This window comes from Salmo trutta, chromosome 1 (genome assembly GCF_901001165.1).
Source record: "Salmo trutta chromosome 1, fSalTru1.1, whole genome shotgun sequence".
Taxonomy (NCBI): Eukaryota; Metazoa; Chordata; class Actinopteri; order Salmoniformes; family Salmonidae; genus Salmo; species Salmo trutta.
In genome coordinates, this window is record NC_042957.1 from 23,734,400 (window position 1) to 23,805,787 (window position 71,388).

At 43.3% G+C, this 71,388-nt stretch overlaps 4 protein-coding genes across 6 annotated transcripts; 3 read left to right on the plus strand and 1 right to left on the minus strand.

Moving 5' to 3' along the window:
• Positions 1-2,404: 2,404 nt before the first annotated feature.
• LOC115148874 (extensin-like) lies at positions 2,405-13,299 on the plus strand. The gene is made up of 4 exons (XM_029691587.1): positions 2,405-2,464; positions 7,476-9,151; positions 12,795-12,919; positions 13,166-13,299. The coding sequence occupies exons 1-4, from the start codon at positions 2,405-2,407 to the stop codon at positions 13,297-13,299; spliced, it is 1,995 nt and encodes a 664-aa protein (XP_029547447.1).
• A 12,603-nt stretch (positions 13,300-25,902) lies between these two features.
• On the plus strand, positions 25,903-37,654 carry tmem63a (transmembrane protein 63A). Of its 2 annotated transcripts, none has more exons than XM_029749402.1 (23): positions 25,903-26,009; positions 26,522-26,682; positions 26,826-26,905; positions 27,118-27,196; positions 27,273-27,310; positions 27,409-27,551; positions 28,112-28,163; positions 28,301-28,409; positions 28,507-28,577; positions 28,843-28,923; positions 29,955-30,078; positions 30,422-30,555; positions 30,846-31,001; positions 31,222-31,375; positions 33,201-33,307; positions 33,929-34,015; positions 34,134-34,199; positions 34,534-34,696; positions 34,899-35,004; positions 35,130-35,297; positions 35,461-35,576; positions 35,917-35,964; positions 36,567-37,654. In XM_029749402.1, the coding sequence occupies exons 2-23, from the start codon at positions 26,530-26,532 to the stop codon at positions 36,714-36,716; spliced, it is 2,385 nt and encodes a 794-aa protein (XP_029605262.1). In that variant the 5' UTR covers positions 25,903-26,009; positions 26,522-26,529; the 3' UTR covers positions 36,717-37,654. The 2 variants fall into 2 exon arrangements, with proteins under 2 accessions (XP_029605262.1, XP_029605270.1); XM_029749410.1 differs by having other exon boundaries at positions 26,855-26,905.
• A 5,326-nt stretch (positions 37,655-42,980) lies between these two features.
• Positions 42,981-48,762, plus strand: rsph9 (radial spoke head component 9). 2 transcript variants are annotated; one of them, XM_029749420.1, is made up of 5 exons: positions 42,981-43,325; positions 43,518-43,686; positions 43,890-44,019; positions 44,351-44,497; positions 48,396-48,762. In XM_029749420.1, the coding sequence occupies exons 1-5, from the start codon at positions 43,099-43,101 to the stop codon at positions 48,554-48,556; spliced, it is 834 nt and encodes a 277-aa protein (XP_029605280.1). In that variant the 5' UTR covers positions 42,981-43,098; the 3' UTR covers positions 48,557-48,762. The 2 variants fall into 2 exon arrangements, with proteins under 2 accessions (XP_029605280.1, XP_029605289.1); XM_029749429.1 differs by lacking the exon at positions 48,396-48,762 and adding an exon at positions 45,289-45,466.
• A 93-nt stretch (positions 48,763-48,855) lies between these two features.
• On the minus strand, positions 48,856-57,329 carry mrps18a (mitochondrial ribosomal protein S18A). Its single transcript, XM_029749441.1, has 6 exons — positions 57,136-57,329; positions 50,540-50,571; positions 50,188-50,292; positions 49,882-50,005; positions 49,718-49,790; positions 48,856-49,578 (listed from the first exon to the last, which is right to left on the minus strand). Exons 1-6 carry the CDS (start codon positions 57,287-57,289, stop codon positions 49,434-49,436), a joined length of 633 nt encoding a protein of 210 aa, XP_029605301.1. The 5' UTR covers positions 57,290-57,329; the 3' UTR covers positions 48,856-49,433.
• Between the last annotated feature and the right edge of the window lie 14,059 nt (positions 57,330-71,388).

Here is a 71,388-nt window from a genome sequence, read left to right on the forward strand (position 1 = left end):
TCTTCATCTTCATCATCCTCACCAATGACAAAAAGCCACTATTTGCTAATTTCAACACATTCATCTTCATCAGTTGTTATGTTAAGTTCACTGGGCAAAGGCGAGGTTTACTGTAGTTCTCTCCCAGGCCCATACCCACCTGCCCCTGGCACAGACTAAAAGGGAGAATAACTGCTTGTCTTTTTCACTCGCTTCCCTCTTTCCCGCTTTCCTTCTCATCCTCCAATCCATCCCTCTCTCCATTTTTTATTACAGTGAAGCAGAGAGCTGCAAAAACTGCTACAAATTAAACAGCCCCTGCCTCTCTCTCTCTCTCTCTCTCTCTCTCTCTCTTTCCTTTTCCCTTCTGAGCTCCACTGGCTCAATGCCAACAGCCTGTGGAATCACCCACTCGCTGCTAAGATGAGGACACACACACATACACACACTTACACACACACGCACTTATTGCAGACTCACAAAAATAAAAGCTCAAGCATATGTGAATGTGTGAAGTGTGTGTGTGTGCATGACCGAACGTGTGTGTGAGGGGGAAGGCACGAGGCTGATCAGCTCGCTAATGAGAGAGAACACTAATCATATTTCACACTGACATAAACACAATCACAATATCTGTATCTACTGCCTGCAACCTTACTCTTCCTCCCCTCTCCACCTCCTTCCTTCCCTCACTCCCTCTCTACCTCCCTCCCTGCTTCCCTCTCTCTAGGATAGAGAGTCTTGGGAATGATGATCATAACGAGTCCACTGAACACCTGAGACAAGATCAACACTGAACACCTGAGACAAGATCAACACTGAACACCTGAGACAAGATCAACACTGAACACCTGAGACAAGATCAACACTGAACATCTGAGACAAGATCAACACTGAACACCTGAGACAAGATCAACACTGAACATCTGAGACAAGATCAACACTGAACACCTGAGACAAGATCAACACTGAACATCTGAGACAAGATCAGCACTGAACACCTGAGACAAGATCAACACTGAACATCTGAGACAAGATCAACACTGAACACCTGAGACAAGATCAACACTGAACACCTGAGACAAGATCAACACTGAACATCTGAGACAAGATCAACACTGAACACCTGAGACAAGATCAGCACTGAACACCTGAGACAAGATCAACACTGAACATCTGAGACAAGATCAACACTGAACACCTGAGACAAGATCAACACTGAACATCTGAGACAAGATCAACACTGAACACCTGAGACAAGATCAACACTGAACATCTGAGACAAGATCAACACTGAACACCTGAGACAAGATCAACACTGAACACCTGAGACAAGATCAACACTGAACACCTGAGACAAGATCAACACTGAACACCTGAGACAAGATCAACACTGAACACCTGAGACAAGATCAACACTGAACACCTGAGACAAGATCAACACTGAACATCTGAGAGAAGATCAATAGTGAACAACATACAAACTCCTTCATCCCAGGTGGCAAAACATCTCCTTATCGCTCTTTCTCACTCTTCCCTTCTCTCTCTTCTTCTCACCCTATATCCCTCTCTCGTCTTCTCTATGTCCCTCCCTCTCTCCATCTCAATATAGAGGAGTGTTTTTATTTAAGCTTGGGCTTGGGGGGTGGAGGCAACACACAGTCATTTATCCACTGGTAGTCCTATCCATCACACAGACAATGTACACACTCTACTGCCATGCATCACCTGGGTCGGCAGGAGAACTGTGTGTGTGTGTGTGTATGTGCTTGCATGCATGTGTGTGTCCGTGTGTGCGTGTGTGCGTTTGAGAAAAAGTGATAGAGAGAGCGAGAGGGAGAGAGAGAGAGAGAGAAGAAGGGGAGAAAGGAGATGTAGTGAGTGAATAAATGAGGAGAGAGAGCTCTAGACTAAAAGAAAATATAGAGATAAGGTGGAGAACACAGAGACAGTATAGAAACAGATCCAGGGAGAGAGTGACTGGAGAGCAGTAGTGGAGGACAGAGCACAGACAGAAAAAGAGGGATAGAGAAGTGATAGCAGATAGAGAGAGTGCAGATAGAGGAGTGTAGTTGGACAGCAGGAGTGGGCGGTACATAGAAGCCCCTCTGCTGCAGTCAGGGTCTGTCACCATCCGGACGCCATTTTAAAACCATCAGATTCAGCTCCTCATAAACAAGGGCGTGACCCCAAACATGGCCCCCTCTCTAAATGGCTCTGCTTTCTGTAATGGACCCAAAATGGCTGACTGTGCGGTGCAAGGGTTAGTCTGTAATGGAGCCAACATGGCTGACTGTGAGCTACGTGGTTATTCTATAATGGAGCCAAAAAGGCTGACTGTGAGGTACAGGCGTTAGTCTACAAGTATAATGGATCCAACATGGCTGTCTGTAAAGTACAGGGGCTAATCTTTAATGGAGCCAACATGGCTGACTGTGAGGTACAGGGGCTAATCTTTAATGGAGCCAACATGGCTGACTGTAAGGTACAGGGACACACTCTTTTCACGCAATTTCGCCCGGTGGGCTGTGCTATAGATCACGATGGGCTTAGATTTCAGTGCGCATACAGGTGCACACAGCATCGAGTACTCGCTCGAGTCCGGATCGTTGAATCTATTTTCAACACACCGCTTAACTACATGATAGATGTTACTGTTTCATCAGGGAGTAACAGAGAGGAAGACATCTCATGTTCATGTTATGTTTGCTATTTCATGCAGCCACAGAATAGAAAGAAACTAAACAAATTTCAATTCAAATGTTGCATTGTTTGAAGTTAAGAGATACTGTATCATCATGAGACTGGGTGTGTAAGTATGCCTCCAGAATAATATGGTAAAGTTGGCATCATCTAAAGGCCTAATGGCGCCACTGGGCCCTCAAACAAATAAATAAGACCAAGGACATTCAAAATCGATCAGATTAACAGTTTTTAACGAAGACAGTAATGCTGATACCAAATTCATAAAAATATATACAGTACCAGTCATACGTTTGGACACCTATGAATTGAAGAGTTTTTCTTTATTTTTACTATTTTCTACATTGTAGAATAATAGTGAAGACATCAAAACTATGAAATAACACATATGGAATCATGTAGTAACCAAAAAAGTGTTAAACAAATCAAAATATATTTTATATTTGAGATTCTTCAAAGTAGCCACCCTTTGCCTTGATGACAGCTTTGCACACTCTTGGCATTCTCTCAACCAGCTGCACCTGGAATGCTTTCCCAAAAGTCTTGAAGGAGTTCCCACATATGCTGAACACTTACTTGTTGGCTGTTCTCAACCATCTCAATTGGGTTGAGGTCGGGTGATTGTGGAGGGTTGAGGTCGGGTGATTGTGATTATTCTACAATGTAAAAAATAGTAAAAATAAAGAAAAACTCTTGAATGAGTAGGTGTGTCCAAACTTTTGACTGGTACTGCATATATATCACATTGTGAGAGAGAGAGAGAGATGCTCACACAAATAGCTTATGTACCTAGTTCTACTGTAAAACTCACACCATATCCTGCATATCAATGTATTTCGGCATGATGATCATTGATCATACTGACCGTAAGTATTGATTAACACATCACAGTCACTGAAAAGGGAGGGGGAAAAGATAGGCAAGGGTCAGCTAATCTGATCTTGTTCATTTAAATGCAAATCATTCACCTCAGTGATTGAAAGTATACAAGTAATATTGCATGTTGACTAACCAATCGCAGTGAATTTAGATTAAATCTAGTCATGATCAGTTTCATACTGTATATTTCATTCTGGTAGGTTTAGTAGATCAGCTAGCAACTCAAACTTTGTGGTACATATTGGTACGTTTTGGGAAAACTGGTCCAGCCACTTGGTAGCTAGGTATCACTAGTTCAAATAAAGCAAAATGATGTACTAATATGAAAGTGCAATTGTAAGTTATGAAGTATAAACCACCACAGTGACGTCGGTGAAGAAGTTATGAATGATGTCCCAGGCAGAGAGTTCTCGGTTGAATGTGGATGTGCATTGAACAGTCCTTGCACTTTGAAATCCATACCCATCGTGATGTATAGAACCCCCCCCCACCACCACCGGGCAGAATGGTGTGAAAAGCGTGTACAGGGGTTAGTCTAATGGAGCCAAAATGGTTCATTGGCTTACCTGGGTACTTTACTGAAAGTCCCAGACACACCTCCTATTAGAGGAAAAAATTGGGATATTGCCATTGAAACTAATTAAAAATCGATGCAATTTGTACATTTCCATTTTTTTTGGTGTTATAATTGTAACTATAGTGGTTAGTCTCTAACGGACCCAAAATGGCTGAACGATTGTGCCTCTCTCCACAGCTGTAATTTCAATAAACCAGCAAGTACACCTGCTTTAAAAGGTTGAAAGTACAACACAGGGCATGGATTCCTAAGGTCCCTCCATCCATCAAAAATAAGTGGCCATCATGAAATGAACATTGTGCTAATGGAAAGTGTTAATTGTTGTTATTTCAATTAGCATACTGACATTATTAATGTCACAATACTATGTTTACATGAAATGGTGAGAGACATGAATTGAATTTCACTGTTAGTCTACACCTGTTGTTTACGAAGCACGTGACGAATAACATTTGATTTGATTTGACAATCTATGACAGAGATAAATTGTGTCAGAGAGAGCAAGAGAGAGGAAGACAGAGCGAGAGAGAGGAAGACAGAGCGAGAGAGAGAGAGAAACGGAGAAAGAGAAATGGAGAAAGAGAGGGGGGGAGAGAGAAACGGAGAAAGAGAGGGGGGGAGAGAAAGATAGTTGATGATCTGATACTGAGTCCACACACACACCATCGCAGGCAGTGGTACGGTAATGACATGGAAATTATATGGTAATGATATGGTAATCTGGCAGCGTTATTCTACTCACCAGATAAGGAGAGGGAGAGGAACAGCCACACGCTGCACACAAACACACACACACATTTACAAACTCACACACTCACACAAAGACAGAACACAAACTAACTGACTGAGTGAGAGAATATTGAGACTGGGGACTGGGGACGGGGGACGGGGGACTGGGGACGGGGACGGGGGGGACGGGGGGGGGGTGATGTGTTCTATCAAGTTGTAGAAAAGGAACAGGCTGAAAGCCGTGGGGTAGGGAGGATAGTTTGAATTCTCTCTCAGCAAAGAGGTCAGTGGACTTCTGACAAGTCCTGTTTTCAACACAATACAGCAGCACACAAACTGAACCACAACACCAGAAAATGTATTTAGCCTTACTTGTGAGCTTGAACTGAAGGTGTTGACCTGTAGAGCGTTCTGTCTTTTCCTCTTCCTGTCTGAGGATGGTGTGGAGTCATGTGTGAAGCATACAGTGCCTTCAGAAAGTATTCACACCCCTTGACTTTTCCCACATTTTGTTGTGTTACAAGGTGGGAATAAAATTGATTTAATTTTCTTTTTTTGTCAGCGATCTACACAAAATACTCTGTAATGTCAAAGTGGAGGAAAAACTAAAATATTAGTAAAAAAAAATAAACATAAAAAAAAACGATTTATCTGGACTATATAACTATCCTACCCACTTGGTCAATACATGTTAGAATCACCTTTGGCAGTCTGTGTTGCACACCTGGATTGTACAATATTTGCACATTATTCTTTTAAACATTTTATTCATTTAGAAGTGCTCTTATCAAGAGCGACTTACATGAGCAATTAGGATTAAGTGCCTTGCTCAAGGACACATCGACAGATTTGTCTCCTAGTCAGCTCAGGGATTCTAACCAGCAACCTTTCAGTTACTTGCCTAATACTCTTAATCGCTAGGCTACCTGCCGCAGCTCTTTGAAGTTGGTTGTTGATAATTGCTAAACAGCCATTTTCAAGTCTTGCTATAGATTTTAAAGCCGATTTAAGTCAAAACTGTAACTAGGCCACTCGGGAACACTCAATGTCGTCTTGGTAAGCAACTCTTGGTATGTGTAAATTTGGCCTTGTGTTTTAGGTTATTGTCCTGCTGAAAGGTGAATTTGTTTCCTAGTGTCTGTTGGCAAGAAGACTGAACTAGACTTTCCTCTAGGATTTTGCCTGTGCTTAGCTCTATACATTTTCTTTTTATCCCCCAAAACTCCTCCCTAGTCCATGCCGATGAAAAGCATACCCATACATGATGCAGCTACCACCATGCTTGAAAATATGAAGAGTGGTACTCAGTGATGTGTTGTGTTGGATGTGCCCCAAACATAATGATTTGTATTTAGGACAGAGAGTTAATTTCTTTACCACATTTTTTTGCAATTTTACTTTCGTGCCTTATTGCAAACAGGATGCATGCTTCGAAATATTTTCTGTACAGGCTTCTGTCTTTTCACTCTGTCATTTAGGTTAGTATTGTTGAGTAACTACAATGTTGTTGATCCAACAATCTTCAGTTTTCTCCCATCACAGCGATTAAACTCTGTAACTCTTTAAAGTCACCATTGGCCTCATGGTGAAATCCCTGAGAGGGTTCCTTCCTCTCTGGCAACTGAGTTGTGAAGGACGCCTGTATCTTTGTAGTGACTGGGTGTATTGATACACCATCCGAAGTGTAATTAATAACTTCACCATGCTCAAAGGGATATTCAATGTCTGCTTTTAAATTCTATATTTCTTATCTACTAATAGGTGCCCTTCTTTGCGAGCCATTGGAAAACATCCCTTGCCTTTGTGGTTGAATCTGTGTTTGAAATTCACTGCTCGACTGAGGGACCTTACAGATAATTGTATGTGTGGGGTACAGAGATGAGGTAGTCATTCAAAAAATCATGTTAAACATTACTATTGCACACAGAGTGAGTCCATACAACTTATTATGTGACTTGTTAAGCACATTTTTTTACTCCTGAACTTATTTAGGCTTGCCATAACAAAGGGGTTGAATACTTATTTAAACAGCTTTTCATAATTCATTAATACATTTTTTTTTAAGTATGGGGTATTGTGTGTAGATCAATGACACAAATCTCAACATAAGCAATTTTACATTCAGGCTGTAACACAACAAGATGTGGAAAAAGTAAAGGGTTGTGAATATTGTCTGAACGCACTGTATGCCTGTCAGTGCAACACTGCCTCCCTATGGTCAAACTACACTACTGCAGTGTAACAAGATGACTGATAGCGTAAGAATGATCATAAAGTGGGAGATGGACTCCGCATTCAACAAATGATATTTCGGAAATAGACCAGACAGACACACTTCTGAATATGACTGTCATGACCCAATTATATTGTTGCCTTGCGAATAGAATAACAAGCTAAATACTTGGGAAGGCCTGTTTACTTAGTAATGAACAATTGCACTTTTTTTAATATCTGCTTGTGCATTTTATTTGAAAATGTACCACATTTTTTAAGCATAAAGAACTGAAACACATATGAATAATTCAAAACAGTCAGAAAACAAACAAGCAACGTTGCCCGCTAGCACCACCGTTCCCTCTACCAGCCAGCCTCCCACTGTTCCTCCCAGCCCTCCTACCAACCAGCCAGCCTCCCACTGTTCCTCCCAGCCCTCCTACCAACCAGCCAGCCTCCCACTGTTCCTCCCAGCCCTCCTACCAACCAGCCAGCCTCCCACTGTTCCTCCCAGCCCTCCTTCCAACCAGCCAGCCTCCCACTGTTCCTCCCAGCCCTCCTACCAACCAGCCAGCCTCCCACTGTTCCTCCCAGCCCTCCTACCAACCAGCCAGCCTCCCACTGTTCCTCCCAGCCCTCCTACCAACCAGCCAGCCTCCCACTGTTCCTCCCAGCCCTCCTATCACCATTCCTCCCAGCCAGCCAGCCTCTCAGCCCTCCTACCAATCAGCCAGCCTCCCACCGTTCCTCACACCCAACTCTCCTACCAATCAGCCAGCCTCCCAGCCCTCCTACCACCGTCCCTTCCTTCCAGCCAGCCAGCCTCCCAGCCCTCCTACCACCGTTCCTCCCAACCAGCCTACCACCGTTCCTTCCAGCCAGCCAGCCTCCCAGCCCTCCTACCACCGTTCCTCCCACCGTTCCTCCCAGCCAGCCTCCCAGCCCTCCTACCACCGTTCTTCCCAGCCAGCCTCCCAGCCCTTCTACCACCGTTCCTCCCAGCCACGCAGCCTTCCAGCCCTCCTACCACCGTTCCTCCCAGCCAGCCTCCCAGCCCTTCTACCACTGTTCCTCCCAGCCAGCCTTCCAGCCCTCCTACCACCGTTCCTCCCAGCCAGCCTTCCAGCCCTCCTACCACCGTTCCTCCCAGCCAGCCTCCCAGCCCTTCTACCACCGTTCCTCCCAGCCACGCAGCCTTCCAGCCCTTCTACCACCGTTCCTCCCAGCCAGCCAGCCTCTCAGCCCTCCTATCAAGTTCCTCCCAGCCAGCCTCCCAGCCCTTCTACCACTGTTCCTCCCAGCCAGCCTTTCCAACCCTCCTACCACTGTTCCTCCCAGCCCTCCTACCAACCAGCCAGCCTCCTACTGTTCCTCCCAGCCCTCCTATCACCATTCCTCCCAGCCAGCCAGCCTCTCAGCCCTCCTACCAACCAGCCATCCTCTCACCGTTCCTCACACCCAGCTCTCCTATCAATCAGCCAGCCTCTCAGCCCTCCTACCACCGTTCCTACCAGCCAGCCAGCCTCCCACCGTTCCTCACACCCAGCTCTCCTACCAACCAGCCTACCACCGTTCCTCCCAGCCAGCCAGCCTCCCAGCCCTCCTACCACTGTTCCTCACAACCAGCCAGCCTCCCAGCCCCCCTACCACCGTTCCTCTCACTGTTCCTCCCAGCCAGCCAGCCTCCCAGCCCTCCTACCACCGTTCCTCACAACCAGCCAGCCTCCCAGCCCCCCTACCACCGTTCCTCTCACTGTTCCTCCCAGCCAGCCAGTCTCCTAGCCCTTCTACCACTGTTCCTCCCAGCCAGCCAGCCAGCCTCCCAACCTCCCAGCCCTCCTACCACTGTTCCTCCCAGCCAGCCAGCCTCCCAGCCCTGCTACCACGTTCCTCCCAACCAGCCAGCCTCCCAACCTCCCAGCTCTCCAACCACTGTTCCTCCCAACCAGCCAGCCTCCCAGCCAGCCAGCCTGACAACCAGCCTACCAGCATTCCTCCCACCCAACCAGCCTACCAGCCCTCCTACCAGCCCTCTTCCCAGCCCCCTTCCCTGCTCTGTCTGATTGACAGGTTGCTATATTCATGCAATACCACCAGGCGCACGTTCCTACTCCCTCCCGGCCGTTCCATCCGACGGCCAAATTAACCTTCCGTGCCGACGGGAGGGGTTGCTTGGCGAGGGCCAATCAGCAGGTGATTAGGGTGGGGGTGGGCGGGGTGAGGGGTCACAGCGACTGGGCCATCACAAGCCTGATTGGTTTCAATCAGGGACAGCTGGGAACTGAGCCACAGCGGGGCACTAATCAAAGCATCCCACAGCGAAGCATGAACAGTTACACACACACACATACACACACTGAGGTCGGTGCACAAACACACACTTGAACAGATACACACACACAGCGAGGTGTGAGGATTGGGGAGAAATGAACAGTCAAAGACAAATGGGTAAACAGAAAATCCGGTAGGCGGACACACTCACACACAAACACAGAGAGAGAGAAAGAGAGAGAGGGGGGTGAGAGGGGGGAGAGAGGGGGGAAGAGAGTGTCTTGCAAACACATAACTCTGTAGTAACTTTGTCATAAAGAGAAGGCCTCAGTAAATTGGAGGAATAATTTGATGAGACTTGTTCATTTGTCCACCAAAGGATTTGTTAGGGGAACATATCATTGGTTGGTGTCGCTCTGTTCCGTAGCCTACTCTGACACATTGCCCGTGTTGGTCTAACAGTGGGACAGCCCATATTCTCCATGTTATATGTCACACTGAATCTCCACTATGGTTCAGACCAAGCGTCTTTAGAATACTTCCTCTTGGTTGATCGTAAAGAGTGGTGGTAGGTGTTGTTCTCTGATTCAACACTGAATAAATATATAAACACAACATCAAATCAAATTAAAATGTATTTGTCACATGCGCCGAATACAACCGGTGTAGACCTGAAATGCTTACTTACAGGCCCTTACAAACAATGCAGTTTTAAGCAAATAGAGTTAAGAAAAGATTGACTAAATATACTATAGTAAAAAAGAGAAACACAATAAAATAATAATAATGAGCATATATACAGGGGGTACCGGTACCACGTCAATGTGCGGGGGTACAGGTTAGTAGAGGTAATGTAGGTCATTTGTACATGTAGGTAGGGGTACAGTGACTATGCATAGATAATAAACAGAGAGTCGTCCAGGTAGCCATTTGATTAATTGTTCAGCAGTCTTATGGCTTTTGGGGTAGAAGCTGTTATGGAACCTTTTGGACCTAGACTTGGTGCTCTGGTACCGCTTGCCGTACGGTAGTAGAGAGAACAGTCTATGATTTGGATGACTGGAGTCAGGTTGCCCAAAAAGTTACATATTGGGCCACTTCATTAAGTTTGCTGACGACACAATCTAGTATAGAGTATAGAGGTCCTGGATGGCAGGACGCTTGGCCCTCCTTTTCCTGTCATCTACAATAAGCTCCTTTGTCTTGCTCACGTTGAGGGAGAGGTTGTTGTCCTGGCATCCCACTGCCAGGTCTCTGACCTCCTCCCCATAAGCTGAGCAGTCGTGGGTGAACAGGGAGTACAGGTGGGGACTAAGCACATACCCCTGAGAAGACCCCATGTTGAGGATCAGCGTGGCGGATGTGTTGTTGCCTACCCTCACCACCTGGGGGCGGCCATCAGGAAGTCCAGGATCCAGTTGCAGAGGCAGGTGTTTAGTCCCAGGGTCCTTAGCTTAGTGATGAGCTTTGTGGGCACTATGGTGTTGAACGCTGAGCTGTAGTCAATGAACAGCATTCTCACATAGGTGTTCCTTTTGTCCAGGTGGGAAAGTGCAGTGTGGAGTGCAATTGAGATTGAATCATCTGTGGATCTGTTGGATCGGTATGCAAAATTGGAGTGGGTCTAGGGATTCAGGGACGATGGTGTTGATGTGAGCCATGGAACCATTTCAAAGATTTTACTGAGTTACAGTTCATATAAGGAAATCAGTCAATTGAAATAAAGTCACTAGGCCCAAATCTATGGATTTCACATGACTGGGAATACAGATATGCACAGATTCCTTAAAAAATAGGTAGGGGCTTGGACCTGAAAACCAGTCAGTATCTGGTGTGACCGCCATTTGCCTCTTGCAGCGCGACACATCTACTTCGCATAGAGTTAATCAGGCTGTTATTTGGGGCCTGTGGAATGTTGTCCCACTCCTCTTCAATGGCTGTGAGAAGTTGCTGGATATTGGCAGGAACTGGAGAAGGCTGTCATACACGTCGATCCAGAGCATCCCAAACTTGCTCAATGTGTGACATGTCTGGTGAGTATGCGGGCCATGGAACAACTGGGAAATGTTCAGCTTCCAGGAATTGTGTACAGATCCTTGCGACATGGGGCCATTAAAATTGAAATCGATAAAATTGTGTTTGTTGTTTGTTGCTTATGCCTACCATAACCCCACCGCCACCATGAGGCACTCTGTTCACAATGTTGACATCAGCAAACCGCTCGCCCACACAACACCATACACGATGTCTGCCATCTGCCCGGTACAGTTGAAAACGGGATTCATCCGTTAAGAGCACACTTCTCCAGCGTGCCAGTGGCCATTGAAGGTGAGCATTTGCCCACTGAAGTCGATTACGGTGCCGAACTGCAGTCAGGTCAGACCCTGGTGAGGACGATGACCACGCAGATGAGCTTCCCTGAGACGGTTTCTGACAGTTTGTGCAGAAATTCTTTGGTTGTGCAAACTCACATATTCATCAACTGTCCGGGTGACTGGTCTCAGATGATCCCGCAGGAGAAGAAGCCGGGTGTGGAGGTCCTGGGCTGGCGTGGTTGCATGTGGTCTGCGTTTGTGAGGCCGGTTGGACATACTGACAAATTCTCTAAAATTCTCTAAAAATCATCTTGTTGATATGCCACACCTTTCAGCTGGATGGATTATCTTGGCAAAGGTGAAATGCTCACTAACAGGGATGTAAACAAATGTGTGTACAAAATTTGATAGCAATAAGCTTTTTGTGCGTATGGAACATTTCTGGGATCTTGTATTTCAGCTCATGAAACATGGGACCAACACTTTACATGTTCTGTTTGGTATTTCCCCCAATATAGTTCCATAGAAAGAGCCTTGAAGAAATGATGGAAGATTTAGACAACTATTTAACAAAGTTGTTTTCTTCTGGAGAGCTCAGTCTGTTAACAACCTGAAGAGAAGTAAATGGAGAGATAGAGACAGAGAAAAGAAAACATGGAGAGTGACAGAACAAGATAGAGGGGAAAAGCAGGGGACAGAGAGAGACAGAGGAAGATATAGAAGAGTAAAAGAAAAGAAAAGAGCAAGAGAGGTATGACACACAATGGGATTTGTAGCTTTTACGTTGTCACTCATTTTACTGGGCATAGTCTACGGTGATAGTGTTGAGTTAATGGAGGCTGCTTCAGTCCCTGGTGACGTCATCATTGGGGGACTACTCCACAGAGCGTCAACATCAGCATCGAGCCAGATCGCTCGTGACAGAGCCAGAGTGCTCAGAGTGCGTGGCCGGTTGAGCATGCATATTATACTGTACGTAAAGGTTTATTGTGTTGTGAGCTGAAGATAAACAGACAAACCATCACTATCAGCTATCAACTTAGCAGAATGTGTATTTCAGGTTCAACACGGCACGGCTGGTCCAGGCCCTTGTGATGGTTCAAGCAATGGAGGATGTGATCAGGCAGGCCGGTGTTAGGTAACCTCACCCTGGGGTACCACATCCTGGACTCCTGCTCTGATGTCACCACAGCCTTTGAGGTGTCTGAGTCCTTCATGAGAAGAACCATTGGAGACGGCAACCAAAACACAGGCAAGGTTGATTATTTTGAACAGCATATTATCTTTAACTCCGGATATGATGTGTTATTTATGGCTGTAAAATCATTTTAAAACAAACATTACATTTAACTTATTGGTTACCATGACGTTAGATGTGGGCTAGATTTATGTATAAAGGTGGTGGAGATGTCATTATATTCTTGCCAAAATGTATCATTGTTATTTAGCAACATCACCAGGAAATTATTTTTCTAACTAAATGGTGGATTGTCCACAGGTGGTAACACCACAGAGGGCACCACTCCGCCCATCCTAGCCGTCGTCAGGGGTTACCATACGCAGGTGTCCATAGCGGTTGCTAAGCAACTCAACCTGGAGCACATCCCACAATTAAGGCTGAGCCTCAACTAAGACCACAAACCAGCCTGCTTATTGGAGAGTAGATTTGATTATCTACAACTATAACAATTACGCTTTATGTTGAAGCCTGTAGTAATTACATAATAATGAATAAACAACTAATGACTAGATTACCCTCCCCTGACAGTGTGGTCTTTTTAGTGATGAAACTATGTTTTTGTGTATTTGAGTTGTTGTATTGAATGTGTTGTATATTTATACCAGTAGTGATATCTCATATGTTATCTGTGGTCTAAGATTAGTTACTGTTCGACAGCGGGCCTCCTGAGCGACCCGTTTCCACCATGAAGACCCGTTTCCACCATGAAGACCCATTTCCACCATGACCAGTTCCTGTGTACCCCAAAAACGTCTGTCTTCTTTGGCTGGAAAGACATCTATGCTAACCTCCTGTTGGCACTGGCTGCCTTGGGGGCCCTGCTCATCCTCATAATGAGCATCATCTTCCTGGAACACTGGAACACCCCCGTGGTGTGGGCATCTGTGGGCCCCATCTTCCTCCTCATCCTCTCTCTGCTGGGCACCTTCGCCAGTGTGGTGCTGTTTGCCAGTCAACTAACTGAGTGGCAGTGCCAGGCCCGCCAGGTCCTCTTTGGCCTCAGCTTCACCCAGTGTCTCTTGCATCCTGGTCAAGTCCCTAAAGATTGTCCTGGCCTTAGAGTTTGACTCGGATATCAAGCTGGTTCTTCAAAAGCGATACCACCCGTACGTTATCATCGATGTGTGTGTATCCCTGCAGGTTGTCATCTGTGCCTTGTGGCTGGCCCTCAAGCCCCCTCAGACTAAGTGGGAGGGCCTTAAGAACAAGCAGGAAAGACTGTTTTTTTTGCGATGAGAGACTGTTCAAGGCGTTCGGGGCCATGTTGGGTTACATTGGCCTGCTGGCCCATGTCGGCTTTACTTTCGCCTTCAAAGAAAGGAAGCTGCCAGGCAGCTACAACGAAGCTGAGTTCATCACCTTTGGCATGCTCATCTACATCTGCTGGCTCATCTTCGTCCCTGTCTACAACACCACCACGGGAAGGTACCATCCTGCCTTGGAGATGGTGGTCATCCTCATCTCCGCTTATGGCATCCTGTTCTGTCACTTCCTGCTAAAGGTCTACATTATCCTGTTCAAGAAGGAAGCCAACACGCAAGGCACATTCCAGAAAAAGCTTTGGAGCTACAACTCAAGGGACGTGCTTACCGAGAGCCTGGAGACGAGGAAAAACTCTCTGGGGTATTGGGAGGGGTGGCGAACCTGGGCCTGCAGCCGGAATCTTCATTATCATCATCTTCAACATCATCATCGTCCCTGTATAAGGACAAGGATACGTTCAACGCTCCTTGTTCCTCCTAGCAGAGAGCAGTCCCAATCTAAACCCAGCACATTAAGGAATAATGAGATCATGAAGCTAACAGAGGCCCATAGGGTCTATGAGACATATGTCAGTGTGCCGTGATAAGTATACAATGGGCTGAATGAAATCAGCAACAACAACAAAAATACATGGGGGTGAGCTATTCCATTAAACTTCATACTACCTACCGACTTGGGTCATTTTGACCCCAGAGGCATATTTTGGGTCATAGCCAAGAGGAGTTAAATTCTTCAAATTTTTCATGACTTTGTCAATGAACTTGTTCTTAATAAATCTAAATCAATATGGCATTTTTTTTAATGATGTCCCATTTGGGTAATTTTGACCCGAGCCCAACAAATGTAATTCCTTCTATAGCAATTTGATAAGTATGACTTTTATTTGAATCTAGATATCTCTGGAGACATAATATCAAAGTTATCTATACCACCAGAGGGTGGAGCGGGGACCTGTATCAGGATTCTTGGGGCGGCAGGTAGCCTAGAGGTTAGAGTGTTGGACTAGTAACCGAAAGGTTGCAAGATCGAATCCATGAGCTGAAAAGGTAAAAATATGTCGTTCTGCCCCTGAATAAGGCAGTTAACCCACTGTTCCTAGGCCGTCATTAAAAATAAGAATTTGTTCTTAACTGACTTGCCTAGTTAAATAAAGGTAAAAATACAAAGATCATCTGCAGAGATATAGCTCCCTGTGTACTCGCCTAACATTGTACTTTTCTACACCACGCATATGACAGTGAACAAAGCCTTACTTATGTGCATATAAAAATCTGCCAATTGTATAAGAAATCTGCCAATGGTGTAAATACTTGACAGAACTGCAATAGAGAAATCAGATGAGCTGTAAATCTACACAGAGAGCGAGAGACATAATATTAACTTATACATATTATCATAGGGTGGAGGGGGACCTGTATCACTGATTTTGACCACCTGCAGCGATGGAGCACCTTATGTACGTGCCTATGGTTATAACTGGTTATAGTTAAGTATGACCGAGTACAACATCTAAATTAACTTCCATACTGTATGTGCTTAGTTTCAGTCAAAACAGCTCATAAAAATCTGTCAGTGGTATGAACTGTAATACAGAAACCAGCTATCCTCTAAATGTACACATAGTGCTGCTGTATTGGTGTGTATTCCCCCGGAAAATGTTTTATTCTACAGGAAATGTTCTATAAATAACAGAATTCCTATAACAGTATATACAGTTGAAGTCGGAAGTTTACATACACCTTAGGCAAATACATTTAAACTCAGTTCTTCACAATTCCTGACATTTAATCCGAGTAAAAATTCCCTGTCTTAGGTCAGTTAGGATCACCACTTTATTTAAGAATGTGAAATGTCAGAATAATGGTAGAGAGAACGATTTATTTCATCACATTCCCAGTGGGTCAGAAGTTTACATACACTCAATTAGTATTTGATTGGCATTGTCTTTAAATTGTTTAACTTGGGTCAAACATTTTGGGTAGCCTTCCACAAGCTTCCCACAATAGGTTGGGTGAATTTTGGCCCATTCCTCCTGACAGAGCTGGTGTAACTGAGTCAGGTTTGTAGGCCTCCTTGCTCGCATACACTTTTTCAGTTCTCTCCACAAATTCTCTGTAGGATTGAAGTCAGGGCTTCGTGATGGCCACTCCAATACCTTGACTTTGTTGTCCTTAAGCCATTTTGCCACAACTTTGGAAGTATGCTTGGGGTCATTGTCCATTTGAAATACCCATTTGTGACCAAGCTTTAACTTCCTGACTGATGTCTTGAGATGCTGCTTCAATATATCCACATCATTTTCCTATCTCATGATGCCATCTATTTTGTGAAGTGCACCAGTCCCTCCTGCAGCAAAGAACCCCCACAACATGATGCTGCCACCCCCGTGCTTCACGGTTGGGATGGTGGTCTTCGGCTTGCAAGCCTCCCCCTTTTTCCTCCAAACATAACGATGGTCATTATGGGTAAACAGTTCTATTTTTGTTTCATCAGACAAGAGGACATTTCTCCAAAAAGTACGATCTTTGTCCACATGTGCAGTTGCAAACCGTAGTCTGGTTTTTTATGGCGGTTTTGGAGCAGTGGTTTCTTCCTTTCTGAGCGGCCTTTCCGGTTATGTCGATATAGGACTCGTTTTACTGTAGATAGATACTTTTGTACCTGTTTCCTCCAGCATCTTCACAAGGTCCTTTACTGTTGTTCTGGGATTGATTTGCACTTTTCGAACCAAAGTACGTTCATCTCTAGGAGACAGATCACGTCTCCTTCCAGAGTGGTATGAAGGCTGCGTGGTCCCATGGTGTTTATACTTGTGTACTATTGTTTGTACAGATGAATGTGGTACCTTCAGGTGTTTGGAAATTGCTCCCAAGGATGAACCAGACTTGTGGAGGTCAACAATTTTTTTCTGAGGTCTTGGTTGATTTCTTTTGATTTTCCCATGATGTCAAGCAAAGAGGCACTGAGTCTGAAGGTTGAACTTGAAATACATCCACAGGTACACCTCCAATTAACTGAAATTATGTCAATTAGCCCATCAGAAGCTTCTAAAGCCATGACATAATTGACTGGAATTTTCCAAGCTGTTTAAGGGCACAGTCAACTTACTGTATGTAAAATTCTGACCCACTGGAATTGTGATAAAGTGAAATAATCTGTCTGTAAACAATTGTTGGAAATATTACTTCTGTCATGCACCAACTTGCCAAAACTATAGTTTGTTAACATTACATTTGTGGAGTGGTTGAAAAATAGGTTTTAATGACTCCAACCTAGGTGTATGTAAACTTCCTACTTCAACTGTATATTCAACCTGTATTTGGGTTGCTATAACATTTGGTTTGAACTTACTTTAAGGATTTAGATATGCTTTTTGAAGCATCCTGCCATAGGCCCTACCACTTCCATTGTTTCACTAGCAGTGGTGCTACTGCTGGCTGTGTGTCAAGAAAATATACTGAACAAAAATATAAACGCAAAATGTAAAGTGTTGGTACCATGTTTCATGAACTGAAATAAAATATCCCAGAAATGTTCCATATGCACAAAAAGCGTATTTCTCTTAAATGTTGTTCACAAATTTGTTAACATGCCTGGTAGTGAGCATTACTCCTTTGCCAAGATAATCCATCCACCTGAAAGGTGTGGCATATCAATAAACTGATTAAACAGCATGATCATTACACAGGTGCATCTTGTGCTGTGGACAATTAAAGGCCACTCTAAAAAGTGCTGTTTTGGCACACAACACAATGCCAAAGTTGTCTCAAGTTTTGTGGGAATATGCAATTGGCATGCTGACTGCAGGAATGTCCATCTTTATTTAACTAGGCATGTCAGTTAAGAACAAATTCTTGTTTACAATGACAGCCTACCAGGGAACAGTGGGTTACTGTCCCAACGCTCTAACCACTAGGCTACCTGCCACCTCATTATCTGTTGCCAGATAATTTAATGATAATTTCTCTACCGGAGGCTGTCTCCAATGTCGTTTTACAGAATTTGGCAGTACGTCCAACCGGACTAAACTCTGCAGACCATGTGTAACCATGCCAGCCCAGGACCTCCACATCTGGATTCTTCACGTGCAGGATTGTCTGAGACCAGCCACCGGAGAGCTGATGAAACTGAGGAGTATTTCTGTCTGTAATAAAGCCCATTTGTGGGGGAAAAACTCTTTCTGATTGGCTCCCCAGTGGGTGGGCCTGGCTCCCAAGTGAGTGGGCCTATTCCCTCCCAGGCCCACCCATGGCTGCACCCCTGCCCAATCATGTGGAATCCATAGATTAGGGTCTAATGAATTTATTTCAATTGACTGATTTCCTTATATGAACTATAACTCAGTAAAATCTAGTTGCATGTTGCGTTTATTTTTGTTCAGTATAAATAAAACGATGTCATATTTTTGTTAGTTGTCTACCAGGATTAATTTACAGAATATACCAATTACTGTAATTTTGCTAAAATAAGAAAATATATTTTTTATAAAACTTTATTTTCATATCTAATGATGTGTTGATAAAAATTAAGAAGATATTCTGCCATCATTGTTGCTTTTTACAATAGTTTATTTTTGAGGTCTAAATGACCCCAGTTGGTAATCCATTCATGTAAATTATGTTGGTAGCATACAGGTTAAGGGTATTTTTTACATTTATTTTATTAATTTTTTTTTTAACCAGGTAGGCCAGTTGAGAACAAGTTCTCATTTACAACTGCGACCTGGCCAAGATAAAGCAAAGCAGCGCGACAAAAACAACAACACAGAGTTACACATGGGATAAACAAACGTACAGTCAATAACATAATAGAAACATCTGTATACAGTGTGTGCAAATAAAGTAAGGAGGTAAGGCAATAAAGTAAGGCAATAAATAGGCCATAGTGGCGAAGTAATTACAATTTAGCAATCAACACTAGAGTGATAGATGTGGAGATGAGGATGTGCAAGTAGAAAAAACGGTGTGCAAAAGAGCAGAAAAACAAAAACAAATATGGGATGAGGTAGGAAGTTGGTTGGATGGGCTATTTACAGATGGGCTGTGTACAGCTGCAGTGATCGGTTAGCTGCTCAGATAGCTGATTAGTGAGGGAGATATAAGTCTCCAACTTCAGTGATTTTTGCAATTTGTTCCATTCATTGGCAGCAGGGAACTGGAAGGAAAGGAGGCCAAAGTAGGTGTTGGCTTTGGGGATGCACAGTGAAATATACCTGCTGGAGCACGTGCTATGGGTGGGTGTTGCTATGGTGACAAGTGAGCTGAGATAAGGCAGAGCTTTACCCAGCAAAGACTTACAGATGACCTGTAGCCAGTGGGTTTGGCGACAAATATGTAGCGAGGACCAGCCAACGAGAACATACAGGTCGCAGTGGTGGGTAGTATATGGGGCTATGGTGACAAAATGGATGGCACTGTGATAGACTGCATCCAATTTTCTGAGTAGAGTGTTGGAAGCTATTTTGTAAATGACATCGCCGAAGTCAAGGATTGGTAGGATAGTCAGTTTTACGAGGGTATCTTTGGCAGCATGAGTGAAGGATGCTTTGTTGCGAAATAGGAAGGGGATTCTAGATATAATTTTGGATTGGAGATGCTTAATATGAGTCTGGAAGGAGAGTTTACAATCTAGCCAGACTCCTAGGTATTTATAGTTGTCCACATATTCTAAGTCAGAACCATTCAGAGTAGTGATGCTAGTCGGGCGGGCGGGTGAGGGCAGCGATTGGTTGAAGAGCCTGCATTTCATTTTACAAGCATTTAAGAGCAGTTGGAGGCCACAGAAGGAGTGTTGTATGGCATTGAAGCTCGTTTGGAGGTTTGTTAACACAGTGTCCAAAGAAGAGCCAGATGTATACAGAGTGGTGTCAAATAATCAAAGAATCACCCGCAGCAAGAGCGACATCATTGATATATACAGAGAAAAGAGTCATATCAAGTCTGTCATATGACTGCTGCTGAGACTGAGAGAAGCACCTCTTTATCAAATAAAAATTTTCAAAGAAAAAAAATGACATTGTCAGAGCGCACAATAACCTCATGACTCAATCAAGTCAAAGTGTTGTTTTATTTATTTATTGGTGAGAGGTAGTATGTAGGAAGCATACTGCCATGGGATATCCTTTTGGGGTATTCACTTTTGTCTTGTCTAAAAAACATTAATTGTGCGTGTTGGGGGATGTAGATGTAACAAAAATAGTTAAAGAAGCCAATGTTACTTCTTTATAACTTTTTTGAAGGACATTTTGTTTATTCTCAATGAAGATACTTATGAACTTTGACATGTCTATTAGAACTATGAGTTATTTTTTGTCTTCCAGGAAAATGTGGTTTTTCTGTCCTGTCATCATTACCTATTTACAAAATCTGATACTAGGATTCGCTCAGCTGGTTTCGGTTTCATGTTCATAGGATGAAGAAGTTTGAGGAAGTATTACTTTAGTTATTTCTTCCTGTTCTTTTGCATATAATTATACTTAACACTGGTCTGTTCAGTTCCAAAAAGGCACACACACACGCCTACACACACACAGTTGAAGAACACTTACTCAGAGCATATGGCCAGTGCATTTACTTGTTCAGACCATATGGCCAGTGCACCAGGCAGGTGGAGGTGGAGGAGAACAGTCTCAGGAGCAACTCGAGTGCTTGTGAAAGTACTTTGAAACCTCACAAGACATGCACTCAGGGGTGAACATGACTCACCATCACCATTGTAAAAGCACTGACCATTAGCTGACCATAACTAACAACAGCACATAGGAGTGACACATTCTAAAAGCATCTTCAAACAACATTGAGCATCTTATAAATGTTTTCCTAGATGTGAGATAATATATACTGTGGAATCGTGACATTATGTACTTTTGAGGAAAATAGGCAAGTTTCTCGACTCATACCCTGACTTTGAGAAGGGATTGTAACGCTTAGCAACTGCGTGACGCAGCATGACAACGTGAATGTGATTGGTCGACAGTCTGCTGGGCGAGGCGTTACATTTGATACAGTATACATTGATTGCTGTGTTACACTATATTTATATACTTCAAATACTGACTGAGACACCTTTGCTATTTGTCTCTGTACTCAATAAACGGTGAAACACTATTTGTGATGGTGTTCTTTGTTGGAATGTATATGTATGAAACGTACATTATGGAAAACATGTCTCACACTCAGTCATAGTTAGTAGAATAATGAATGGATTGGAAAGATTTTAGCACCGTCAACTTTCAGAAGGTTAGTAGGAAAGTTAATAATGTAAACCACCTAAATATACTCCATGAAATGTGGTATCTATCAGTCTAATCAATGACACTTACAGAACACAATTGTGAAGAGTTTACGCAAATATTAGCGTCGTAGCTCTTATTGCGGGAATCTGAAACCCCTGTGAAATGAGCCACATTAAGCTTCTCAGTCAACGTACTATGTGTATTGGACATTCATATTACACTCTACAGCCTTACCTATGGATTGTGGATCACAATGGTTTCAAGTCCTGCAATAAGAGCTACGATGCAAATATTTGTGTAAACTTTTCACAGTTGTGTTCTGTGAGTGTCAAGGAGTAGACAGATACCCCATTTTCATTGATCCACAATCCATGAGGCTGTGCAGTGAACTACATTTGCCCCCAATGCAATTCTGAAGTCAAATACATCCACAGTACAATTTCAACAGATTTTTACTTTTTTGTCAAATTAACTAATTATTAAATTAACACATACTTTTTCCACCCTGCACTGTTAATGTTTTCACTGTGTGTTCAATAAAGACATGAAAATGTGTAATTGTTTGTGTGTTATTAGTTTAAGCAGACTGTTTGTCTATTGTTGGGACCTAGATGAAGATCAGATCAAATTTTATGACCAATTTATTTCCAAAGGGTTTGCATACTTTTGCTTGCCACCGTATGGGTGTGTTCGTAAATTCACTGTGGAGTGCCAGATTGCGCTCAGAGTGCGACCTGGGAGTTAGTAAATTCAGAGCGTTGTCTGATTGTCCATTCATAAATTCAGAGCCTTTCGCTCTCGGCGCGTCCGAGGAGTAGGGTTGATCTGAGCGTTCTGACCTCAACGGCAGTCAAGCACCCAAGCTAACAGGCTAATGTTGGCTAGCTTGTTAGCTACTTCCAGACAAAAATGAGAGAACACCACACTCTGACCATTTCACTCGCCTTAGCATAGCTGGTTAGGCTGTTTTCACATTATCCAGCGCGTTGGTGATTGTATATGTGATGCTGGTAACAGCTTTTTGGTCCGACGTTTACTGGCACCGGCCATATTCAACGGGTGTTGAGCGTTCGCAAATTCATCAGTTATTCTGCGCTCTGGCACACTCAGACGAGCGTGCTCTGAAATCGGAGTAGATCGCCAGAGTGAATTTACGAACGCACTGTCAGAGGCACCAACTTCGGCGGAAGTCGTGACACGCACGCTGTGTCATTATTACACTATTTGTACCATTTTGCATCACTTTCATTGAGGGACGTTTATTTTGAAGGCCAACTGCAAATTCCACCATTTTATGGCTAGCTTCACATAGGCTAGCTTCACATGGGTCCAGTGACATAAGGAACAAGATCCTGTTGTTGGTCTAACATTGGTAGAGAAAATAAAAGGTCAGAAGTCAGTGATATAGAGAAACTGGTTGACAATTACATTGGTAAAGGCTTTTATGCATTTTTACCGCTTTTTACAGATGGATCCAAGGACCTAGATAGTTGGCGCACAGGAGCAGGTGTTTACGTTCCTGAAATTGATTTGCAGATATATAGAAGACTAACAGATGAACTGTCAGTATACTCAGTTCAACTGTTGGCTATAGTAGTTGCCCTCCAGTGGGTATGTCTATAGTATGTCTCAAAGAAGTCTAAGAAACTGGGCATTATTGTCTCTGCGGCAGAAAAGTTTTTAGGACTTAAGGATTTTACATGTGACTTGCAAGGGGTACTGGCACCGGAAAACCCGCCCTCCCAGGTTCCCCTTGAGACTTTGTAGGGATCAGATCTGTTGTATTTTTTTAACAGAAACATTTTTGATTTATTTTTTGGTAGTTTGTTCAGTTTTTTAGGGGGAATCCTGTTTCCATCCCGCATAGTAGGTGGCGGGATGTACATTCAATTGTGTGATCGCCAATATACCATAGAAGGAGTGATTGCTGCGGTAGCGGTAAGCGTGGATGTTGAGCAATTGCAGTTAAATCCCTGGTGTTTGTGACACCGGATGTTTGGTGTGACGCAGACCAGTTGGGGAGTGTGGTGAAACAGAAGAGTCATTGTCAGTTTTTTTAATGAGTTTTGAGTCAGAGTCTCTACCAAATATATATATATATATATATATATACTGCTCAAAAAAATAAAGGGAACACTTAAACAACACATCCTAGATCTGAATGAAAGAAATAATCTTATTAAATACTTTTTTCTTTACATAGTTGAATGTGCTGACAACAAAATCACACAAAAATAATCAATGGAAATCCAATTTATCAACCCATGGAGGTCTGGATTTGGAGTCACACTCAAAATTAAAGTGGAAAACCACACTACAGGCTGATCCAACTTTGATGTAATGTCCTTAAAACAAGTCAAAATGAGGCTCAGTAGTGTGTGTGGCCTCCACGTGCCTGTATGACCTCCCTACAACGCCTGGGCATGCTCCTGATGAGGTGGCGGATGGTCTCCTGAGGGATCTCCTCCCAGACCTGGACTAAAGCATCCGCCAACTTCTGGACAGTCTGTGGTGCAACGTGGTGTTGGTGGATGGAGCGAGACATGATGTCCCAGATGTGCTCAATTGGATTCAGGTCTGGGGAACGGGCGGACCAGTCCATAGCATCAATGCCTTCCTCTTGGAGGAACTGCTGACACACTCCAGCCACATGAGGTCTAGCATTGTCTTGCATTAGGAGGAACCCAGGGCCAACCACACCAGCATATGGTCTCACAAGTGGTCTGAGGATCTCATCTCGGTACCTAATGGCAGTCAGGTTACCTCTGGCGAGAACATGGAGGGCTGTGCAGCCCCCCAAAGAAATGCCACCCCACACCATGACTGACCCACCGCCAAACCAGTCATGCTGGAGGATGTTGCAGGCAGCAGAACGTTCTCCATGGCGTCTCCAGACTCTGTCACGTCTGTCACGTGCTCAGTGTGAACCTGCTTTCACCTGTGAAGAGCACAGGGCGCCAGTGGCGAATTTGCCAATCTTGGTATTCTCTGGCAAATGCCAAACGTCCTGCACGGTGTTGGGCTGTAAGCACAACCCCCACCTGTGGACGTTGGGCCCTCATACCACCCTCATGGAGTCTGTTTCTGACCGTTTGAGCAGACACATGCACATTTATGGCCTGCTGGAGGTCATTTTGCAGGGCTCTGGCAGTGCTTCTCCTGCTCCTCCTTGCACAAAGGCGGAGGTAGCGGTCCTGCTGCTGGGTTGTTGCCCTCCTACGGCCTCCTCCACGTCTCCTGATGTACTGGCCTGTCTCCTGGTAGCGCCTCCATGCTCTGGACACTACGCTGACAGACACAGCAAACCTTCTTGCCACAGCTCGCATTGATGTGCCATCCTGGATGAGCTGCACTACCTGAGCCACTTGTGTGGGTTGTAGACTCCGTCTCATGCTACCACTAGAGTGAAAGCACCGCCAGCATTCAAAAGTGACCAAAACATCAGCCAGGAAGCATAGGAACTGAGAAGTGGTCTTTGGTCCCCACCTGCAGAACCACTCCTTTATTGGGGGTGTCTTGCTAATTGCCTATAATTTCCACCTGTTGTCTATTCCATTTGCACAACAGCATGTGAAATTTATTGTCAATCAGTGTTGCTTCCTAAGTGGACAGTTTGATTTCACAGAAGTGTGATTGACTTGGAGTTACATTGTGTTGTTTAAGTGTTCCCTTTATTTTTTTGAGCAGTGTGTATATATATATATATATATATATATATATATATATATATATATATATATATATCCTAACATTTGAGTCATGTTAGGATATATCAGTTTTCCAGTTAGAGATTTTGTGCAGAATCCACTGCGCTGTTTCAGGTGCAACATTTATGGTCACGTTTCAGCAGTGTGTAGGAGGGAGATTCCAAGATGTGGGAAGTGTGCAGGATTGTGTAGTTTTGGTGTATAAAGTTGTCTGTGTCAACTGTAGAGGTGCTCATGTTTCTGGGGATTGGAAGGGATTCAGTGTGAGAGAGGCAGGTTGAAGTGGCCAGAGTCAGAGTAGTGCAGAAGATGTCATATGCTGAGGCAGTGAAGAAAGTAGAGGGGGATGGGTCAAGGGTGAGGGATCCTGAGTGGATCCCAGTGAGTAGTAAATGTGTGCCAGCACCGAGTGATAGGGCAACGAATGATTTATGCTTCAGTAAGGTTGGCTTCTTAGCGTTCATAGCAATGGTTATCAACTGTAACGTAAATCACAGAAAATAGAGGTTGTAGTGGCAGCTGCAGAGAAGTTTTAGGGTATACAAGATTTGACTTCAGAAGAGTTACAGGATGTGTTGAGGGGTGCTGTCCCATTCTCCCAGGCCGTTGGCATGGTGCAGGAGCAGATCAGTTTAAAGTAGTGGAATAGGGTAATGGGGTTTTACTTAGTGTAGGTTGTGGTGTCTCGGAAACAGGACTAAGGAAGGTAATTTAACGCAAGTAGGCCGTGACTGGGCTCACACTCCAGTACAGTAGGAGGCGGTGTATGCATTTAAAAGTTCGATCCAACCAAATCCCAAAGAAGAAGGTCCAGTGACCACAACCTTGTTGCTCCTATCTGTGTTATTACTGCTAAGAGTTTTGTCCCCGTAACTTCGAGTATCAGCGGCTGTCCCAGGTATGTTTGTCTTCAGAAGTTTTGCCAAATCAGGTTGATGCATTATAAGTCGTGTTGGACCATTTGTAGACGTGACAAAAACAATGAAATGCGGAAGTTAATGTTGCCACTTGTTTTTAGCAACCACTAGACTATATTGCGCTATTTTAGCTTGCGTTTGAGGGATTTGTCAACTTTTCGCAGTCTCAAACTATTTTTTATAATGTGTTTATTTCTAAGTTATAACAGGGAAGTAAATGCAATGTATCACTAGCTAGCTAACTACGTGCTAGCAAACATTACGTGAAGCTAACAGCTGTTCGGGGATTGACCCGCGTGACACTGTCTATGAGATGATATATACTTAACCTAATTTCAGAGATACAAAATATTGCTGCAACCGATTTTTTTATTTTTTATGTTGTATTTGTAATGTAATACCCAGTCTCCAATACTTGTCTATCATTTCGTTGAACTGACACATTGTAACATTGTGATACAATCTTGATATGAACAATGTTTTTTTTATTCAGCTGCTGTGATGTCGTCCACTTGGTGGGGGCTGGTGAAAAATGGTAGTGCACATCATGTGGACAATAGCAGTTGTTTCAGCTCCACACAAAGCACCGTCCTCAAGGGAAACAGCTTTGGAGGGGTGCCTGTTGTACTGCTGCTGGACTTCAGCTTCTTCTTGGTGTGTGTTGCATCATCTGACACTCATACTGAAACTCATATGACCACATAAGGGTGATTCCAAACCCTAATAGGATAGCGTTACACAACACATGCACACAAATCCAGCCATTTCTTCCTTCTGTTGTTGTGTACTTGTCTCAGGTGTTGCTGATCCTCTTCTCCGTCATCAGGAGGAAGCTGTGGGACTATGGCCGCCTGGCGCTGATCTCTGACAGGGAAGGGTCCGTTATGACATCAAACAGTATAACTTCCTGTTGAAACCTGAGAAAAACAATATAAACACACCTACCTAAAGGCATATGACTAGAAATAATTCTGCAGTGGGTATTACTGCCTGCCAATAGTTGAATTAATTGTCTATAGAGATAAGTGTCCTATTGACCCCACCCTCCTGCCCTGTCCCAATGATGATGACCTTAGACGTCTGTTTCAGGTTCAGTGAGACATCACACCGCCGCTATGGGAGAATGTCGTCCTGTGTGTCCAACGTGGAGGAGCCGGAGCACGAATTGGTGAGGGAGAGGTTGTAATCATCACCATCATCAACTCCATCTAATAGTCATCTTTATCTTTCTTTTTCCTCTCTAGGGATGCTGCTCCTGGCTTCCCTACATCATCAGAATGGAGTGAGTGTTCTTGCTCTCTCTGTGTGTGTGCAGGCGGGCGGGCAGGGGTGTCATTGTTTTCGTGTGAGGTTGCACCCTCAATTTGTTTCCTTTTCCAGTGAGGAGATGGTGAAGGCGCGTTGTGGGATCGACGCTGTCCACTACCTGTCCTTCCAGCGTCACCTGATCACCCTCCTGGTGCTGGTTACCGTCATCTCTGTGACTGTCATCCTGCCTGTCAACCTGTCTGGTAACCTGCTAGGTGGGTGTGACACACCATGTCAACACAACGCTAATATAATGCAAACACCACACTGTCAACACAACATTGTTACAAAACTCTCAATATTGCTGTATAAAAACCTCCCTGTATTACACTCACACAATGCAATGTGAACCCAAACACAACACTGCCAGGCAGTGCTTCATTATAAATGTAGCAACAACATAACTCAAACTTTACTCGCACATAACAGATGTATAAACAGTGTTTAACATAACACTCTGCCATGCTAATCACGCTGTACACACAACATTGTTTCGTTGCTATGTCTCACTTTTGCCAGAGCGAGACCGAGAGTATAAACGTCCTCTTTTGTACGACATTACCTACCACCGATGTGTGGCAGTGAAAGTTAATCTCTTTCTACACAATGGTGTTACTTACCACTGACTGAAGCATAACTATTGCAGAGTTCTTTTACATTTACTCTTTCAACATTGTAATCAACAGCAACATTGCTGTCAGCCCTCTTATCCTGTTATAATTATGTTTTAACACTCTCACTTGAGGAGATTTAAGTGTGATGTTATTTTTTTAAGGAAATGACCCGTACAACTTCGGAAGGACTACTGTGGGTAATCTTCAGAAGGAGTAAGTGTGTGTTCGTGCATGCATGCATGCATGTGTCTGTATGTATGTGTGGTTCTTTCATTGTATATAATATGAACTTCCATTATAATGGTTCCTTATTGCTTTAGGTAACCGTTTGTTTGTTATTATTTCCTCAGTAATAACCTGCTGTGGATACACACAGTGTTTGCAGTAATCTACCTGATCTTGACAGTGTTACTGCTGAGGCGACACACCTCCCAGATGAAGGGCATGGGCAGAGGGCTGGTCAGTTCCTCTGTTCCATCTGTCACAAAACCAACAGTTCATCCCCTCACTAGTAGTTATTACTGATACTGATGTGTGTGCTTTGCTCCCCCCGTAGACCAGAAACACCCTGTTTGCGTCTTCCGTCCCCAAAGATGCCAGTGAAGAGGACATCAGGACCCACTTTACGTAAGTAGACTGGACCTCACCATTCTCCCAACATGGGGGAGTCTACACTCACTCACTAACCCTGTCTTCAGAACCTACACCCACACCTGTAGTGTCTTTGTCTTCACCATGGCAATAAAAGTGATTCAGTTTGACTAGTAATAACTTGCCTGAATGGGCAGACAATGGCTTACAAGGATGAACATTGGACATGCATGAACCTGTATATATTTAGACCCTGTGCCTTATCCTCACCTCTATTCTCCCCCTTCCCCCTTTTCTGCAGTGAGGCCTACCCTACCTGCCGTGTCTGTGAAGTGCACCTGACATATGATGTGGCCAAGCTGATGAACCTGGACAAGGAAAGGTCAGTGCTTTGCCAAGCTGCCCTGGTAACGTCACGCTGCCACGCTGCCCTGGTAACGTCACGCTGTCACGCTGCCCTGGTAACGTCACGCTGCCCTGGTAACGCCACGCTGCCAAGCTGCCCTGGTAACGTCACGCTGCCAAGCTGCCCTGGTAACGCCACGCTGCCAAGCTGCCCTGGTAACGTCACGCTGCCAAGCTGCCCTGGTAACGTCACGCTGCCAAGCTGCCCTGGTAACGTCACGCTGCCAAGCTGCCCTGGTAACGTCACGCTGCCAAGCTGCCCTGGTAACGTCACGCTGCCAAGCTGCCCTGGTAACGTCACGCTGCCAAGCTGCCCTGGTAACGTCACGCTGCCACGCTGCCCTGGTAAAGTCACGCTGCCACGCTGCCACGCTGCCCTGGTAACGCCACGCTGCCCTGGTAACGTCACGCTGCCATGCTGCCCTGGTAACGTCACGCTGCCACGCTGCCCTGGTAACGTCACGCTGCCACGCTGCCCTGGTAACGTCACGCTGCCACGCTGCCCTGGTAACGTCACACTGCCACGCTGTCCTGGTAACGCCACGCACCCAAGCGGCCCTGGTAACGTCACGCTGCCATGGTAACGTCACGCTGCCACGCTGCCATGGTAACGTCACGCTGCCACGCTGCCCTGGTAACGTCACGCTGCCACGCTGCCCTGGTAACATCACGCTGCCCTGGTAACGTCACGCTGCCCTGGTAACGCCACGCTGCCCTGGTAACGTCACGCTGCCAAGCTGCCCTGGTAACGTCACGCTGCCAAGCTGCCCTGGTAACGTCACGCTGCCCTGGTAACGTCACGCTGCCAAGCTGCCCTGGTAACGTCAAGCTGCCCTGGTAACGTCACGCTGCCCTGGTAACGTCACGCTGCCCTGGTAACGTCACACTGCAGAAATGCATAGCATGTAGTTCTTTCTGATCTGACATGTAGTCAGATATAGCAGTCTGGATTGACTGACTGATTCTTCCCTACCTTTCTTTTACACTAAATCCTGTTTTCTGTCTCAGGAAGCGAGCAGAGAAAAACCTGCGCTACTACGAGCGGGTACTTCAGCGAGGGGGCCAGAGGGAGGTGATCAACCCCCGTCTATGTGGTCACCTCTGCTGCTGCCGCACCCGCAACTGTCAGGAGGTGAGAGGGACAATGCCAGGAGAGGGGTTGCGGGATCTGGGCAGTGTTAGGAGCAGTGAGATTGGGTTGGTGTATCCAGACGGGTGCTTCAGTCTGATGGGGCTTGTAGTGAGTGACTGTGGAGCAACGCGTCAGACATTTCACACAGATGATACTCTCTCTGTTGTTCCTAAGGTACTATTTGTGTATGTTGTCTTGAGTGTAATATTATGCTTTGTCCAGGTGAGTGATACAGAATATGTATCTGTGTTTATATGTATATATGTGTGTGTGTGTGTGTGTGTGTGTGTGTGTGTCTATATGTATTTTTATATATGTGTATGTATGTTTTCTGTGGCTCTAGGTAGATGCCATAGAGTACTTCCGTGGCCACGCGGCAGGTCTGTTGGAGGAGGTGAGGACGCAGAGAGAGCTTGTGCCACAGCACCCTCTAGGGATGGCCTTCGTCACTCTGCAGTCTGAGGCAATGGCCACATAGTGAGTTTCTCATCTCTGGGGCTGGTAAGGGGCTACGGGTCATATTGATGATTAGGATAGAAATTATTCTCCAACCTTAGATTGCATCTCTCAGTAGTGTGTAAAGCATTTGTCACCATCCCCAGCTCTGGAGAGCTACAGGGAGTGCAGGCTTTTGTTCCGGCTCAACAGGAAAATAAACATTGAATTGATGACGGTACCATCATTGGTGGAAACAATATTAGTTGATGTATCCACTTTCTTGGGTTATGTAAACATAATGATTGACAGCTGTCACTCACTCCCCTCAGCATTTTGAAGGACTTCAACGCCTTGGACTGTGGAAATGGGGACAGCGCAGTGAGGTGTGGGTGTGGCCGAGAGCCCCAGCCTTCGTCCTGTAGCGCGGCTCTGAAAGTGAGGAACTGGAGGGTTGACTACGCCCCTCATCCCAGAAACGTGTACTGGTGTGTCCACCTTTAACCTAACCTGCAGTGTGCTGTTTGATAACAATGGTTCAGTATATTCTGTCATGTTGAAAATAACATCTCTTCCTGTTTTTCTGCTGTTTTCTTCTCTCTCTCCTCTCTCTCCTCTCTCTCTCTCTCCTCCCTCCATACCGCTCTCTCTCTCCTCCCTCCATACCGCTCTCTCTCTCCTCCCTCCATACCGCTCTCTCTGTCCCAGGGACAACCTTTCAGTGCAGGGCTTCCGCTGGTGGTTCCGATGCCTGCTGCTCAACTTCTTCCTCTTCTTCCTTCTCACCTTCCTCACCACTCCCTCCATCATCATAAGCACCATTGACAAGTTCAACGTCACCAAGCCCATCTACTACCTCAACGTGAGTCAGTCACCTTCTAATAGAATATAACTGTATTTGGTTGGTTGGTGAGGCGAGAGGAATGCTGGTGCTCATTTAACCTTTATTTAACTAGGCAAGTCCGTTAACCTCTCTCGGGTATGTGGGACGAAATCGTCCCACCTAGTCAACAGCCAGTGGAATCGAGTGGCGCGATATTCAAAAACCTTAAAAATGCTATAACTTCAATTTCTCAAACATATGACTATTTTACACCATTTTAAAGACAAGACTCTCGTTAATCTAACCACATTGTCCGATTTCAAAAAGGCTTTACAACGAAAGCAAAACATTAGATTATGTCAGGAGAGTACCCAGCCAGAAATAATCACACACCCATTTTTCAAGCTAGCATATAATGTCACAAAAACCAAAACCACAGCTAAATGCAGCACTAACCTTTGATGATCTTCATCAGATGACACTCCTAGGACATTGTTATACAATACATGCATGTTTTGTTCAATCAAGTTCATATTTATATCAAAAACCAGCTTTTTACATTAGCATGTGATGTTCAGAACTAGCAAACATACTGAAAACTTCCGGTGAATTTACTAAATTACTCACGATAAACATTCACAAAAAACATAATTATTTTAAGAATTATAGATACAGAACTCCTTTATGCAATCGCGGTGTCAGATTTTAAAATAGCTTTTCGGCAAAAGCACATTTTGCAATATTCTGAGTAGATAGCTCGCCATCACGGGCTAGCTAATTTGACACCCACCAAGTTTGGCGTTCACTAAACTCAGAATTACTACAAGAAAAATTGGATTACCTTTGCTGTTCTTCGTCAGAATGCACTCCCAGGACTTCTACTTCAACCACAAATGTTGTTTTGGTTCAAAATAATCCATAGTTATGTTCAAATATCCTCTGTTTTGTCCGTGCGTTCAGGTCCCTATCCGAAGGGTGACGCGCGGACGCATGTCGTGACAAAAGATTTCAAAATATTCCATTACCGTACTTCGAAGCATGTCAAACGCTGTTTAAAATCAATTTTTATGCGATTTTTCTCGTAAAATAGCAATAATATTCCGACCGGGAGACGTTGTTTTTGTTCAAAGACTGAAAGAAGAAAACGGTGTCTACACGTACACGCGCGCTCCCATGTCATTGTTCTCAGATCGACCACTTTCCAAATGTGCTACTGTTTTTCAGCCAGGGACTGCAGAGTCATCATTCCCCGTTTTGGCGCCTTCTGAGAGCCTATGGGAGCCTTAGAAAATGTCACGTTACAGCAGAGATCCTCTGTTTTCGATAAAGAGGCTATAGAAGGCCAAGAAATGGTCAGAGGGCACTTCCTGTATAGAATCTTCTCAGGTTTTTGCCTGCCATATGAGTTCTGTTATACTCACAGACACCATTCAAACAGTTTTAGAAACTTTAGGGTGTTTTCTATCCAAATCAAACAATTATATGCATATTCTAGTTTCTGGGCAGGAGTAATAATAACCAGATTAAATCGGGTACGTTTTTTATCCGGATGTGAAAATACTGCCCCCTACCCAAGAGAGGTTAAGAACTAGTTCTTATTTTACAATGACTGCCTACCCCAGCCAAACCCTCCCCTAACCCGGATGACGCTGGGCCAATTGTGAGCCGCCCTATGGGACTCCCGATCACAGCCGGTTGTGATACAGCCCGGGATCGAACCAGGGTCTGTAGTGACGCCTCTAGCATTGAGATGCAGTGCCTTTGACCGCTGTGCCACTCGGGAGTCATTTGCTGTGTATTCAATTAGTTTTGAATTGTGTGCTACCATGTAATGTCTTGTTTGTTTGTTGTGTGTGTGAGACAGAGTGCTGTGGTCAGTCAGTTTTTCCCCACTCTGCTTCTGTGGTCCTTCTCTGCCCTGCTGCCCACCATAGTGTACTACTCAACTCTGGGAGAGTGCCACTGGAACAGGTACACACACACACACACACACAGTAACTTTACTGACATACTGTATCTGTCAGTGGTGTAAAGTACTTAAGTACAAATACTTTAAAGTACTACTTAAGTGTTTTTTGGGGGTATCTGTACTTGACTATTTATATTTTTGGCAACTTTTACTTCACTACATTCCTAAGGAAAATAATGTACTCCTTACATTTTCTCTGACACCCAAAAGTACTCGTTACATTTTGAATGCTTAGCAGCACAGGAAAATGGTCCAATTCACACACTTATCAAGAGAACATCCCTGGTCATCCCTACTGCCTCTGATCTGGCGGACTCACTAAACACAAATGCTTTGTTTGTAAATTATATCTGAGTGTTGAACTATGCAGAGGAATGCTGCCCATCCGTAAAATAAAATAAAAAACAGAAAATCGTGTCGTCTGGTTTTCTTAATATAAGGAATTTTAAATGATTTATGCTTTTTCTTTTCATATTTAAGTAAAACCAAATACTTTTACTCAAGTAGTATTTTACTGGATGATTTTCACTTTCACTTGAGTCATTTTCTTTTAAGGTATCTTTACTTTTATTCTTGTATGAAAATGTGGTACTTTTTCCACCACTGGTATCTATGTACTGTAGGTCCAGGGAGCAGTTGATTATGATGCACAAGCTATACATCTTCCTCCTGTTCATGGTTCTGATCCTGCCCTCTCTTGGACTCACCAGGTAATTAATTATCCCACCCTGATCACTTACTGATCAATCCAGATAATCAATGAAATCATGTGTTTTTTTTCTGTAATTGTACTACATTTATGTTATTGGCTCTCTTTTCTAACCACAGTCTGGCTGTGTTCTTCCGCTGGCTGTTTGACAAAGAGTTTCTGGCTGATGGGAAGCTAAGGTTTGAGTGAGTGATACACTTTTATCTATGCCTCTGACCTGCCTCTCTTTCTCAATAACTAGTTTCTCATTTACTGTGTCCATGTATAATAACTAGCATCTCATTTACTGCGTCCCTGTCTAATTACTAGCATCTCCTTTACTGCGTCCCTGTATAGTAACTAGCATCTCATTTACTGCGTCCCTGTATAGTAACTAGCATCTCATTTACTGCGTCCCTGTATAATAACTAGCATCTCATTTACTGCGTCCCTGTATAGTAACTAGCATCTCATTTACTGTGTCCATTTTTCTCTATCTCGTTCTCTCTCCCTTCCCTCATCTCCCCCCTCCTCCTTCAGGTGTGTGTTCCTGCCTGACCAGGGGGCGTTCTTTGTGAACTATGTCATCACGGCGGGCCTGGTGGGCTCTGGGATGGAGCTGCTGCGGTTGCCAGGGTTACTGCTCTACACCATCCGCATGGCGCTGGCTCGCTCCGCCGCAGAGAGGAAGTATGTCAAACAGGTGAGACTTTAGACCCCACCCGGGTATCAATCAGGGCTCAACGTTACAGGAAGTTCAGATCGAGATATACAGTATAGAAATAGACAACAATCTGTCATGCATGGTTAGTATGGAATGATTAGCTCAATGTTGACCTTTTTCTATCTACGTAGTCATGGATGAAGTTCAGATGATGTGTGATTTAACCTTGTCCTGTCTGCAGAACCAAGCGTATGAGTTTGAGTACGGAGCCATGTACGGGTGGACCCTGTGTGTGTTCACTGTCATCATGGCTTATAGCATCACCTGCCCTGTCATAGTGCCTTTCGGTGAGTGATGGGCAACACACACACACACACACACACACACACACACACACACACACACACACACACACACACACACACTACTGACCTAGATCTAAAGTTACATTCCCTCTTCTCTCTGTGTCCAGGTCTGCTGTACCTGATGCTGAAGCATCTAGTGGACAAACACAACCTGTACTTTGCCTACCTGCCCGCCCGCCTGGACAGACAAGTGCACCTGGGAGCTGTCAATCAAGCCCTGGCTGCACCCATCATCTGCCTCATCTGGCTCTATTTCTTCTCCGTCCTCCGGACAGGTAACGCACACGCCTGGATGTTTACTGGGGCTGTCATACATAGGAGGCTTACTTACTTATGTCCCTTCCTCTTCTAACTTGGCTGTTTCTCTGGAGTCTCCTGCTCGAGTTAAAGCACCATTTTTAATGTATCCTCACACTTCTGTATGTGTTTTTGGGTTAGGGTTCATGGCGGACACATCTCTCTTCACTCTGGTGGTCTTGTGTGTAACTGTCTGCATCTGCATCAGCTACACCTGCTTCGGACACTTCAAGTACCTCAGCCCTCACAACTACAAGGTGTGGTGTTTGTGTGGTGTTTGTGTGGTGTTTGTGTGGTGTTTGTGTGGTGTTTGTGTGGCGTTTGTGTGGCGTTTGTGTGGCGTTTGTGTGGTTGTGTGGTGTTTGTGTGGTGTTTGTGTGGTGTTTGTGTGGCGTTTGTGTGGCGTTTGTGTGGCGTTTGTGTGGCGTTTGTGTGGTTGTGTGGTGTTTGTGTGGTTGTGTGGTGTTTGTGTGGTGTTTGTGTGGTGTTTGTGTGGTGTTTGTGTGGTGTTTGTGTGGCGTTTGTGTGGCGTTTGTGTGGTTGTGTGGTGTTTGTGTGTTCGTGTTTAGACACTAACAGTCCCTGTTCTACCTGCAGTTGAAGGAGGATGAGGATGCCTTGGATGGATTGGCGGACAGCGACATGGTCAGTAACAGGTTTATTCCTTCACCATGAATTTATAGACGGAAGTTCAAATCTGTTTGGAAGGGGGGAAGCAATATGCTGGTACCCCTCCCAGTTCAGCCCAGTTCTTTCACAAAAATTAGGAAATGAATCGTAGAAACTAAAGACAATTTAAGAGCTTCAGAACATATCATATATTATTTCTGTCTCTCAATCTAGGCGGCAGATAGGTTAAGAGTGTTTGGCCAGTAACTGAAAGGTTGCTGGTTCGAATCATTGAGCCGGCAAGGTGGGAAAAAATCTGCCTTTCTGCCCTTGAGCAAGGCAGTTAACCCCCAACAACTGCTTCCCCTGTGCCGATGACGTCGATTTAAGGCAGCTCCACAAACATCTGATTCAGAGGGGTTGGGTTAAATGCGGAAGACACATTTCGGTTGAATCCATTCAGTTGTGCAACTGACTAGGTATCCCTTTCCCCCTCTCCCTTCTGCACATGTACATTACCATAGTTTTGATGTTTTCACTATTATTCTACAATGTAGAAAATAGTAAAAATAAAGAAACCCTGGAATGAGTAGGTGTGTCCAAACTTTTACTGGTACTGTGTCTCTCTGTGTCCACAGGTCTACCTTCCAAGGGTGCTTAGAACCGAGTCCCCTGAGTCCCCGGCCACATCACCAGATGGGAGTAAAACCCCCCAGTCATACGGGACCACAGACAGCAGCCCAACCTGTCAGAGCCCAGTAGATGATGAACTGTTGATGAACCCCTGAATTTAAAATATCTTCCCCTTCTTTTTTATATTTTCTGGAGTCCTGGAGGCATGTAGTCTCAGAACTGAGGTGATGGCATAGGGGAGTTTATCCCCAAATCTATTGCTGTACCATCCAACACAGGCCCTTCAAATACCCCTAAAATGCATTCTTTCTCTCTCCTGTCATCAAGCTTAGCATGTATCTGATATCAATAGATTGGTCCAAGTAGAGCCTTTGCTTTCACTTATTCAGTAGTGCTCCATCAGTGATTCTTTCCAGGAGGGGAGGAGAGAAGAAATTGTTACGGGCCTCCTGAGACAACTCTGCCAAGGCTCCACCGAGAGCTGGCAGCCCCCCAGGAGCCAAGCCTTCTGTCAGAAATGCCCAAATCTGACCCTTTTCCTAAGACCTTCCTATGAGGACTGCCTTGGCTAAAGACTATTCAGCACCAATACATTTTTTTTAAATTTTTTTTTTGCCCAAAATTGCTTTTATAGCATAATGTTGGGAAAAACTGCCATGCCATGCATTTCCACTGAGTTTGCGTTTTAATATCCAGGATGCCAGAATAGAAGGCATTTTGGTTCTCTGACCATCAGAGGGCACTCTTGTTGTATGGCAGTTAAGTGTCCACCTTAAATTACTTGTACTGAACCAGGGCCTTTCAAATCTGGACCTCAAGGTTTGATGATACAAAAACTATTTTTACAAATAGGAAGTTTTATTTCATTTTGACTGAATCATGTTTTAACAAATGTTTTATATTAAGCTGATATATTTAACATATTATAGATTTTTAATTATTATCAGGATTTTGAACCATGACACAATCTGAACATGAATTGACATAACTATTGATGATGAATGAGAGTAGGCCTATTTATGTGAATATGAACAGCATGGAACTTCTCAGTGTTAAATATATTGCTTTAAAATGTTAAATGTTTGATACATTATGAGATTTTGTTGGTCATTATTAGTGTTTGAGATTTTGTGCCTAATATGTAAGTAAGTGTCCATAGCCATAGGGGGCACTCCATGACAGATTTTCTATTAGGATTTAGCATTCGCTTCAACAGTGTCTTGTAACTACAGGACTTTTATTTCTTTGATCCCCTTGCTTTCTGCCTTCTCTCTCGCCAGGGTGCCTCAGTTTCTAAAAGGACTCTTCTAGGTAACATGTTTTTTAGTACAAGCGATTGGCCGAGTAGTTAAATATGATTAATGAAGTGCTAAGCCCGCCAGATATCTGGGTGGAGGCTTTTCACAGAGCAGAAAAATAGGGTTTTGTTATTAGATTAGGATCAGTGTAAATTCACCTTGTTTTGGTGGGGGGGAATGAATGGAACATATCGGGAACAATAGCGGGCTGCAGAAGTGGTTCTTATTGGCTTACTTCAAATTAGTACGTCCTGATTTTGTAGTTTTACCACTGACACTTAATTCACTGTTAATTAGCTGTGACATACATACACAGAAGTACATAATATAGTTCAGTTCCCCCAAAAGCCTCTTAAACCAACAGAATAATCTGCAAAACAAACTTTAGTCCAGGGGTGATCTGGAGCGCTCAGCTCTGCAATCAATGGCTCTCAATCATGGACAAAGAGACAATGTAAAGCAGGGCGAGTTCACCATGTAATCACAGATTGTGTAACAGGCAACTCTAGAGACTGGGAAATAACTTTTGGCAGTATTAAGCTTTGACACCATTTCCTCACCCCTAGCACATGTACTGTACAAATGTGAATAACTACACACAAACATGCATACACACACATACTTGTATATGCATACACCTTTATTTAGGGGGCCCTCGACATTATACTGTTGGATGTATGGAGCACATGGGTTATCAGGTTTGTTTGGTGTTTGTTGGACGTATGGAGCACATGGGTTATCAGGTTTGTTTGGTGTTGTTTGTTGGACAGGGATTTACTGTTGGATGTATGGAGCACATGGGTTATCAGGTTTGTTTGGTGTTGTTTGTTGGACAGGGATTTACTGTTGGACGTATGGAGCTCATGGATTATCAGGTTTGTTTGGTGTTTGTTGGACAGAGATTTTCAGTTGCACAAGAATTGAAAACATTTTCCCTGATTATGTTAAGGGTGTGTGTGTGTGTGGGTGGGTGAATGAGAAAGGGAGAGTGTGGGTGGGGGGGTAATAAATAGTAGATTTCATCAGAATGGATTACTGGTGTTAGCCTGTACCTCCTTGGAGTGTGGTTGGGTAATTGGATAGCTGAACACCCAGAAGGCAATTAAAGAGCCATTGAGACTACAGGCAATAATTTGCTTCAGCAACTCATAATAGCAAATGTGCTAACTACCATTCAGATCTTAATGCCTGTTTAAGACACTCGCACACGAGAAGAAACATGAGTTTTGGGACAGTGAGAGAGTTTGCAGGGGCTCTAATTGCTTGCAGGTCATCTGCGAGCTCTACGGATGAATTGGGAAGGAGATGTCTGTGAGTGGACGTCTGTTGTCTGGTGTGTGTCTTTCCCCCTTGGAGAGGTGTTGGGATTGGTGTTATACTCTACCGGCTCTCAGGTCAAAATTAGACGTTCATCCATGTTTCTCAACGTCAAAGTGTTTAAGGTTAAGTTTAGGCATTAATTCTAAATTCTTAAGGTTAGACATTAACTCTGAATGGTTCAGGTTTGGGATAGGCTTAAAACAAAAATATAAAAACCAACTTTCTATCGCTGGATTCACACTCGCAACCTTTGGAATCAGAGGCCGGCGCTTACACCCATCCACCATCACGGCCCACAACCAAAACCTACTTGAAGGTAACATCGCTCACTCTTACCCTAGTGGCCAGTTTCCACCTCATCTCCTGACGTTCTCAGACATGGATCGATGTCAGATACTGACTTGTATCACGGGTGACCTTGCTGGTTATGCTTGAAATGTGTGTTTGTGTGTGTGTTATAGTCGGCATTGCTGGTGAGCAGAGAGAAAAGCACCAGTTGTTTGCCAGCTCAGTAGAGCAGAAGTAATCTGGAGTTAGGAGCAAAGGAGCCTGGGAACCTGCCTACTCCAGACCCAGCAGTCAAGAAGCAGTCCAAACATCACAGTGAGGCCTGACCAGCGGTCAGACCGCAAACACAGTGCCTCGGTTCTGACACAGTTGGGTTTGGGCTGCAGCAGAAGGAGTGTGTGAAAGTGTGAATATGTCTATGTGAGAATTGTTTTCAAAAGTTTTTCAATCAATTTAGCTGATCATACTGAAGTGGGATATGGACCAATGCAGAGTCAAAAGACTCTTACACCCACACACAATCTCTTTGGTAATGAAGGAGAGGAAGCCATTGATTTAGAATATTGAGACACAGCCCATGTTGCTGTGTTTAAATCTGTAGGTGTCGGGCAAGGCCGTATCATTCACCATGTAAAGGGGATCACAGAGCATTTGAGACTGGGCTGCAGTCCTAGTCTGGATCAAGACATTTATCCACTGCTTATCCAGATTTACTGCTGCAAGGAGTGTGTACGCGAGTACGTGCAAGTGTGTGTTCATTCGCACATGTGCTTATGTACTTGTGTGTGAGACAAACCCATCGAACCCAGGGCCCTCACCACATTCTTGGCATTGTGTATTTGTGCTTCGCTACACCACAGACACTTCTTTATTAAGTAATCTCTCTCCCTCTTTCTCTTTTCTTGCTGTTTCTGTCTACTCTCAGCTCAGGGCAAAGAACTTACCCATGGCCTATCGCAAGATAGTCTCTCGAGCCAGACGGCTTTCTTCCACAATCTTTGAATGCTTCGTTGCCTATAGGCTTATGTTTCTCCAAGGTCGGGGATATGGGAGAGTAATTGCAAGATGGAGGGTTGGTGTGTGTTGAATGGGTAAAAACCATGTTAGTTCCATGGGGGGATCACTCTTCCTTCATGTCACCGCAATGATCGATGGATCTGACCTCTGACCCTGTGAGTTTGTATCGAAACTTAGTTCCAACCAATCAGGCGATCGCGTGGCCCAATGCCAACCAATCAGATGCTACAGAGGCATCGTATTCTACACCATTCCCACCTTTTGTCCCTCAAGATTAGTTCCTTGGCAACGCTGGTCGCCTGGGAGGTGAGGTTCCCAGAGGAGTGGGACCACAGCCCACCAACACCAAGTTCAGGGAGGTGGGGGCGGTTTCATTTAGCAGACACTTTTATACAAAGCAACTTACAGAATTTGTTTTATGTATGGCTGGCCTCGGGAATCAAACCTTCAATCCTGGCATTGCACGTGCCAAGCTCTACCAACTGAGCCATAGGGAGTTTTCGTTAGTGTGTTTGGGTATGACTGTGTGTGAGCACCTGCTCATCTGCATGTACAGTATGCAGAATGTGAAGCTGCACCTGTGTATATATTTGTGTGAGTGTGTGTGAGAGTGTGTGCGCACATGCACGGCTGTTCTGTGGGGACAAAAGGAAAAGGAAAAGTCACCCCACTCGGTGTCTTTGTGTTCTCTGGCTGCGGTCGGGGCCAGGGGGAGGACAAGGAATGGGGTGAGGGAGGATGAGGGAGGGGGCTGAAGTCTCCAGTCTCCAGCGAGGCGGTAGCATGTGATTCCGGCCTGCCAGGTCCTTTTGTTCGGCAATTACACCAAACGCATAGATCCCTGGAAACGGTAAGGTTCTGGTGGTCCGCGGAAGGCATGGGAACAGTCAGCCAGGAAAGAAGGGGAAGCGAACACAGAGCAGGATTTATGAGAACAGGGTTACCTACTTAGCCTTAACAACTGCTTCAGAGTCAGTTCTGTTGCTCGGCTTGTGATGGTAAAGGTTAGGAGAGATCTAGGGAGGGCTGAGCCTAAATCAGTATTGAAAGAAAGAATCAAGTGATTTAAGGGGGCATGTTCAGCAGGGATGAGATGATGGCGTTCTTGTTTTTAAGAGAGACATTGTTTCAAACTAATCTCTGCTATCAGGGGCATGTACCCCTGCTACCTAAGAGGGCGCTGTTGTAGTACTGTTCCCACAGAGTTTCCAGATGTGTAGAACATTGACATTCACCAAGACAGAACAGTCTGAAGTTACAGTGCTGCAACATCCCACAGTGCTACAACTTCAAATGATTTGAGTGTCTATTTCCTCCCTCTATCATCCATCCCACATTCTTCATGTTTCCTGCTACTCCTGCTTTCTCTCCACACAGTCTCTCTCTTCTCCTTCTTTATCCCCACTCTTCAACCCCTATCCCTCTCTTCCCATCTTCTCCCTAATACCTCTCTTCCTCCTTTCTGTTACATCCTCTCTGCTCTTTTTCCGGTCCCAAATGAACCTCGTGAGATCTCAGACAGACTCAGGGGTGAGAGGATGAGAAGCTGTCTTGAGCTGGTAAGTTATGATGAGTTAGGGTCATAGGTGTGCTCTAACTCATGAAGGCCCTCTCAGCTCCTGTGCTGCTGTTATGGCTTGTGGTTCTAAAGACATCTGTATAAGAAAGTGTACCTTTGGCATTGAGAATTCCCCATCTCCCACTATAAAGTTACGATGGTGGGAAAATATGGCAATCCAATAATATATATAAAATACGGGCTATATACACACACTTATTTATGTACATGACATGAATCTTATATAAGTACGTAAGTACACAGATCGAGGGACATGAACCCATTGATGCATGCACACACATAAACACACACAGTAACATTAATGACCCCCTGTCCCATGTGCTCAAGATTCACAGTGGTATAATCTCAGTTCCTATATCCATAAAGTCCTATCCTCCTTTGTGTCACGCTGTAGTTAGTGGGATGTGAGCATGCATTCTGCCAGCTGTGCACTGGGTCTAAAGTCTCTCTCTCTTTTTCTCAATTCAATTTAAGCACTTTATTGGCATGGGAAACATATGTTTACATTGCCAAAGCAAGTGAAATAGATAATAAACAAAAGGGAATTAAACAATAAAAAAATGCACAGTAAACATTACACTCACACATGTTCCAAAAGAATAAAGACATTTCACTTTTTCCAGCTCTCACAGGTTTCTGGGTGTGACTTGAAGGAAAGGCCTTGGAAATCTCCCCCATTCTTTACTCTCAACACTGAAATATCTGAAGTAGCTAAGACTGTAAATTAGAAAAATATGAGATGAGGATAGGTAGCCTAACAGACAAGTACGTGGCAGATTGTTGCTGAATTAGAGCCAAGTGTTGAAAATCAGATTGAGAATTCAACTAATTCAATCTCTAGCTAATTTGTGCAGCTCATCTGCTTTGTAGACGGGGAGTAATCCGCAGTTGCTATGACTACACGTAACTAAGGAGATTTGTTGACATTGGCAACCGGACGTTCTTGGCAGCTGTCCCCGCGTAACCTAGTTACTAAACATTTCGCCTTTTATAGAAAAGTATTTACTTTTCATTGAGACACGCTTTATTTATGCAATGGACTCCAATACGTTATACTACTCCTTGGACCTCGTTTCTGGTAGCGGTTTAACTTTGAGCAGTGAGCAAAAAGCTGCCCTGCAGACTTCCCTGGTCATTCTGAAGAGGAACAACAAATTCAATCGTGTCCTGTTTTGGGGCAAGATTCTGGGCATAAAGGGCGACTATTTCATTGCACAAGGGGTTTCAGAGGATGAGATGACGGATAAAAAGAGCCTTTACAGGTAAGAGGTGCAAAGGAAATAGTTTGAGCCTGTAGTCTATTTTACTACAGGAATATTATTATAGCTAGCTTGCATTTTGTTGTTGTCACTTGTGGCTTTGGAGTTGTGAACCATTCTCCTATTCAAGATGTTCTCTCTCTCTCTCTATGTGTGTCCTCTTGCACATGTGTTTGTGTCCTTTCCCTACTCCAGTTTCAACTGTGTGGACTGGCACTTGCTTCCCCCTGCCACTGAGGCAATGCTAGCGGAAGTGTCTGCTGCAGCAAAGGGTCGCTTCTTGGGAGACCCCTCACATGAGTATGAGCACACCGAGATACGGCGGCAAGGGGAGGGGGACGAGGCTGTGGAGGAGGAAATCATGGTGGGGACAAGTGTGACGAATTATATTGCTTAACGTTGAGCTAATGGTGTTTTGCTTATTAATAAGTGTCAGTGATTAATGTACAGTGACTAGATTCATATGCCCGTCGTGACTGTGTGTGGTATTATTGCAGAAGAGTGATGACTAGTTTGTTTGGGTGTTGTGACAGATGTTTGGTAATGGTTGTTTGGCTTGTGTTGCAGATTAAGGTGAAAGAGGAGAAGAGGCTGGCCTGCACTGTCCACACCATTGATAAGGAGGTGTCTGTGGTCCCACGCGGTGCCTTCATCAAGAGTCCCCATGGCCTGGTGCAGACCAACTGCAGCTTCGAGGGTAAAGCTACTTTTCAAAGTTATTAATGAAATGGATGGCTCCACGTAGAGTTTGGTGGTTCCCAGTTGAGAATGTGGTCTGACTGTGGAGAGATGGGACACAGCTGTGTGTGTTACTGGCACGAGAGGATGATTCAGCTGTGTAGTTTTTAGCTCAGAGTGTGTTGGAAGTTGGAACCAGAATCCAGACCATCATTTATCTCACACTGCACATTGTGCATCTATAGTGTACACACGTTTTAGTGTGTTTTCTTTTTCATACACAGACAGAATCATATCATACTATCAGTTACTGAGTGAGTGAATCTGTGTGTGTTCTGTCTATTCTGTAGGTCTGTCCTCATCGGAGGCGGGTAAACTCAGCTACTTCCTGCACTTCACTGAGCCGCAGAAACTGAAGAAGAAATCCATCCTGGAGCTGGCTAACCTCAACCCCTCCATCGACTTCCTGGATCCTTTGAGTGAGGATATCCCCAAAGGTAACAGAGTTCCAAATCTCTCACTACACCACTCCTTTACAGTCATTGTACCGTTCCCCCCATGGGTGGTGTTTCTTTCCCACATGTTGTCTGTCTTTAGAAATAGAACCAGTTCCTTGAAAATACCGCCCTTTTGTGGGAGACAAAAATATAATACGAACATGAGATTACTAATGTTTGGCATGCTCTGATTTTTTATTTCTTTATTTTACCAGGTAAGTTGACTGAGAACACATTCTCATTTACAGAAATGACCTAGTCCAATGGTCACACTCTATTATACTAAACTAGCCTTTTAATTGGCGCTAATGATAATTTTGGTTGGCAGTTGAGAGCCCAGTTTTTCTGTGAGGAAAAACATCCTCCTCCATCCTCCTCTGCAGGGCCGGCTCTAGCCTTTTGGGGGACCTAAGCGGGATTTGGTTGGGGGGGGGCCCACCTCGCTGCAAAACATTTTAGTGGCCCTCCTCTTGAAGATGGAGATACACGTTTTAGTTTTAAAGTAAATTTTTTGTAATTCTACACATTTTGCTATGGGGTGGAGAGAAAACAGAAATTTTATAACACATTTCATGCAATTCTACTCGTTTTGCCATGGGGCAGAGATTTTTCTTTGCAGTTTTACAGCAAATTTCCTTCAAATTCTACCCATTTTGCCATGGGATGGAGATTTAATTTTTCAGTTTTAAAGCACATTTCCTGCAATTCTACACATTTGGTAATAACTTATGCCATGTTAATATGATATCTGAGTGAGAATGACTAACAAAATCAATGAGGTTCTCCTGAAGGTCAGGGCCCCTGGGCACGTGCTCTGTGTGCCGGTCCATATTGAGCCATGGTTTTATTTCTACAGGTAAGTCAATTAAGAACAAATTCTTATTTACAATGATGATTTGTCAAACACATAAACAACAATTACACTATACATATCTATATACACATCAATTACACAAAACATAAGAAATCAAACACAAAATACGAAAAGAAAAACACAATCACATGAAACAAATACATTCTTCAGTAAAAACTCTCTCTAACATCCATCTGAATTGCCTTAGAGGCACCAAATCCACCAACTTTAAAGGACTTCTGGAGATCATTTCACATTATAGGTGCCAAAAAAATGAATGCAGATTTACCTAACTTGTGGAGATTGAAGGGAACTCCAGGGTAAGCCATCCCCGATGGGTATTTGTTCACTCAGGTTCCCTTTATCTAATATTAGGTCTTGGTTGAAGATCTGATAACATTCAGTATCAAAATATGCAAAGTAGAGAAAATTAGAAAGGGCGCAAATACTTTTTCACAGCACTGTATTTATAAGAGGGGCACCATCCAAAGTATGTATGCATACAGTACCAGTCAAAAGTTGACACACCTACTCATTCAAGGGTTTTTCTTTAGTTTTTCAAAACTATGAAATAACACATATGGAATCATGTAGTAAGCAAAAAAGTTAAAACAAATCAAAATATATTTTATATTTGAGATTCTTCAAATAGCCACCCTTTGCCTTGATGACAGCTTTACACACTCTTGGCATTCTCTCAACCAGCTTCATGAGGTAGTTGCCTGGAATGCATTTCAATTAACAGGTCTGCCTTATTAAAAGTACATTTTTGGATTTTTTTTATTTCTGAATGCATTTGAGCCAATAAGTTGTTGTTGTATACAGAAGATAGCCTTATTTGGTAAAAGATCAAGTCCATATATGTCAAGAGCAGCTCAAATAAGCAAAGAGAAATGAGTCCATCATTACTTTAAGACATGAAGGTCAGTCAATCTGGAAAATTTCAAGAACTTTCTTCAAGTGCAGTCGCAAAAACCATCAAGCGCTATGATGAAACTGGCTCTCATGAGGACCGCCACAGGAAAGGAAGACAGAGTTACCTCTGCTGCAGAGGATAAGTTCACTAGTTAACTGCACCACAGATGGCAGCCCAAATGAATGCTTCAGAGTTCAAATAACAGACATCTCAACATCAACTGTTCAGAGGGGACTGTGTGAATCAGGCCTTCATGGTAGACTTGCTGCAAAGAAACCACCACTAAAGGACACCAATAAGAAGAGACATTAGATCGGTGGAAATCTGTCCTTTGGTCTGATAAGTCAAAATTTGAGATTTTTGGATCCAACTGCCACGTCTTTGTGAGACACAGAGTATAAGGTACACTTAATCAGCAAGGCTACCACAGCATTCTGCAGCGATACGCCATCCCATCTGGTTTGCACTTAGTGGGACTATCATTTGTTTTTCAATATGACAATGACCCAAAACACACCTCCAGGCTGTGTAAGGGCTATTTGACTAAGGAGGAGAGTGATGGTGCTGCATCAGATGACCTGGCCTCCACAATCACCTGACCTCAACCCAATTGAGATGGTTTGGGATGAGTTGGACCACAGAGTGAAAGAAAAGCAGCCAACAAGTGCTCAGCATATGGAAACTCCTTCAAGACTGTTGGAAAATCATTCCTCATGAAGCTGGTTGAGAGAATGCCAAGATTTTGCACAATTGTCTTATGGCTTAAAAATATATTTTTTTACCCATTTCCTCCTCTTCATCTACACTGATTTAAGTGGATTTAATAAGTGACAACAATAACGGATCATAGATTTCCCCTGGTCAGTCTGTCAGTTTATATCTGGATGATGTCAAACTGTAGTTTGTCTAAACAGACATGTATCACAATTTGTTTGTGGTGTGGGTGCTGTGGAAAAGTGATAGAGGCTCTGGACACACAGCAGTATCTGTCTAAAACATCACAGCTGTTCATTTCAAAGGGATGAGCATCTCTGTGGTGTGTGAATGTGTGTGCCTGTGCGTGCAGCGTTCCCAAACCAGCTTACATTACACAGCTGTCCCAGTGAAAGCATCACCCTCACTGAGAACTTAACGGCCAGGCCTCAAGCCTTTGCTGAAGGGAGCGAGAGACCTAGACTAGAGACAGTTTAAGGACAAAATGATGGATCTCCACCGAAAGTGCTTTCCTCTGGTATCTCTGAGTGAAGCTACCCCTCACCACAGCGATCCTCCAGACTTGCCTGGGAGTATGTGGCAACAGTTGCTGTTATCGACTTCTGATTTATGCCAATACCCCTTCCATGCCTGTTCTCCCATTGGGTTCCTCCCTATGCCATGTGTGAGTTTGAAACCACCAGTGTGTTTCAGTGGGAAGTAGACTTATCTGGACACCATCACTGAACAGCTTCTCAAATCACATCAATCTGGCAGGAGTGTCTTTGGGTCATGGAAGATGAATCTCTCCCCATAGACAAAGAGCATTGTGAAACACCTCCCAATAGACCCTATTTCTGTAATCTCTGTTTCTAGATATCTCTTGCAAAAGGTTTCAATTAATTTCCCACCCCATATCATTGTGAAACTGAAGTATGAGAGAAAAACAGTATCAGAACCACTGACACAATTTACTGGAATCGCTGTTCCTAGATAGCTCTGGCACAAGGTTTCATTCTCATGTTTAATGCTTTGATAATTGGGAGGTTCCAGATGAATGAATGATTTCCAAGAAGTCCTGGAGCCTCCTGATTAATGGTGTAGTGAATCTGCGGTGAGAGAATTCTGCTAGGCTCCCATTCAGCATGAACAGTGTTCTCTGGCTATGGGTGATGGCCATGAGCAGACAGCTGCTCCGCCAGGCCACCCTGATATGTAGAGTCAGGGAAAGGACTTACTAAACCCTTCTAAATTATTGAGCTATCAGCCAACTGTTACCTTTTTGCTGTGTAGACTTCTTTACATAGGGAAGAGTGGAGTCAGTTAATGAGGGAGTAATGTGAGACCTTTACATGGTCTCTGCTTATGAAAGGTCATGGACGAGCAGCAGTTTTTGTGTTAATCTTCATAACCCATATACTTGTGTGTGTGTGTAGGGTCGTGGAGCTTGCAGTTTGAGCGTGGCAGCACAGTGTGTGTGATCCGTAGCCTGCTGTGGCTGGGCCTGACCTCCTTCCACGTACCTATGACCCCCCAGCACGGATACATCTACATGGGCGACGGACTGAAGAACCTGGACCTGCCCTTCATGCTTTAAAGAGCCAGTGAAATCCAGAGCTGGAGAGCCAACACCTGCCACTAATCTAAACTGAGAATCATCATCATCATCATCATCATCATCATCATCATCATCATCAACCTCTCATCTGAGCAAGCAGTGTTTCATCCCCACCCAAAACAGTTCTATTTATGCAAGAGATGTTTCTTTCCTGTTATTTAAAGTAAATAAACAAACTAAAATCATTCATTATTTGTGATTTACCTCCACATGCACTTGGTTAATTTCTGTCAATAGGCCCAGTAAATGCTTACTTCCACACTCATGCAAACACATGGTGGAGGGAGAAAAATCAGACCCATTTTATTTGCACATCTGGGTTGTCTTGAAGTACATCATGTCAACATCCCACCTACACTGTTGATGTAACACTGACCCATTTGATCTTACAGCAAGGGCTCTATTCAATCTGTATTTCTGAAGCGTTACAGATTCCGCAATAGAAATGTAAAGGTAATGCCTGATTGAGCCGACATATGCAGCGTTACCGTGAATGCAGTCTCTCGTAAAGCGGGAACATTGACATTTTAAAGGCAATCACGCTGTAAAGCTGAACTGCCGCGATGCGGATTGAATAGAGCCCTAAATGTGGAGTTTAATAGTTTTGTTTCAGGGCATCTTCAAAAAGGTCAAATGACAGAATGGGTTTCCAATGGGCAATGTCCACCAATAGACAAATAGGCTGGACAAATACAGATGCTCCCCCAGCTTTTCCAATGGCTAGTTCTCAAAGTCAATGGAGTTCCAAATGGGCCAGGAGTACTACAAGGAAGGATGTCCAATAGAACTGTTGTACCCCATCTCTGTCCCGCCCACACTAACTCCTGCTGCTGTGAGTTGACATACCCCCAGGTCATCAATGTTTCAGGTAGAGGATTTTCTTGCCGTACTGTACGTTGTTTCTGAGAGCTGGGTGGCCGACAGAGATGCGGTTTTTACACCACTTCAGCCCCGTCCTATAGATGGGCTTCACTGAATCAATGGACCAGCGAGTCAGATATCTGTGATGCAACACAGGTGTGAGTTAGTCAGAGAGAGGATGCACAAGAGTTAGTTGAAAGGTAATGTAATGAGAGGTCTAACAAGAAACAATACAGGTGTGAGAGGGTAGATACTGATGGGGTCAAACACACTCGTTACCTGTTGAGCTTTGGCTTGGGCTTCTTTGGGATGTGTCCTTCTGGTAGTGTTGGTTTGTGATCTGGGAGCAGACCTGGAGTAGAAAAGAGAGTACTTTTACCACTTTGAAAAGAATACATTTCACAATAGTTGTGTATCCAGAGCAGACACACACAGCATCGTACCTGCTCTGTGAGCCATCTGCACACAGATGGCGATCTTGCGGTGCTCCCAGGCACAGAGACCAGTGACTCTACGAGACAGCATTCCTCCATCAGACCTGATAAACTGACTGAGCAACAGGACATCCTAACAAACACAAACACAGGGAATTACTCTACATCTGAGCTCATAGAACAGGCACACAGACATAAAATGCATGAGACATGGCAGATGCGAGGGTGGACCAGCACTGTTCATCTCACTCTGGTTTTCAGGCAAAACAGTCGAGAGGCAGTAAGTATGCAGTCAGGTATCATTGAAACACTTATTGTGTAGTTGTATTTGTTCTGCAGGTTCCATCGATAGATGGGGCACTGGGCTGTGGCGTTGGGTGGCTGTGGTCCGCTTGGGGTATCCTCAGTTGTTCCCTCAATCTGAGAAAATAATGCAATGCTGGTCAGCTAATAAATAAGCACATTTACTAGCCATCTAGATAAGTGTTCATACTTAACAATGGTATAGAGCTCGTCTTATATCCTGAAGTGTGTGGATACCGTATTGACTAGTATTAACTCAAATGCAGTAATCCACAACATAGCTAAAGTAAGAGAAAAGTAACCCATCGCCACCCACAAACAGTGTACAATGATGAACCAACAGGTTAGCAAGCTTGTCACTTACTATTGTTGTTTTGCCTTCTTTCTTTTCCACGACTGTAAACACAAACAACATAGTCATTGTCAAAGTTAGTATAGCTTCAATCCTGGACATGTCAGTCAAGCAGTGTTTCATAACAAACCGGTGTTGTGCCGAAAAGCTCCCGCCCCCTGTCGTTTTTCCTATTATGGCTTTCCCTATATTTAAAAAAAATAATAATGTTTTAGTTAAGAATGTTAATACAGTAGTAAAATAATAATAAATCAAATTTGTACTCAGGGCAAAAAAATAAAGTTCAAATATGTAAGTCAACATGAGTGCAGAGGAAAGGGGGCGAACTAGATCCCAACTACCTCGGCCATAAACGATTCGAGGTCTCGAAGGGAAAAGCGCGGACTTGGAAGATGACAAGGGGGTTATCTTCCCTAAAATAAGCACGGAACACCGGAGGCCTCATATAGAGGAGACTCGTCAGAACCCTCATAAAAATACAGTCAGCAGCCTCCAGAACCACCACACCAGCAGGTTTAATATATATATATATATATATTTCACCTTTATTTAACCAGGTAAGCTAGTTGAGAACAAGTTCTCATTTACAACTGCGACCTGGCCAAGATAAAGCAAAGCAGTGCGACACAAACAACAGAGTTACACATGGAATAAACAAGCGTACAGTCAATAATACAATAGAAAAAAAGAAAGTCTATATACAGTGTGTGCAAATGGCGTGAGGAGGTAAGGCAATAAATAGGCCATAGTAGCGAAGTAATTACAATTTAGCAGATTAACACTGGAGTGATAGATGAGCAGATGATGTGCAAGTAGTGATACTGGTGTGCAAAAGAGCAAAAAAGTAAATAAAAACAATATGGGGATGAGGTAGGTAGATTGGGTGGGCTATTTACAGATGGACTATGTACAGCTGCAGCGATCGGTTAGCTGCTCAGATAGCTGATGTTTAAAGTTAGTGAGGGAAATGTAAGTCTCCAGCTTCAGCAATTTTTGCAATTCGTTCCAGTCACTGGCAGCAGAGAACTGGAAGGAAAGGCGGCCAAATAGGTGCTGGCTTTGGGGATGACCAGTGAGATACCTGCTGGAGCGCGTGCTACGGGTGGGTGTTGTTATCGTGACCAGTGAGCTGAGATAAGGCGGAGCTTTATCTAGCACAGACTTATAGATGACCTGGAGCCAGTGGGTCTGGCGACGAATATGTAGCGAGGGCCAGCCGACTAGAGCATACAGGTCACAGTGGTGGGTGGTATAAGGGGCTTTGGTAACAAAATTGATGGCACTGTGATGACAGGCATCCAGTTTGCTGAGTAGAGTATTGGAAGCTATTTTGTAGATGACATCGTCGAAGTCGAGGATCGGTAGGATAGTCAGGTTTACTAGGGTAAGTTTGGCGGCGTGAGTGAAGGAGGTTTTGTTGCGAAATAGAAAGCCGATGCTAGATTTCATTTTGGATTGGAGATGTTTGATACGAGCCTGGAAGGAGAGTTTACAGTCTAGCCAGACACCTAGGTATTTGTAGTTGTGTAGCCTCAACAACCACCACACCAGCGGCCTCCACCACACCAGCAGGTGCAGCCTCCACACCAGCAGCAGCTACTGATATAAACAAATGTATGTAATCTTGTCAGGTTGATCCATTTGTATATCTCAGTACACTTACAAGTACATTTTTCCAGGTGTTGCAGAGGCTTGGGGAGGAAAATATGTATATGTGCTGTTGTCTAGAATCGGCCCATATAAAAACATTTTTTACCATCAGGATCAACAGAACTGGTCCAAATATGGAGTTGGAAAGTGAGGTGAGACTGTTGCACATACAGTATATGTAAACACTGTATTTGTGTGATTAATCTGTGTATTTATGAGGAAAACCTAAATTGTTGTTTTTCCATGTAACAGATTTACCTTCATTGTCTTTTTTTCTGTCAGACCATCAATGCCTACATGTTCCATCTGGTGCGGAATTTTAAAAGTCAAAATGACTGGCATTTGGGGGAGCAAGAAATCAAAACTTAAGGTTGGTTGGATTATTCTCATAATATTATGTTATATTTGACAGATTTTGAACTCAAGCAACTATCCTTGCTCTTTTAAATTTCAGATTGATCCAATGATGTACAACTACATTATTGGCATCATCAATGAACACAACCACTGGACTGTGACAGTAAGAGCCGCTAAGGCAGTACTAAGAAATACATACATAATACACATGAACACATACACGTGTGTAATGTGTGAATGTAATGTGTGTCTCTGTTTAAACTTGAAAGGTTATACTGCCATCCCAAAAGAGGGCTCTGTTCCTCAACCCAATAAGGCAGTACTAAGAAATACATACATAACACAGAATATACATGTGAACACATACACATGTGTAAAATGTGTATGTGCCATGTGTGTGTAATATGTGTGTCTGTCTGTCTAAACTTGAAAAATTATGCTGCCATCCCAGAAGAGGGCTCTGTTCTTCATGGGGGAAAGTGGGGGAAAGTGCCAGAAAGATAAAAAGATGCCAGGGGGTGACAAGGTAAAAACTGCTTTTAATATTCATTTTACAATGGAATCAATAAAGTCTGAAATGCTATACTGTTATTAATCTCTATATTGTAATTAAAAGTGTTTCAAAATGCTGTACTTTTATTAACATACATGTTCAGATCCTTCCTGAGAGAGAAGGGGTGTAGTATCTACAGATGGGTGTGTGGTACCTTCCTCACCCATGTTGACAAGATGTTACTTCTTGTGGGTCTTTGCCTTGAAAGTAAGTATTAGAGGTCGACCGATTAACGGAATGGCCGATTAATTAGGGCAGATTAAGTTTTCATAACAATCGGAAATCGTTATTTTTGGATGCCGATTTGGCCGTTTTTATTTTTATTTTTTTTACACCTTTATTTAACTAGGCAAGTCAGTTAAGAAAACATTATTTTCAATGACGGCCTAGGAACGGTGGGTTAACTGCCTTGTTCAGGGGCAGAACGACAGATTTTTACCTTGTCAGCTCGGGGATTCAACCTTGCAACCTTACGGTTAACTAGTCCAAGCTAGCTAACATTAAACTTATCAATCATAATCACTAGTTAACTACACATGGTTGATGATATTACTAGTTTATCTAGCCTGTCCTGCGTTGCATATAATCGCTTAGGTACACGTTGCTCCAACGTGTACCTAACCATAAACATCAATACACACGTATATATTTTTAAACCTGCATATTTAGTTAATATTGCCTGCTAACATTAATTTATTTTAACTAGGAAAAATGTGTCACTTCTCTTGCAACAGAGTCAGGGTATATGCAGCAGTTTGGGCCGCCTGGCTCGCTGCGAACTGTGAAGACTATTTATTCCTAATTTGCGGAACGTCTAGATGTAAGAGGTTAAACAGTGGAAAATTACAGAACATGTCATGGCTTTAGAAGCTTCTGATTGACTCAAATGATGTCAGTTAGCCTATTGGAGGTGTACCTGTGGATGTATTTCAAGACCTCAGAAAAAAAAGTATATTTGTAGACCTCCACAAGTCTGGTTCATCCCTGGGAGCAATTTCCAAACGCCTGAAGGTACCACGTTCATCTGTACAAACAATAGTACGCAAGTATAAACACCATGGGACCACGCAGCCTTCATACTGCTCAGGAAGGAGACGCGTTCTGTCTCCTAGAGATGAACGTACTTTGGTGCAAAAAGTGCAAATCAATTCCAGAACAGCAGCAAAGGACCTTGAGAAGATGCTAGAGGAAACAGGTACAAAAGCATCTATATCCACAGTAAAACGAGTCCTATATCGACATAACCTGAAAGGCTGCTCAGCAAGGAAGAAGCCACTGCTCCAAAACCTCAATAAAAAAGCCAGACTATGGTTTGCAACTGCACATGGGGACAAAGATCGTACTTTTTGGAGAAATGTCCTCTGGTCTGATGAAACAAAAATAGCACTGTTTGGCCATAATGACCATCGTTATGTTTGGAGGGAAAAGGGGGAGGCTTGCAAACCGAAGAACACCATCCCAACCGTGAAGCACGTGGGTGGCAGCATCATGTTGTGGGGGTGCTTTGCTGCAGGAGGGACTGGTGCACTTCACAAAATAGATGGCAACATGAGGCAGGAAAATTATATGGATATATTGAAGCAACATCTCAAGACATCAGTCAGGAAGTTAAAGCTTGCTCGCAAACGGGTCTTCCAAATGGACAATGACCCCAAGCATACTTGCAAAGTTGTGGCAAAATGGCTCAAGGACAACAAAGTCAAGGTATGGGGAGTGGCCATCACAAAGCCCTGACCTCAATCCTATAGAAAATTTGTGGGCAGAGCTAAAAAAAAGCGTGTGCGAGCGAGGTGGCCTACAATCCTGACTCAGTTACACCAGCTCTGTCAGGAGGAATGGGAAGCTTGTGGAAGGCTACCCAAAACATTTGACCCAAGTTAAACTATTTAAAGACTATGCCAATGAAATACTAATTGAGTGTATGTAAACTTCTGACCCACTGGGAATGTGATGAAAGAAATAAAAGCTGAAATAAATCACTCTACTATTATTCTGACATTTCACATTCTTAAAATAAAGTGGTGATCTAACTGACCTAAAACAGGGAATATTTACTAGGATTAAAATGTCAGGAATTGTGAAAAACTGAGTTTAAATGTATTTGGCTAAGGTATATGTAAACTTCTGACTTCAACTGTAACTAATGCACAATTAACCTACTGAAAGTATACTGACTAAAAGGCAAAACAGAACTGTCAAATTATATTATAGCTGTGTCGTTGTATACTTGCAAATTATAGTCTTAAGTGTAACGATTTTGTTGGGGAAAACTGAAATGCACATCACATTTTTTCCCAGTTTGCTGAATGTGTTCTGAAGGAGCAGTCGATTGTCTTTTCAAATACGGTCAAAGACGTTAACATCATGAGAGAAGAAATAGCAGTCACTCTTCTCCAAAACACTGGTATGTTCAATTTCTAATTTAATTGTAGATTAAAAAAATATTTATTTGGATCTTTCAAGGCTATCTTTGATCCAACTTTGACTAGATGGCCACTAAAACACATGTATTTAAATAACTGTGTTACAAGAAACCTATACTATTCCCTTGTTCCCGGTTTGCTCTGAAAAAATAAATGTATAGACTACTTGACATTATGTTTTGCTAGATGACCTGAGCCAACTGTGCCACTTCTGTGGGAGGTGGACAATAATGTGGAAAACACTAACTGGGTAATTGCTTGTTCACTTCTAAAGACACATTTTTACAAGTACGAATTTGCATAAGCAGTAATATTTCTAGAGGTAGTATTATCCACTTTGTCTGATAATGAAATAATTGTAATTCAAGAAAATGTATTTAATGTTTTAAATATATTAAACATTTTCATCATGAATTTCAGATTGGTTGTGACCGCTGCCCACAATGGTTCCACCAGTCCTGTATGAAAACCATCCCATCCTTGGAGGATTATGTCTGCGCTGCCTGCCAGGACTAGGTTAGGCTTGAGTTCCAGGCAACGGTATCACCAGGAAAACTTTCCATAAAAAGTGGACTAAATGCCCAATTTCTTTGTTATTTGTCTTTTTATATTTGATTTGTCATTTTATATCTTGTTATGCAAAGTTAAAAATTTGTATTTCCTATTTAAATGTTTGTTAACTTAGTTTTGTTTTTGTGTGATAAATATATTTGTGTATTGTCTTAAACATTAGAAAAGGTTTCTAAAATAAAATGTTTGTTTCTTTATACTCAAATTTTGCTTTCTGTGGCACACACTATTGGTCAACATGAGCTACCAAAATGATTATGAAGTGTGCCAGGCCTTGCAGTCCCAAAGTAGAGGGGGGGGGGGGGGGGGGGTAGTCTTGCCGAAATCCCCCCTCTTCTAATTCCTTAATTTTGTAGCTAGAGTCAAGTACTTTCTGTGGCACACATCTGAGTCAAATACTTTTTATAGAACAAACTTCACATCAGGATAGGCAACCGAAATGAATAATTAATTTGTGTTATATTAAAACAGAGAAGGGAGTAAAATGTAGGCAAGCAATAAACATTTCAGAACAACTACTAGTCAGACGACATGGGGAGAGATGGCGAATTTCGGCAAAGAGATTTATTTCTAGACTAATACACTTGAAACAAATAGCCAAACCGACAACTGCAGACATTACTAGTGCCTCCCCGCGATCAAACCGACATAAAAAAATCTAATGAAATGCAGCCTAACATGAACAGAAATCTCAACTAACAAGCAAGTCGCAGCAATGAAGAATTGAGTGTGTGCGTTCAAGCATGTCACAGCGATGAAGAATTGAGTGCGTATGCGTTCAGCGAAGGGGGGGATTCTGGCAGGGGGGAGCTTTTCGGCACAACACCGGCAAGCTAGTTTAGATGATGTACTGCTAGTTCATGCAACATTGTCGTTCAAATGATCGAACTTATTATCAACGACCACAATTATGATTTTAACCTTTGATGCCTTAAATAATCATTATCGAAGGGCAAAGCTTACTAAATGGATGCGCTATTTTAGCTAGCTACAATTTCCAACGCCAGCAGAGTGAACTGTCATATGGCTACAACAAGCTTCAACAAGAAACTCACCGTGTCGAATTCCTCTGCTTTGAATATTTCCAAAAACCGACAGCTGAGGGCAACTTGTTATCCTCTGAAAGGGACTCATATTGCTGCTACTGGCCACACATTTAAACCCAGAAAGAGAGGTCCATATGTACCCCAGCACACTGCGCGCTGCCATCTTGGAATGTTGACCTTTTTCTTCTTCTCTGCTATAATGGCGTTTGCAGAAATGCAACGTGCATGCCGCCACCTACTGTATGAGTAGTGAACAGGAAGGAAACAAAATGCGAAAAGCCCTGACGAAAGAGGATTGCGGTCAGAGTGCAGTATAACTGCAGTATGCGGCAAATACTGCGTCGAAAATAAGTTTTTTTTATTGCAGTAATTTTGCAATGTAACTGGAATTAGAGTGCAATTACTGCATCCAAAAAACTACAATCGACTGCAGTTACTTCATTTTCAAAACGGCAATCTTTTTTTGTAAGGGAATGGAAAATAGATCAATCAAAAACCTATCCCATTCCTTCAGTCACATTCCATTCAAGATAACATCCCACAGGCTCAAGGGCCTGGGAGGGGCAAACATCTTCTGACAGTATTCCCTGCAGTGTTTCAGCTGTTACCCATTGAGCACATTTGGTTCTTTGGAAGTTGTGGGAACGTATGTTTTTGGTTTCACATTGGTTGTGGAAACGAAGCCATACTTTTCCTGACCGGTAACACTGAACATGTTTTAAACATTCGGAGAACACAAGTGAAAATGTTGCCTGTTCTGGTAATGTTTATTTTTAGTTTGCAGGGATGTTCTTAAAACGTTTTACTCTGGTTCCTTGAAAGCTTTCCTGGGAGGTTCCCAGAATGTAGTAAAAAAGTTACATTAAACAGAACCACATGGGAACTTGTGTGGAATGTTCTGTGGAAATACTGAAATTACCACAGACAAACATTGTTTCTTAACATTCTTGGAACAATTTGAGAGCATATCTTTAAATAGAACCATACATTTATTTATTTTCATTTAACCTTTATTTAACAAGGCAAGTCAGTTAAGACATTGTTTTTTACAATGACAGCCTACCAAAAGGCAAAAGGCTTCCTGTGGGACGGGGGATGGGATAAAAAAAAACATATATAGGACAAAACACACATCACGACAAGAGAGACACCACAACACTACATAAAGAGAGACCTAAGACAACAACATAGCATGGCAGCAACACATGACAACACAGCATGGTAGCAACAACACATGACAACAACAACATGGTAGCAACACATCACAGCAGCACAACATGGTAGCAGCACAAAACATGGTACAAACATTATTTGGCACAGACAACAGCACAAAGACAAGAAGGTATAGACAACAATACATCACGTGAAGCAGCCACAACTGGCAGTAAGAGTGTCCATGGTTGAATCTTTGAATGAAGAGATGGAGATAAAACTGTCCAGTTTGAGCGAACTGAAAAGAGGAGCGACCCAGGGATGTGTGCTTTGGGGACCACAGAATGTGACTGGCAGAACGGGTGTTGTATGTGAAGGATGAGGGCTGCAGTAGGTATCTCAGATAGGGGGGAGTGAGACCTAAGAGGGTTTTATAAATAAGCATCAACCAGTGGGTCTTGCGACGGGTATACAGAGATGACCAGTTAACAGAGGAGTATTGAGTGCAGTGATGTGTCCTATAAGGAGCATTGGTGGCAAATCTGATGGCCAAATGGTAAAGAGCATCTAGCCGCTCGAGAGCACCCTTACCTGCCGATCTATAAATTATATCTCCATAATCTAGCATGGTTAGAATGGTCATCTGAATCAGGGTTAGTTTGGTAGCTGGGGTGAAAGAGGAGCGATTACAATAGAGGAAACCAAGTCTAGATGTAACCTTAGCCTGCAGCTTTGATATGTGCTGAGAGGACAGTGTACCATCTAGCCATACTCCCAAGTACTTGTATGAGGTGACTACCTCAAGCTCTAAACCCTCAGATGTAGTAATCACACTGGTGGGGAAAGGGACATTCTTCTTACTAAACCACATGACCTTTGTTTTGGAAGTTTTCAGAACAAGGTTAAGGGCAGAGACACTAAGAAAGCTTTGTTGTAGAGCGTTTAACACAAAATCTGGGGAGAGGCCAGAGACACCAATAATCCTTAGCTGGCCCACAAGAATGGTATGGTCTACCATATCAAAAGCTTTGGCCAAATAAAAATAGCAGCACAACATTTCTCAGAATCAAGGGCAATGGTGACATCATTGAGGACCTTTAAGGTTGCAGTGGCACATCCATAACCTGAGCGGAAACCAGATTGCATACCAGAGCGAATACTATAGACATCAATAAAGCCAGTTAGTTGATTATCGACAGGTTTTTCCCAACACTTTTGATAAACATGGCAAAATAGAAATAGGCCTATAACAGTTAGGATCAGCCTGATCTCCCCCTTTAAATAAAGGCTGCCTTCCAAGCAATGGGAAAGACAGGTTAAAAAGGTCAGAGATAGGCTTGGCGATGATAGGTGCTGCAACCTTAAAGAAGAAAGGATCTAAACCATCTGACTCAGATTATCTTTTGGGGTGAAGTTTAAGGAGCTCCTTTAGCACCTCAGACTCAGTGACTGCCTGCAGGAAGAAACTTTGTAGCAGTCATGGGAAAAAGATGGAGGAGCATCAGGGCTAGTCGCATTAGAAGGGGTGGGAGATGAGGAAATGTTGGAAGGGCAATGAGGCATGGCTGAGTCAAATAGGACTCGGGACTTAATGGTGGTGATTAAAAAGTGAACCTGTAAGAAACGTTATGCTGACGTACTGAAATTCCCACAGAATAACATTGATTTCTTAGCATTCTCTGAACTATCTGAAAACATTCCCAAAGCCAAACCAGTTGTAGAATATTCCTAGAACATTACCAAAATTGAAAGTAATGAAATACCAAGAAAATATATATATTTATCTAGTTCATTAAATGTGCTCAGAATAATACAAAGCCAAGCAACTATCCTGCACCATTCCCAGAAAGTTGTGGGAAGGTTGTATGAAAAATACAGTAACCATAGAACAACCACGCTCTCGCTCTAAGAAAATGTGATTCTCAGAACATTATGTGCTAACTGGTTAGTTCCTGATGACCCCAAAACCTTTCAGCCAATGATACAATTATGTCCATTTTTTTTTAACTTCTTGTTTGTTTGGGCAGTACAATTAATCACATGAGTAATAAACGCCACAAAATCCACCTTCTTCACAATCAATGTATCAGTTTCCCTCAACTGCTGAATAACCGCTTGAATCTCCACCGGCTGCGGTGTATCCACTGTCATAGCTTTCTCAGCTCCACTCGCTCCTTCAACTATTTCCTGCACCTCCATGTAGAAGACCTACTGGACAGCCTGAACCTTAACCCATTCATTTATGGTAATGCTAAACATATACCGTCTATTCACAAACGTGTCTGCCGACCAGGGCAAATGCATTTACTCTCCGACGCTGCCCTGAAGCTCTGTCTAAACGTCAATATGCCTCTCTTGCGATGCATTTTTGGAAACATTTGGAACTTTTACATCGACAAGAAATAATTTTCAAAAAACTAAAAAGTTAAATTACTACACACCTTTATAGGGTTATGGTTCCTACACAGCCATATGTCCATGTTACAGCGCTTGTTTACGGAGAGAGGTGACCACCGCGATCTGTAGCGTTTCCAAACACCTGTGCGTAACGAAAGAAGGACGCCAGAAATGTGTGGTAACTGAAAAATATTGTTGGCTGCAACTATGTTAAAACTGGTTAAAACAGTGTAGTAAGTGTATATTTTAAATTTGTTTAATTCTTTTGATGTGATATGTAAGTAAAGGGCCTTTTGTTTCTACAACGTATCACAATTGAGAATTTGTCACGTCCTGACCAGTAAAGGGGGTTATTTGTTATTGTAGTTTGGTCAGGGCGTGGCAGGGGGTGTTTGTTTTATGTGTTTCGGGGTTTTTGGTTAATGTTCTATGTTAGTATATTTCTATGTTCTTTCTAGGTCTTCTATTTCTATGTTTAGTTTATTGGGTTGACCACCAATTGGAGGCAGCTGTTCCTCGTTGCCTCTAATTGAAGGTCCTATTTAGTAGGGGTGTTTATTCCATGGGTTTTGTAGGTAGTTGTTCCGTGTATAGCTGTGAGCATTACAGGACTGTTTTTCGTTGTTGTTTTGGTTTCTGTCTAATAAAAGAAGATGAGTATTCATATCCCAGCTGCGTTTTGGTCCACTTCTTACGATGCATCTGACAGAATTGATTCATGTTTAGATGGAGTATTTGGCTGTTTTGGCTGCCAGTCAGTTTACTTTTGAGCATAGCATATAAGAATTGTGTAATCAATCTTGTCTGTACGTGAGTAAAATAACTACTAACGGTATATCTTTATGAAGACACATTTATTGATAGCTGGACGTTGCTTCACTTTACAAGCCACACGAGAGAGAGAGATGCTTTCCTAATGAACCATTACATTCCCACAGGCCCTCATTAGCATATGGCCAAACAGGATGAAATATGCAAATAACACCACACCCCCCCCCTTTTAAGAGAACAAATGGTACACTGCCTTTGTCTCAACAGACCTCAAGGGATTATTCTGCCCTTATGTCGGTAGGTCTGTTCCTGCCTAGTTATTCTGGAACATTTCAACATAGTCATGAACATAAAATATTTTCTGTAATTTTAACAAAAAATCCATCATTTCTTTTAACACAAATCTACCCCACAGGTAAGTTCAAACTGTAACAACTTGACTGCTGTTTTGTGTATTTATATTTTTGGAGCTCAGTCTTCTGTTCTTGTTTGCTCTGACCCTTAAATCCAGTCTTTGAGGTTTAACTATTGCTCGCCCGGACCTTGTTCTGGGTGTAGCAGGTACATCCAGGATTACCTTGGGTGTTGGTTGTTCTGGCAATGAGGTGTGTCGGAGTGGTGAAGACACGTGAATCTTCTCCTGCCTAGTGTTGTTGTTCTCAGGTCCATCCATAGGTATGAGGTGATGGAACTTCCACCATATAGGATCGTGTTGCTACATGTTCCCTCAGCACTGTTCCTGTGACTTTTGAGTCAGTCATCAACACCTGTTTTCCAGGTGGGAGTCTGCTGACGTCACTGACTCCGTGACGCTTCTTGAAGCATTGCTGATCCGCACTCCTCTCCTTTTCCTTTGAGCTGACTGCAGCTCAAAGGGAATGATGGGTCTAGGGAATGATGGGTCTAGCAGTGATGGGAGTGTTGGCACTGTGGTACGAAGCTGTCGTCCCATCAGCAGTTGTGCCAGGCTGAAGCCATTCTAGAGGGGAGTTGACCGATAGGCCAGAAAAGTAAGGTAAGAGTCAGCTACTTTCTTGAGGTTCTTCACTGTCTGAACGTGGCCTTCCGCCTCTCAGTTGCTTTGCGGGAACTTTGGACTGCTGGTGACATGGCACAATCCATACTCTGCAGCAAGGTCAGAAAGAGGTATGTAAGGGCAAAATTAGTATGAGCATTAATTTAAGGTTTATATAAATGATAGATGTGTACAATCCCTTTACTCTGGTTGTGTAAGTTGTTGGATTCGCATAAACTCTGTACTCTGAAACTTACATAGCCAGAACGAGGTGTCTCTGTCCCGAACAAGGTGTCTCTGAACCTCTGTTCTAAGAACAAACAGTTCTCAGTACTCGCATGAGACAGTTGTGGTGGATTAAGGAAATGTAACAAGGTTGGGCTATATAAGGCAAGCCCCAACTCATTACCATTGGGCTCTCAACGAGTCACCTACGGGTGGGTCATTGACCAGCTCCATTATTGCAATAATTAATCGATATCAAATAAAGATTGATTGTTTGAATAAATGACAAAGTCTCTCTCACTTGATTAGATTTTCCATGACAGGTCTTCCAGAGAACTGAGGCCCATTGTCTGTAACCAGGACCTCAGGTACCCCATGGCGGGCAAAGATGAACTACAATGTTCGCAGACTTTGTTAGTGACAGGTTTGCCTTTTTCCATATACCTTGAGAAGTATATGCTTTTCAGAGTGAACAAGTCCGCTCCCAGTCTTTGCCAGGGCCTCTCAGGAAGTTGTGATGGTATGACTGGTTCTGTGTGGTTTGTGCACTCTTTAATGTATGTCCTGCAGTTAAGCACAAGTTCATTCAGTTTCTGGCTGAGTCCAGGCCAGCACACAGCCTGTTGTGCGCGTTCTCTGCACTTGACCACAACTTTATGGCCCTTGTGCAGCTTAGTGAGCATATCATTTCATAAGGCTGATGGAATGACAGGCCTTGTTCCTTTCAACAGAAGACTGTTGTGCACTGTGAGAAAAGCGCGTTCTGGCTAGTACAGTTTCAGTGGTCCTTCACATCTTGTACTCAGACCATCTTTCCTGACACATTGTTATGACTTTTGAGCACACACTGTCAGCTTTGAGTTGCTCTCTCAGATTGCCCATGTAGGAAACATTTGCTGGAAGCTGTTCCATGATGGCTCCTTTTCTGCAGCAGTAGCTTTGGCTTTGACTGACGCACGTGACAACGTGTTTGTAGTCCACAGACTCTTTTCAGGGACATGAGCAATCGTGTAGGAGTATCTCATGAGTGTCATCCTGAAGCGTTGGATACGTGGGGGAAGGTTGTCCAAGGGTTGGTTCCCCAGAGGCTCAGGAGCGGTTTGTGACCAGTTTCCAGCTGAAAGTGTTGACCAATGAGAAATTCTCAGAATATTTTACATGCCCATGTCAGCCCCAGAGCTTATTATTCCACTTGAGTTTCTCTGCTTGGTCGGTGTGAGAGACCGAGAAGTGTAGGCAATGGGTTTCCATTCCTTACTCTTCTTCTGCAGCAGCAGTCCTCCGAGTCCGTAGGAAGACACATCGGCTGACACCTTGATCTCTTTGTTTGGGTCGTACAGGGCTAACATGGGTGTGGATGTCAGATCTTTGAAGGCTCTATCCTTTTTTCTTTGAGAGTAGGTCTCAGAGGTTTGTCCTTTTCTGATAATTGAGGGATGAACTTTCCCAGTTGGTTCACCAGTCCTAGAAAACTCTGCAGCTCACTGACATTGGATGGCTCTGCCATCTCCTTGACATCCTCTGTCTTTGTCGCGTCAAGCTGTACTCCTTTGTCCAAGATAATGTCGCCCAGGAACTTCACTTCCTCCTTTGACCAGTCACATTTGTCCATGTTCAGAGTTAAGCCGGCTTTTTCCATCTTCTGCAATGTGGCATGCTCCTCCTGTGTTTGGCCCCAGACCAACACATCACCCATGTGACAGACCACACCTTCCAGGACTTCCGTGACCTCTGTCACCATTCTGTTCTGGAAGTGTTCAGGTGCTGAAAACATGCCAAAAAGAAGAACGGTTGAAGTAGTAACGTCCGAAAGGTGTGATGAAGGTTGTTAGCTTAACCGACTCCTTGGCTAGTGGGATCTGCCAGAAGCCCATGTTCGTATCTCTACACACTCACTCATTGAGACTGGTGTAATAGACACATATCCGTACGTCCCCATTCTTCTTTGGGACAACCACCATGCCGGCGCACCAGTCCGTGGGCTCCTCCACTCTGGTGACAACCTTGAACCCTTGCATGCGCTCTAGCTCTTTCTTGACTTTTGGCAGCAATGTCAGAGGAATCCATTGTGGAGTGAGTAGGGCTCTGCGCTGGGTTTCAGCTTGGTAGTATATGGTTGTTGTGCTGTGCCAAAACTAGCTCAAGCTTTGTGATAGCTGGTCTGCCTAGTAAAGGTGGGTGTAGATCTCTGATGACATCATACACGTCCTCCAGTGTCTCTTTTTCTCCCTTTAGTAGAACCACACTTGCGACGCCCATCACGCCCAACAGCGCTCTTCCTGGTGCTAGCAGAGGTTTTGTAGGTTTTTGCCGAGCTGGCTTGCTGGTTCCTGCAAAAATGTGACTGAACAAATTGTCTGGGATAACAGTCACATCGGCAACAGTGTCTATTTTGTTTTTCACATTTCTGTCCATCACTTGCATGTCAGTCATCTCCCGCTGTTATTGTTCCTAGGAAAATGCTATCATCCTCTTCTTGAACCTCATTTATGGCTCTTGATGACGTACACACACGTTGGTAATGTCTCTTTTTCCCACAGGAGTTGCACACTGCTCTTAGATGTGCAGTTGCACAGTTGCGATGCTTTGACTGTTTTTTGTCATTATCATTTCTATGGCTATCTTTCTCATGCTGGAATGTCTATTTCCACTGGCTGCCTTTCTGCATAACTATATCCACTGAGCATGCCTCTTTTGTTCTTACTGTGTCACCTCGCAGGCAACTTTGCTGCTTTTTCACTTCTTCAGTTTGCCTTGCCATCTCAATGGCTCTCTCTAGCATGAGATGTTTATCTACGTAGGGCTATTGCAAGAAACTACATAGGAAACATTTTCAGTTAATATCCATTATTGCTTTTTTGGACTGGGTCCAGGCATAGAGCCAACATGGAAATTAATAATATTGAAAGTATTTAGAAAATTCCCCCCCAAAAAAATCCCTTCTAAAATTTCCCTAAAAGTACACTTTAAGCTCAAATAATGCAACAAAATACATTTTCTTCAACTGTAAAAATTAGTTTTCCTTGCCAGACAAGGAATGTCCCAACTTTCAAGAATCTCTTAGCTAATTTTCTGCTATTCAACGCCTTGCGGAGGCTGCGGGGGTATGTGCTATGCCAGTGCTCTAGGACCGTTGAAGACAGATGCAGAAAGATACACATATGTACGCTGCACTATCAAACGAAGCACAACACTGGAAATCTATTCGCATCCACATAAACTAGTCCAGGCATCGTTCTTTGACGAACACAGTAGGTTGTATATTGAATTCAATATAAGAACACGGAGAGAGAGGAAGAGAGAGCGCCTGCCAATTCCGTAACGTAGCCATTGGCTGTATTGTACAGCCAACACATGAAGGAACTGGCAGTCTCTTGCTCTCCTCTCTCTGTTTTCTTCTATTGAATTATATGTAGTCTAATATTTAAACACTTAGCTAAGTGGGCAGGGAGGAACACTTGACATGCACTAATTCGAAATATGTAGTTATAAGGTATTATATAAGCCAATGGTCATCTATAAGGCATTTATTCAGTGATTTCTCCTTTGTCTTATATATTATTCATTCACAAACAGGATAGTAAAACTTTATTTTAAGTGTCCGTCATACAATTTATAAATTGCCTTATAAATGTTTTATGTTCACCATTTATTAATCATTACTCCAACATTAATAAACCATTTAGTAATCATTAGTAAAGTATATTTGCAGTCCCTAATCTAAAGTGAGCGCTGTCTATACTTTATAAATACTTTATAAACGTTTTGATTGACCAGTGTAATTTCTCACAAAAAGATGGGCATGCCATTGGTAGACATTCCTGCAGTACCTGATTAAAGAACAAGCACACAGAACAGGATTTTTAAGGAAATATACATGTGAATAACCAGCTTACTAACATTTACAAATGTGGGAGTAATGACTAATAAATGGGGAGAAAACGGTTTGTAAAAGCCTTGTAAAAACAAACACATTTTACTGCACCTAACTGGTCTATTTGATTTATTTTATGAATGCCTTATAAATGGTTTATTATGGATCCTTAAAATAAAGTGCCAGCACAGGCAGTGTGGTCCCGTGGTCTTCTGAGAGAGCCACACACACTGACACATGTACAGGCAGTTTATTGCTATTTTGGCTGTATATTACATAGACCAGTTAGGTGCAGTATAATGTGTTGTTTTACAAGGCTTTTACAAACCCTTTGCTCACCATTTATTAATCAAATTCCACAAATTAACTTTTAACAAGGCACACCTGTTAATTGAAATGCATTCCAGGTGACTACCTCATTAAGCTGGTTGAGAGAATGCCAAGATTGTGCAAAGCTGTCATCAAGGCAATGGGTGGCTGTTTGAAGAATCTCAATTGTAAAATATATTTTGATTGGTTTAACACTTTTTAGCTTACTACATGATTCCATATGTTATTCCATAGTTTTGATGTCTTCACTATTATTCTATAATGTAGAAAATAGTAAAAACCCTTGAATGAGTAGGTATTCCAAAACTTTTGACCGGTATTGTATTTAATATTAATTAAACCTTAGGATGGGGGGGGCATGAATGACAGCCAGGCATTCAGCAGTGATCTTTCTTCTTTATCTAATAAATGTGCTTATTCATTCACAGCTAGGATGTAGCACAGGCAGTGTGGTCCCCTGGTCTTCTGGTACCAGTACTGTGGGAAGATGCAAGGCTTAGCATAGACAACTCAGAGGTGAGTGCATGTAGGTAGGAAGGAAGAAAACAGAGCGTCACAGATGTACTGCAAGTTCGTTAATATGTACAGTGAGGGAAAAAAGTATTTGATACCCAGGCTGATTTTGTACGTTTGCCCACTGACAAAGAAATGATCAGTTTATAATTTTAATGGTAGGTTTATTTGAAGTGAAAGACAGAATAACAACAAAAATTTCCAGAAAAACGCATGTCAAAAATGTTATAAATTGATTTGCATTTTAATGAGGGAAATAAGTATTTGACCCCTCTGAAAATCATGACTTAGTACTTGGTGGCAAAACCCTTGTTGGCAATCACAGAGGTCAGACGTTTCTTGTAGTTGGCCACCAGGTTTGCACACATCCAAGGAGGGATTTTGTCCCACTCCTCTTTGCAGATCTTCTCCAAGTCATTAAGGTTTCGAAGCTGATGTTTGGCAACTCGAACCTTCAGCTCCCTCCACAGATTTTATATGGGATTAAGGTCTGGAGACTGGCTAGGCCACTCCAGGACCTTAATGTGGTTCTTCTTGAGCCACTCCTTTGTTGCCTTGGCCGTGTGTTTTGGGTCATTGTCATGCTGGAATACCCATCCACGACCCATTTTCAATGCCCTGGCTGAGGGAAGGAGGTTCTCACCCAAGATTTGACGGTACATGGCCCAGTCCATCGTCCCTTTGATGCAGTGAAGTTATCCTGTCCCTTAGCAGAAAAACACCCCCAAAGCATAATGTTTCCACCTCCATGTTTGACGGTGGGGATGTTGTTCTTGGGGTCATAGGCAGCATTCCTCCTCCTCCAAACACGGCGAGTTGAGTTGATGCCAAAGAGCTCCATTTTGGTCTCATCTGACCACAACACTTTCACCCAGTAGTCCTCTGAATCATTCAGATGTTCATTGGCAAACTTCAGACGGGCATGTATATGTGCTTTCTTGAGCAGGGGGACCTTGCGGTCGCTGCAGGATTTCAGTCCTTCACGGCATAGTGTGTTACCAATTGTTTTCTTGGTGACTATGGTCCCAGCTGCCTTGAGATCATAGACAAGATCCTCCCGTGTAGTTCTGGGCTGATTCCTCACCGTTCTCATGATTATTGCAACTCCACGAGGTGAGATCTTGCATGGAGCCCCAGGCTGAGGGAGATTGACAGTTCTTTTGTGTTTCTTCCATTTGCGAATAATCGCACCAACTGTTGTCACCTTCTCACCAAGCTGCTTGGCGATGGTCTTGTAGCCCATTCCAGCCTTGTGTAGGTCTACAATCTTGTCCCTGACATCCTTGGAGCGCTCTTTGGTCTTGGCCATGGTGGAGAGTTTGGAATCTGATTGCTTCTGTGGACAGGTGTCTTTTATACAGGTAACAAGCTGAGATTAGGAGTACTCCCTTTAAGAGTGTGCTCCTAATCTCAGCTCGTTACCTGTATAAAAGACACCTGGGAGCCAGAAATCTTTCTGATTGAGAGGGGGTCAAATACTTATTTCCCTTATTAAAATGCAAATCAATTTATAACATTTTTGACGTGTTTTTCTGGATTTTGTTGTTATTCTGTCTCTCCCTGTTCAAATAAACCTACCATTAAAATGATAGACTGATCATTTCTAATGTCAGTGGGCAAACGTACAAAATCAGCAGGGGATCAAATACTTTTTTCCTTCACTGTGGGCTCTATATGTAATAGCAATTAACACTTAACATATACGGAGAGAGAGACAACAGAGGAGCACAATGAGAAGCAAAGACAGACAGACAGACACAGAGTGACAGCTGAGAAGATGCAGAGATAGACTGCACAATAGGGAGGCAACAGAGGCACAGTTATAGTGGTGAGTATCTCCAGTGGTGCTTTTACATGCTGTATACATCTGAAACATGAGCTGGTTAAAAAGAGCTGTTTAAAAAGGAGGTGGACTATATTTCACCGGTCACTGGTACAGTAAGAGTTGAGAAACGTTATACTATAGTTGCCTATGTTTTGTGTTGGTAGCATTACTACCTGTGTGTGTAAGTAGCACGCATACTGATCTGAATTGGTGTGGCTAAAATGCCATGGCTGAATTTTTGTCCCTGTCTGCCCTTGGAAATGTGTTGTTCAGTACCACGAGGCAAACTAGCAAACTGTTTTTCTAACTTTAACCTACCTTTGACATATCAGTCATTTCAGGCTGGGCTGAAGGACACGACATAGGCTTTTTGTTTTTTGTCCTAAGACATTTAGGAATGAAACAGGTAGATTCTGGTGTCTTCTTGCCACAATAACTCCAATGTGACTCCATTTCACCATGTGTCTGATGTGCAGTAGGCCCTATTTTCTGTACCGCTTGATTTGAGAAGAGGGAAGAGAAAAATATGTGATGATGTTGCCTCTGTGACAGGTATGTTATCCCTTGCTGATGACATGGACATGAGATCAAAGTACTTAGAGGGTTTTTTGTAAGGTAGTGATGTTTGTTGTCCTAGCAGTAACGGACACTTTCCCTCTCAATGGCACCAGTCCATAGTACTGTACTATTCTTCTCTGTGATGTTACCTTGAAATCGAATCAGTTACCACAAAACATTCCTCAGTGATATTTAAGACCAGGCAGGCACCCAAACACCACTCCCACCACACAACAATATTTCAGTTTATGTTGGAACTTTGTCATGGCATATTGGGCTATGCTCTTCAGTAAGCACAGCTTACTTTTTTCAAGTACTATTTAAAAAGCCACTAAGTTCTAAACGTAGATACCTCTTGAAGGGAAATCTGATGAAATGAATAGCCTTGAAGTGGGACAGGGTCTTGCATGTACTCAAGTCATGTTACTGCCTCAGCATGAGCTAAAACTTTCTGCCCCACTTCACATCCTTCTATATTTACAATCGGTCATGCACGGCATTTCCAAATGTGTGCAGCGAATGTAGACTGAATTGTACCCATGTGAAGATTCCAAATATATCAACATGTGCAAGGGAAAGGTTCTGTAACGCATATGAACATATAACAATGAATGAATAATATTGTATTTTTGCGTCAAATCGCCAATTGTCAACCCATCCCTTATGGGATTAATTGACACATAAACAAACATTACAATAATTCACTATGGTAATTAAATGATCATTTTTCCGGTGTTCTCTGCAATGCGCATCACATAAAGAGTGAAAAAAAAGGTAAAAATCAATACATAAGTGAAAAAGGTTATCCAATCAATAATTACATCCCTAGAGCAGTAAAATAATATAAATACATGCACACTGTATATACAGTGGCTTGCGAAAGTATTCATCCCCCCCCTTGGCATTTTTCCTATTTTGTTGCCTTACAGCCTGGAATTAAAATGTATTTTTTGGGGGGTTTGTATCATTTGATTTACACAACATTGACGATGCAAAATATTTTTTATTGTGAAACAAACAAGTAATAATACTAAAAAACAGAACTTGAGCGTGCATAACTAATCACCCCCCCCCCTTTGTAGACCCACCTTTTGCAGTAATTACAGCTGCAAGTCTCTTGGGGTATGTCTCTATAAGCTTGGCACATCTAACCACTGGGATTTTTGCCCATTCTTCAATGCAAAACTGCTCCAGCTCCTTCAAGTTGGATTGGTTCCATTGGTGTACAGCAATCTTTAATTCATACCACAGATTCTCAAATGGACTGAGGTCTGGGCTTTGACTAGGCCATTCCAAGACATTTAAATGTTTCCCCTTAAACCACTCGAGTGTTACTTTAGCAGTATGCTTAGGGTCATTGTCTGGCTGGAAGGTGAACCTCTGTCCCAGTCTCAAATCTCTGGAAGACTGAAACAGGATTCCCTCAAGTATTTCCCTGTATTTAGCGCCATCCATCATTCCTTCCATTTGGACCAGTTTCTCAGTCCCTGCCGGTAAAAAACATCTCCACAGCATGATGCTGCCATCACCATGCTTCACTGTGGGGATGGGTTTCTCGGGGTGATGAGAGGTGTTAGGTTTGCGCCAGACGTAGCATTTTCC

Coding starts and splice junctions, on each gene's coding strand:
- tmem63a (XM_029749402.1), top strand. CDS start 26,530: ATGTCGTCCACTTGGTGGGGGCTGGTGAAAAATGGTAGTGCACATCAT. Junction 26,906..27,117: donor CTGATCTCTGACAGGGAAGG/GTCCGTTATGAC, acceptor CGTCTGTTTCAG/GTTCAGTGAGACATCACACC. Junction 28,578..28,842: donor GACATCAGGACCCACTTTAC/GTAAGTAGACTG, acceptor CCTTTTCTGCAG/TGAGGCCTACCCTACCTGCC.
- mrps18a (XM_029749441.1), bottom strand. CDS start 57,289: ATGGCAGCGCGCAGTGTGCTGGGGTACATATGGACCTCTCTTTCTGGG. Junction 50,572..57,135: donor AAGCAGAGGAATTCGACACG/GTGAGTTTCTTG, acceptor TTGTGTTTACAG/TCGTGGAAAAGAAAGAAGGC. Junction 50,293..50,539: donor AAGAAGGCAAAACAACAATA/GTAAGTGACAAG, acceptor TTATTTTCTCAG/ATTGAGGGAACAACTGAGGA.
- LOC115148874 (XM_029691587.1), top strand. CDS start 2,405: ATGGCTGACTGTGAGGTACAGGGGCTAATCTTTAATGGAGCCAACATG. Junction 2,465..7,475: donor CCAACATGGCTGACTGTAAG/GTACAGGGACAC, acceptor TGTTCCTCCCAG/CCCTCCTACCAACCAGCCAG. Junction 9,152..12,794: donor CTGCTCTGTCTGATTGACAG/GTTGCTATATTC, acceptor GTGATCAGGCAG/GCCGGTGTTAGGTAACCTCA.
- rsph9 (XM_029749420.1), top strand. CDS start 43,099: ATGGACTCCAATACGTTATACTACTCCTTGGACCTCGTTTCTGGTAGC. Junction 43,687..43,889: donor CTGTGGAGGAGGAAATCATG/GTGGGGACAAGT, acceptor CTTGTGTTGCAG/ATTAAGGTGAAAGAGGAGAA. Junction 44,498..48,395: donor GAGTGAGGATATCCCCAAAG/GTAACAGAGTTC, acceptor GTGTGTGTGTAG/GGTCGTGGAGCTTGCAGTTT.